General features: G+C 39.2%; 8 protein-coding genes across 8 annotated transcripts; 3 read left to right on the forward strand and 5 right to left on the reverse strand.

Annotated features, from left to right (window-relative positions):
- The first annotated feature begins 12,055 nt into the window (after nucleotides 1-12,055).
- On the forward strand, nucleotides 12,056-13,081 carry LOC134328920 (protein FAM184B-like). Its single transcript, XM_063010161.1, has 2 exons — nucleotides 12,056-12,738; nucleotides 12,837-13,081. Exon 1 carries the CDS (start codon nucleotides 12,283-12,285, stop codon nucleotides 12,691-12,693), a length of 411 nt encoding a protein of 136 aa, XP_062866231.1. The 5' UTR covers nucleotides 12,056-12,282; the 3' UTR covers nucleotides 12,694-12,738; nucleotides 12,837-13,081.
- Nucleotides 13,082-37,986: 24,905 nt separating this feature from the next.
- LOC134329101 (histone H4-like) lies at nucleotides 37,987-38,259 on the forward strand (the record flags this gene model as incomplete). The annotated part of the gene is made up of 1 exon (XM_063010349.1): nucleotides 37,987-38,259. A coding segment is annotated over one exon (273 nt), but the record flags the coding sequence as incomplete, so codon positions are not given.
- Nucleotides 38,260-38,974: 715 nt separating this feature from the next.
- On the forward strand, nucleotides 38,975-39,355 carry LOC134329085 (histone H2B-like). The gene has a single exon (XM_063010332.1). It carries the CDS (start codon nucleotides 38,981-38,983, stop codon nucleotides 39,353-39,355), a length of 375 nt encoding a protein of 124 aa, XP_062866402.1. The 5' UTR covers nucleotides 38,975-38,980.
- Nucleotides 39,356-41,106: 1,751 nt separating this feature from the next.
- LOC134329022 (histone H2B-like) lies at nucleotides 41,107-42,042 on the reverse strand. Its single transcript, XM_063010265.1, has one exon. It carries the CDS (start codon nucleotides 42,025-42,027, stop codon nucleotides 41,653-41,655), a length of 375 nt encoding a protein of 124 aa, XP_062866335.1. The 5' UTR covers nucleotides 42,028-42,042; the 3' UTR covers nucleotides 41,107-41,652.
- A 650-nt stretch (nucleotides 42,043-42,692) lies between these two features.
- Nucleotides 42,693-42,959, reverse strand: LOC134329104 (histone H4-like; the record flags this gene model as incomplete). The annotated part of the gene is made up of 1 exon (XM_063010352.1): nucleotides 42,693-42,959. A coding segment is annotated over one exon (267 nt), but the record flags the coding sequence as incomplete, so codon positions are not given.
- A 5,279-nt stretch (nucleotides 42,960-48,238) lies between these two features.
- Nucleotides 48,239-49,006, reverse strand: LOC134328941 (histone H3). Its single transcript, XM_063010182.1, has one exon. The coding sequence runs from the start codon at nucleotides 48,988-48,990 to the stop codon at nucleotides 48,580-48,582; it is 411 nt and encodes a 136-aa protein (XP_062866252.1). The 5' UTR covers nucleotides 48,991-49,006; the 3' UTR covers nucleotides 48,239-48,579.
- Nucleotides 49,007-49,676: 670 nt separating this feature from the next.
- LOC134328992 (histone H2A-like) lies at nucleotides 49,677-50,063 on the reverse strand. The gene has a single exon (XM_063010230.1). The coding sequence runs from the start codon at nucleotides 50,061-50,063 to the stop codon at nucleotides 49,677-49,679; it is 387 nt and encodes a 128-aa protein (XP_062866300.1).
- A 1,838-nt stretch (nucleotides 50,064-51,901) lies between these two features.
- On the reverse strand, nucleotides 51,902-52,519 carry LOC134328850 (histone H1-like). Its single transcript, XM_063010082.1, has one exon. The coding sequence runs from the start codon at nucleotides 52,517-52,519 to the stop codon at nucleotides 51,902-51,904; it is 618 nt and encodes a 205-aa protein (XP_062866152.1).
- Between the last annotated feature and the right edge of the window lie 9,223 nt (nucleotides 52,520-61,742).

A 61,742-nucleotide genomic window follows, 5' to 3' on the forward strand; every position in this document is an offset into this window, starting at 1 on the left:
TGAGCTCCCAGTTACACCACTGGTGTTGCATCTAGAAATGGTTCATATTATGAGCGCCTGTTTTCAGTGGCAGGGTTATGAACAGGTAAAGATCCTCACTTTTACCAGTTCATGTTTTACCAGCTCATTTTAAATAACTGGCTGAAAGATGGTAACTGTCAACAACTACATTTCAGCAGCAGTATTATACACATTTTGCACTTACGGCTGCTATCATGTGGACTGTTACAGTTTTTGTGGACAGTTGGTTGTTCAACAGTATTTGAAAAACATTTTTAAATGGTATCTTTTGTTGAGTTTTTATTACACAATACTTATTTAAACTAAATTAAAACTAATACTAGAACTAATAAAAACTAAACTAAAACTAAGCATTAAAAAAATTATAAAAATTAAAAAGAACTAGCAAACCCACTATAAAAACTTATTAAAACTAACTAAATTAGAGAGAAAAAAGTCACAACGAAATAAAACTAAACTATAATGAAAAATCCAAAACTATTATAACCTTGATTCCTACATGTAATACATTAATGAATTCATTGTGAATATGCCCAAGTTCATTTTGTCTAATGTTAGTGGTGGAGAAGGTACAGAATGTAGTCGAGTTAAAGTCCATGTAGTTGAGTTAAAGTAGAGATATCCAAGGTAAAATATTACTCCAGTAAAAGTAGTAAAAAAAAAAAAAAAAACATTACAACGGTTCTCTACGGGAGTGTCACCACTGTTCTCTCTACCGCTCTGGATACACTTAAAATATCGTCCCGTTATTATTGTTAGGATTGAAGTTTTGTTTAAGCTGAGAGTGTAATGGTCAACTATTATCATTAAACAGCATTAAGTGGCTCCATTTATATGCATTCTGACATATATATATACAGTGTATCACAAAAGTGAGTACACCCTTCACATTTCTGCAAATATTTCATTATATCTTTTCATGGGACAACACTATAGACATGAAACTTGGATATAACTTAGAGTAGTCAGTGTACAGCTTGTATAGCAGTGTAGATTTACTGTCTTCTGAAAATAACTCAACACACAGCCATTAATGTCTAAATAGCTGGCAACATAAGTGAGTACACCCCACAGTGAACATGTCCAAATTGTGCCCAAATGTGTCGTTGTCCCTCCCTGGTGTCATGTGTCCAGGTCCCAGGTGTAAATGGGGAGCAGGGCTGTTAAATTTGGTGTTTTGGGTACAATTCTCTCATACTGGCCACTGGATATTCAACATGGCACCTCATGGCAAAGAACTCTCTGAGGATGTGAGAAATAGAATTGTTGCTCTCCACAAAGATGGCCTGGACTATAAGAAGATTGCTAACACCCTGAAACTGAGCTACAGCATGGTGGCCAAGGTCATACAGCGGTTTTCCAGGACAGGTTCCACTCGGAACAGGCTTCGCCAGGGTCGACCAAAGAAGTTGAGTCCACGTGTTCGGCATCATATCCAGAGGTTGGCTTTAAAAAATAGACACATGAGTGCTGCCAGCATTGCTGCAGAGGTTGAAGACGTGGGAGGTCAGCCTGTCAGTGCTCAGACCATACGCCGCACACTGCATCAACTCGGTCTGCATGGTCGTCATCCCAGAAGGAAGCTGACGCACAAGAAAGCCCGCAAACAGTTTGCTGAAGACAAGCAGTCCAAGAACATGGATTACTGGAATGCCCTGTGGTCTGACGAGACCAAGATAAACTTGTTTGGCTCAGATGGTGTCCAGCATGTGTGGCGGCGCCCTGGTGAGAAGTACCAAGACAACTGTATCTTGCCTACAGTCAAGCATGGTGGTGGTAGCATCATGGTCTTGGGCTGCATGAGTGTTGCTGGCACTGGGGAGCTGCAGTTCATTGAGGGAAACATGAATTCCAACATGTACTGTGACATTCTGAAACAGAGCATGATCCCCTCCCTTCGAAAACTGGGCCTCATGGCAGTTTTCCAACAGGATAACGACCCCAAACACAACCTCCAAGATGACAACTGCCTTGCTGAGGAAGCTAAAGGTAAAGGTGATGGACTAAACCCAATTGAGCACCTGTGGCGCATCCTCAAATGGAAGGTGGAGAAGTTCAAGGTGTCTAACATCCACCAGCTCCGTGATGTCATCATGGAGGAGTGGAAGAGGATTCCAGCAGCAACCTGTGCAGCTCTGGTGAATTCCATGCCCAGGAGGGTTAAGGCAGTGCTAGATAATAATGGTGGTCACACAAAATATTGACACTTTGGGCACAATTTGGACATGTTCACTGTGGGGTGTACTCACTTATGTTGCCAGCCATTTAGACATTAATGGCTGTGTGTTGAGTTATTTTCAGAAGACAGTAAATCTACACTGCTATACAAGCTGTACACTGACTACTCTAAGTTATATCCAAGTTTTATTTCTATAGTGTTGTCCCATGAAAAGATATAATAAAATATTTGCAGAAATGTGAGGGGTGTACTCACTTTTGTGATACACTGTATATATATATATATATATATATATATATATGGATTTATATATACCTAGTCTTTCCTTCAGACCGGCCGTTTGTAAATTTGTTTCGGCATTGTAAAAGTGTTTCAGCTCTAGTAAATTTGTTTTTGTTGTAAATTTGTTTTCTAAAATGTTAATTTGTTTTGCACTTCTTGGCCACTGTAGTTTTTCCTCAGTAAATTGGTCCACAATCGATTTGATGTTTTTTTTTTCTGTAACTAAAGTTAATTGTAATAATTTTGCCGTTTTAAACATGTTAAAAAAAGAAATTCAACAGGGCTTCTATGCAACCCTAAACCTTATTACAATGTACTATAATTTTAATATTGTGCAATTAGGTGGGACAGATAGCCATTAGAGACATGACAATGTAGCCCAAAAAATAACCCATACTAAGACAGAGTGGGAGAATAGAGCAGTGTATGACCAAAAGTCATATTAAGTCAAATTTGTAGTGAAATTGAAATAAAACAAACAAATAGCTTTAAAAACCTTTCAGTGCTTGTGAAAGTAGCATTAGAGACACGTTAGGATAAAAAAATACATCTAAAAAACCTGCAGTGGTGTAGGAGGAGGTGTAGGGTGAATAAAACATGAAGGTAAAATTGTGTTTAGGAATGTGTAATATATAAATGGACGCTTGTGTTTGGTTCTAGCTTTTGCAGGTGTGTGTGTGAGAGAGAGAGTAAAAAATGTAAGTAAAATAGGTGGATATGTCTCACCTGGACTGCTAGAGCCATTAATGTTATGTTAAATTGGGTGTTAGGGTCATGAATGAGTGATTAACTAAATAAACAATGAATACATTAAACAAATAAATAAATAAAAATTGAGTAAATAAGTTTTCAGATTCTTCTGTGCTGAACAATACTGATTTATAAAGTCTTTATAAGTGACATCTGTGTTAAACATGTGTTTGTATATTTCACTGTATTGTGAGAAATGGGACGTTATAAGTCATATTCTGCTAAAGCATAACGTTTCATAAACATATTTCAAAGTCAGACACATCTTGGTGAAAGTGATCTTATCTGTGTATCAATAAAAGCCAAATAAGTGAAAGAAAACATTGTATGTGTCGGTATTAGCTGTGTTAAAGACATTTCTGAGTTAAACGTTAAAAAGTGCATCTTTCAAAAAGAGATGTATCAGATAAAAAAACTTAAAATAGACTTGAATCTGTTTTGTGAGTGTTAGAAAGATCAGTAGAATGTGAATGTTGGAGCCATGTGTTGTTTTAGAAATGTGTCAGTACATGTGAACTTAAAGCTGACACGGGGATGTTCTGTAGATCTTACAGCACAAATATGTAGAACTAACTGAAATGAATGTTAGTGTATTAAAATATTCTTCTTATTATCACCATTATTATTCTAAATTGGTATATTTATTTTTTTCTTCCATTTCTGCTACATGACAGTTAAGCACCCTGGACTCGATCTAGTCCTGCTTGGTAGTTGTGTTTTACTTCGCACTAAACAGAGTTACAGAACAAAAACATGCCAGTAAAGAAGAGGGGGCAGTAAATTACAGTAAATTGCAGCTTGCAAAAAAAGAGGAATAATAATCAGTAATTATTATTCATAATAATTTATCAATATCAATAATAAAACACTATTCTAGGTACTCAACACAGGGTTACAGGCATCTTAGGACAGACATATTGTAAAATATTAACTGTAAATAATCATAATTACTCATAATAATCAATTTGTTTTTTCTATTATAGTTGTTGTCGTAATAATAGTATTATTGGTGATGGTAGTAGTAGTAGTAACTTATAATATAACTAGTTACTTATAATGTTATGGAAAATCAATAGACAATTAGTGGAGCGTGGCTCCCATCTGGTGACAACACACAAACAAAATGTATATGTGTATATGTGTTTTCTTTTATGTATGTATTTTTTTATGTATTTGTGTGTGTGCATAAATACATTTTACTCAAACACACACAGATACTACTAAGAAACAAAAGTGCTGTAAGAACCGGTGACAAACATACACAATACACAACACAGAATGGCAGAACTGCAGTCTGAGTCCGACACTGTTTAATATCTACATAAATGAATTAGTGTGCAGCCCCCCGGACTCACTCTGCAGGACGGGGAAGTAAAATTTCTACTCTATGCAGCTGCACCTAGACCTGTTGGAGCAGTACAGCCAGAACTGAGCCCTAGCAGTAAATCTGAAGAAAACAAAAATGATGGTGTTCCAAAAACAAACCTAGATGTCAGGAACACATGGCACCAGTTTACCATGGTCAGCACTGCCCTGGAGCACACAATGCAGTACACTTACTTACCTTGGTCTCATCATTACATTTACATTTTCAGCATTTAGCAGACAACTTTATCCAAAGCAACTTACAGTGCAGTTACTGTGTACAATCTGAGCAATTGAGGGTTAAGGGCCCAACAGCAGCAACCTGGCAGTGGTGGGGCTTGAACCAGCAACCTTCTGATTACTAGTCCAGTACCCTAACCACTAGGCCACGGCTGTACTCATTACTGCATCAGGGAGTTTCAGCATGGCAGTGAATGCACTAAAGGAAAAAGGTGGCAGATGCCTGTACGCAATCAGGAGGAGATTTTACAACATTTAATATTTTGAATAACATTCTGATTAGTCAACCAACCAAATAGGTAATCAGAACACAACTAATATTCCTCCAAATTTGTCATGTCTCTAATTATTCACATAGGCTCTTTAACTAATTATTAAACAAGTCACCTGAAAACTACAGTTACAGCATACAAGCTAAAATGTTTCCTTTACCAGAATAAAGTAAATCGGATGATGAATTTTGGAAGACTTGTGCTTTACCCTAAATATATCCACCACTACCAGCTTTAATACTATAATAACAATAAGCAATGTTGCTAACGATTCGATTTAAGAAACCGATTCTTCCGAAACGATTCTGCACTTCGAACCGACTGCATTAGGAGCACTAATGAATCAATCGATTCAGTTTTTCGATTCATTTAAACGGATGATTTAAAAGAACCGATTCAGTAAAACGAACTGAGCTAAACTAAGCTAAAAATGTTAAAATGATTAAAATTCGCTTCTCATAATGAGATTTAACTTAAATAATGTTACTCAATCACTGTAACCACACAGTCCCAATAGATCAGTTAAGTAAATTACCTTGAGAAAACTAAAACACAGAGGGTTGCTATGGTAACCTTATCCACAGGCATTCTGTTGTGGCGCCATTTTTATCAAACTAAAAGTCCGATTACCGGTTAGCCAGTTAGCTAACGATAAATAATACCAATAAAAAGAAAGACTAGTCAGGTTTAACAGAACATTTATTACTGAATAGGAACAGAAAAGCAAACTTAGGTTTATATTCATGTAATTCAGTGCCTCCTTTTTTACTTAACTAAGTCTATTGTAAGTCTATTGTAAGTTAAAACAGGTCACAGGGTTAAAACCTACTTTTTATAGCTTTGCTTGACTTCATAAAACACACAACAAAACACTGATAAACATGAACTAAATAAACATTAATAAAACATACTCAATACTAGACTATTTTGAAACCCCACTGCTTTTGCATCTTACCAATAAGGATGAGTCCTGCTCCTTTCCTTGCATGGTCCAAAAAGAGGAAATCAACCATGAAACACAGATATACTTGATAGGAGAAATGTGACTGGTTAACGCATATTTTTATTTATTAATTTATTTTTAATCTTCCATGGGAAAAAAAATCTATGTTTCTAGTCAAAAATGCCATTATTTTATCCAACAAATTTAATAAAAATTGAATAAATACATATTTTTAAACATTGTATTTTCTCACAGTTCTCCACATAAATGTGTAGACTAACTATTGGAGTTACTTTACGTGTCTGTGTAAAAAGTGGCCAGAAATGACACAAAACATGTTACAGACCGCAGGACACAGTAGTTGTTGCGACACGTTATTGGAAAAAACTGACATTGCGATTTATTTTCTTCCTGCGATGTACAGTATATTGCGATATTAAAAAAATATATATTAATAATATTAATAATGCATGTATCTTACTCTAAATAAGGGGCTCATATGTGAAAAAAATGGTGGTGCCTACAAGGATACAAGAGATTATGACAAGCTACATCTTTGTACTCGGTTGAAACTGAGCATTAAACTAAGAAAGCTTCAAGATCACATGAGGGAACTAACAAGATTGACAAAATGGGTCATTTAATATTTTATTTCACAATCAAAACCTCTTGAAGTAGTAAATATTATTATTTTTTAAAACTATACAAACAAAAGAGCAGCTATAAACCTGTTCCAAATCCGAGATGCCTTACTAAGTTCACTACTGAGGCATCTTAATATTTCAATGTTATTTTGACAAGAACGAGTGAGAATCGGAAGCGTCATTAGTGATGAAGGCAATCCCAGAATTCATTGCGGCATCTCTTCTCTCACAGAAAAGTAAACATGGCTGACGGTGCGGACAAAGTTATTTTCAAACGTAAATAAATAATTATTGATTTTTAACGAGTGTTTTTATTTGCAAGTTTGGGCTTGTCAGCAAATGTAACAGTTATCTGTACACGAATCGTTATGTTATAATGACATGTTAGCACCGTCCCACATCATTCTATTGGTTTTAATGGCAAGATGCTAAATGCTAAACACGAAACCCGATGGAATCGCTAAGTAGCGCGTTAAAATAACGTGCCTTATAAAAGTATAATGACTTATTCGAATCCTCTCTACTGAGGCAGCTGCATATGTAGGCAGTAAGACAGCGAGGCGGCTCACTAGGATTTCAAACATACTGGTGTAGATACGTCATGGAAAATGAGAACGGTGTGAATTTTCGTTTTGTGTCAAGCAGCAAAAAAGTTGAAGCATGACGTATTTGATTTAATTTGCATTAAATGACATCGCACATCCTGCAGTGTGACTCTTGCGCATGCACACATCGCGATGATGATGCTGAACTGATATATCGTGCAGCCCTAGTAGTTGTGTAGAAAAAATGACACATTACTTATTAGAGTGTAGTTTGACTGTCTTATATAGTCAGTGAAATAAAACCACCAAAGCTTTGAATCAGTCCCGCACATTCCTGCTGGTTTAATACAAGCTCCGATACACTGAGTCCAGTGTTACAAAAGTGAAACAAGCTTCAAAGCCTCGGTATCAAATGTTCCGTCCCTAATAAACAATGTTTTGTCTATTTTGTGTTAATTATTTCAGCCAGTTGGCAGCTTTTGTTTTTCTTGTTGAATTCCTTGGATGTTTAGAAGAGTGGACGGTAGATAGAGATGAACAGGCCACGTCTAAACATCTGCACAAACAATCCAAAAACTTCCCACAAGAAAAACAAAAGCCGGTCAACTGGATAAAATGATTTCCACAAAATAGACAAAACATTGTTTAGCGTTACCATCACAAACTCCGTTCACTTTACCCCCGAGAAACAGTTTGATTGGCAGCACGTAAGCAACAAGCACTTCCTGTGTATTGTACCTACCATTTCCGTCAGATCGGCTGTTTGTAAATGTGTCTCGGCATTGGTAAAAGTGTTTCAGCTCTTGTAAATTTGTTTTTGTTTTTTTGTAATTTTGTTTTCTAAAATGTTAATTTGTTTTGCACTTCTCGGCCACCGTACAAGGTACTAAACTAATCAAAATACAATGTTTTTCCTGCCTCTCTCTCTACTGTTACCAGGAGAAAACGTCATGAATAAAAAAAAAAAAAAACCCTACTCTGCTTTTAGGTTTAATTAAAATATTAATAAAAAATTACATAACTAAGTTAAACTTTTAACTACCAGAGAAGATACACAACACGACAAAAAAACTTTGGCGGTTTGTCTGGTTGGTGGCGCAGGAGGGGAAGAGATGACTCCCGCTCAGCCAAAACTAAGTACATGCTCGGAGTTTCTCAGTAATGGAGTTCCAGAGTTTGGGACCAGATATACTAAAAGCCCTGTCACATAGAACAAAGCCTGAAAGGGGGGACAACAAGTACGTTTTCATCTGATGACCGAAGTGAACGAGTAGGTGAGTATGGATGAAGTAAATCAGTGAGATATGTAAGTGCGTGGCCATGAAAGGCTTTAAAAACCAACAAAAGAACCTAATATTGAATGTGGTATTGGATGGAAAGCCAGTGGAGCTGTTTAAGTGAAGGAGTTATGTGGTCACGTGATCTTGTATGTGTTAGGACCCTAGCGGCTGAATTTTGTACATGCTGTAGTCTCTTAAGCTTGAAGGCAGGGAGCCCATAAAGAACAGCATTACAATAGTCCAGTCGGAAAGTGATTAGTGCATAAATGAGAGTTTCAGTTACATAGTAGGAAAGAGAGGAGCGCAGTCTAGAGATGTTCTTAAGATGTCAGAATCAGCAGTTTTAGCAAAATTTTTTATGTGAGATTCAAAAGAAAGAGTGGAGTCTAGAATGACACCAAGATTGCAGACCTGAGACAGGGAAGAATTGGTCAAATCTGGGAATTTTACCATATCATATTACTTTTTACAATTCTTCAAAAGTGCCACCAGAGGGCGGCAACACAAAAAAAATTTAAACATAGGTTACAAGATCTCATTTTACTATAATGTTACGATTCCTTTTGATGGTATAGGGGTATTGATGGGGTCAGTATCTAAAAAAATAACCTTTTGTGAAGTACCAGAGTAGCAGAGAGCGAACAGACCCAGACACAAACTCTGGATTGTACTGACTTTTTACTGGAAAAAATGAGAAAAACAATTCACAAAACAGATATTTATGGTACAATCTATAAATAAAATATATACAATATAAATTTACATAATAAAGAAAAAAAAAACATGATGCTCTGGGCTTAGGTGGTGCTAAAGCAAAGAAAATAATAAAACATAACAAATCCCCTAACAAACAAAAGGCAAAACAAAACCTAGCTACACTAGGATTACCTGTCTTAACAAAAATACATGGGGTGGCACACACCTCTTACCTAATGTATTTAGACAGATGGCTTCTTACCTGTAGCAATATGTATGGGCTTGCCCTTACTTACCTGCCCAGGCCCTGAAATACAGCCACCTGACTGTACGTAGTGACGGTACATTTAATTTAGCTGAAACACTGAGCAGGAGGCACAGACACATACACACACAAATACAAGGGTTAGACTTCCTTTACAATTTCTAGTGACGGCATGAGGAAACACAAAACAATCCGTATGTACTTCAGCTAAATTAACACAAAGTTACAAAAAAACCCTGAAAATTCTCACCACCGATGATAATCGGCACTCGCACAATATACAACAAAACAAGTTACTTGATTGTCACCATGTCAATGGAGATTGCTACCAGGATGAGTATTTGTTTTTGACTGAAAATCTTTTTCGACAAATCCTCACGTCACTTATATGACTTAAACAATTTATCAGTTCCCGTTCAGCGTTGTCCTGCTTTGCGGATAATCAGGCATGACAATCTCTAAAAGCGGCTCATGCATTTGGACAGAGAAAGTGTTAAACACCATGGAGCATAAACATTTAACAATAAAATAAACCCATACGTGCACAAAGATTCTTTTTTTTTTACCAAGATTTTATATGACCATTTCATATTGATATCGACAATTCTCCAAAAGTGCCACAAGAGGGCGACATCACAAGGATTTTATTAACATGGGCACGAGACTGAGCTCCACGTGGACCAAACCATGAAGGTGCTTGTGATCCATAATGCCATTGCTGAGAATAAGTTGGTAGACGTGTCTATTCTGATAGAGGACAACCAAGTACTGAACGCAGACATCCCAAGTGTCCCGGAGGTTCCGGGAGTCTCTCACATATACATAGCGGCTCCCTGATGCCCGCAAGTCAGATAAAATCTCCCGGAATCTAGAACGAGCGGCCAAGAGCGACACAAACGCGCACGCAGGCGACACAGACTTTATTCCCCGATCGGGTATTAAATCCGTTATCTGATATACAATCTAGTGAACTGTGTAGGAAACATAAATCAAGTGTCTAATATACAATCTAGTGCACTGTGTAGGGAACATAAATCAAGTGTCTAATATACTGTCTAGTGCACTATGTTGGGAACATAAATCCGTTATCTGATATACAATCTAGTGCACTGTGTAGGGAACATAAACCAATTGTCTAATTCACTATCTAGTGCACTACATAGGGAACATAAATTCATATTTAAAATACTATCTAGTGCACTATGTAGGGAACATAAATTCGTTATCTGATATACAATTTAGTGCACTATGTAGGGAACATAAATCCGTTAACTAATACGCCACCTAAAGCATTATGTAGGGAACATAAATTATCTATTATCTTTCACACTATCTAGTGCACTTTGAAGTACACATTAATGTGTTTGTGACACGAACAGTTAGCTAAGTAGCTCAGTTAGCAGCTCCTTTTTATTTTTTTGAGCTTGGGGGGTCGGGGTCGAGGTCCGGGGGTACCTCACTGAAATGAATTTGAATTGTTCAGTAAACTATGCAAAGTACAGAGGATCTTTTGTGCTTAATTTCTTTATTTTATTAAAACATGATTAATTCTACAATATAAATACTGAACCTGTGTAGGACAATATTTTTAAGTAAAGCTAAACTTTCCTGAATAAGTAATGGCTAATTAGTTATATAAATTCATTAATAGATATAATTATTAAATGAATTAATATTATCTACTAGCAGTTGAAAATAAATACTACACACTTTTTGTAAATAATTATTTGTGTAATAAAATAAAATGTATTAAGTAGATTTTATTTACTTTCTATTAGTATTTCAGAGATGTTCAATTTGAGTAAAATCTACCCAAACAAAATGAGTGTAAATTGTTACCTCACATGTTTTGAGTAGATTCTATAGGTAGTGTTTTAGTGTAGGTAAGCTGATCGAACCAGGTGGTGCACACACACACACACACACACACACACCTCTTAATTGCACAAAGGTTCAAGGTTGGATTATTGCAATGTCTTAAAAAGTTAAAATTAAGGAGCTACATGTGTGTGTGTGTGAGAGTGTGTGTGAGTGTGTGTGTGTGTGTGTGTTTATGTATAAAACAGGGGGGAGGAGTCTAAACAGGACTGAAAGTGTGTGTGTGTGTGTGTGTGTGTGTGTGTGAGAGAGTGTGTGTGTGTGTGTGTGTGTGTGTGTGTTTATGTATAAAACAGGGGGGAGGAGTCTAAACAGGACTGAAAGTGTGTGTGTGTGTGTGTGTGTGTGTGTGTGTTTATGTATAAAACAGGGGGGAGGAGTCTAAACAGGACTGAAAGTGTGTGTGTGTGTGTGTGTGAGAGTGTGTGTGTGTGTGTTTATGTATAAAACAGGGGGGAGGAGTCTAAACAGGACTGAAAGTGTGTGTGTGTGTGTGTGTGTGTGAGAGTGTGTGTGTGTGTGTGTGTTTATGTATAAAACAGGGGGAGGAGTCTAAACAGGACTGAAAGGTGCAGAGCTGTAGAACACGATGATGTCACAGACAGGATGACATCACACGTACAGCCCCTATATAACCACACACTTGGTGACTTTCAGATCACTTCAGTTTCGACGACTCGAGAGACTCGTCTGTGTTTGGTGTTCATGTTACGTTCCCTTGTTTAAGTAAAAAAAAAACCTGGCGGTACAACCATACCGACTGCTGTCGTTCCTGCGCCCCTGCTGCCCGGCCCGGCGGAGACACAGGCTGAGGGAGCTGGAGGCCGAGCTGAGGGCCGAGCGGCTGGCGACGGAGAGACTGCGGGCCAGGCAGGGTTGGGACAGAAAGGGTCTGCTGGAGGAAGTGGACCATCAGATAAGGATGAGGATGCTCTCCGAGTCAGTGAGGAAGAGGCACCTGCTGACCTCTGCGTGGAAGGAGCACCTCTGCGAGACCCAGTTCCAGCAGTACCAGGAGAACGTGACGTCCACGACCGAGGAGACGGAGAGAGCCAGACGCAACCTGCAGGACGTGCGGAGCCTCCGACTGATGGAGAAAGAGCAACACAGACTGGAGGAGAAAAGTATGAAAGTGTGCTGGGAGGAGGAGAGAAGCACCATGAGGCAGGAGAACGAGGAGCTTATGAGAAGAGTCGGAGAACTAGAGGAGCTCCGACAAAAAGACAGAGAGCAGCAAACACTGCTAGAAAAACGACTCCTGCTAGCTGTGGAGAAAGCCGAAGAGCTAGCGGCCGCGCGAACGGAGGGAGAGGAGCAAAGATCGGACGCATAGGGTGAACTGGGATCGTGCAAACTGGGAGAAAAAGAACTTCAAAAAGTAACTGGTTTTTCCTCATCATTTCTCAAGATGAAGATTTAACGAGTCGCTACATTTATTCTGTTTCAGTCACTAAATAAATGTGTTTTCTTCAACAGATCGAACAACAAAAGAAAGAAAGAAAGAAATACACCTCATCATCTCACAGGAAGAAGGTACCGGGTGGCCTGGGAATTGAACCCAGCTAAATTTCAGCAGCTTAACCCTTAGATGCATGAGTGACTGGACCCTACACTCTTCCATAAGTGGGTCAAAAATGACCCGTGGTACAATCAATGTGTTTTTATGCCACATTTGTCATTTTGGTTAAAAATGATCATTTATATTATATTTAGTAATATATTCTGGTCCACAAAAGAATTATTTCATGTTTGAAATATTTGTATCTTTCACTTTTTAAAACTAAAATTTTAAAAACATTTTGAAAATTGGAAAAGAAAATTACACAACAGCAATAGAACAATGTCAACATCTATTGTGTGTGTGTGTGCGTAAGAGAGAGAGAGAGAGAGAGAGAGAGAGAGAGAGAGAGAGAGAGAGAGAGAGAGAGAAAGAGAGAGAGAGAGAGAGAGAGAGAGAAAGAGAGAGATAGAGAGAGTGTATTTCACGGTATGCAGTTGTGACAAACTACCTGTGTCTGGCTGTAATCATTGCACACAGGTACGTACAGGCGCATTTTGCACACAGACTGTTGACTTTACAATCTTTGTTACTTGGGCAGATCTGACACCTCTTTCTCTTCGGTTCACCCTGTCTGATTCTTTCCTGTGGCTTTTCTCACCTTGGGGGCAACCTTCCAGTCAACGTCTCATGTGTGGGTTGATAAGATCTATCTGTCTATCTGTCTATCTATCTATCTATCTATCTATCTATCTATCTATCTATCTATCTATCTATCTATCTATCTATCTATCTATCTATCTATCTATCTATCTATCTATCTATCTGTCTATCTATATATCTGTCTGTCTGTCTGTCTGTCTGTCTGTCTGTCTGTCTGTCTATCTATCTATCTATCCATCCATCCATCATTCATCCATCCATCGTTAGCTAGCTAGTTTCACAAACTGCAAATTTGATGATAGATGATAAGAAATACATACTCCTTTACACAATATACATAAATGACACCTACACACATGCACACACATGCACACAGTACATACAATAATGTTAGCTAGCTTAATTAGCTAGCTAGTGTTAATTTGTTGATACATGATAATTACAGATCATCTTTCACACAGTAGTCATGTATGACACGCACCCACACATTTCTAAGGTAAAAAAAAAATGAAGATAATATTTACATGTATCTTGCTGTGTCTCCATAATCTTCTTAAGGGGTGACACTTGTTATATAGTCTGTGTGGTCTACAAAATATATATTCCTGACAGTCACAGCTGATAAGAATCAAAGGTTCCCATGAAATTCTATAGGAAATGAGGAAAAGAGAGGCCAGGCTTTGCTCTCACTGTGAGCTGGCAGTGGTGGAGACAGAGCTGCACTTCCTAACAGAGTACCTGAAGTACAGCTCTATCAGGAGTCTATACTATAGGAAGATCAGCAGCATCTCCCCTGAGTTCCTACACTGCAGTAACACACACAAACTGCCCTACATACTGGGAGAGAAGAGCGGACTGATCACACATGCTGCACAATTTGTAGCAGCTTGTCACAATCTGAGGGACAACCAGTGAGGCTGATCACAAAGTATTATTGATTATTATTGATATTACATTGGGTTTTATTTTTATAATTTTTTTTTTTTTTCATTTTACCATATCATGTTATTTTTTTACAGTTCTCCAAAAGTGCCACAAGGGGGCGACATTCAAAGTTTTTTTTAAAACGGTCACAAGATCTCATATTACCATTTCATAATAGTTTTTACAACAATTCTCAGAAACTGCCACAAGAGCGCGACATCTCAATTTTGTTTTACCACGGTCACAAGAAATCTGGAGGCCACAAATAAACACAAAGCCAAAATTACAGTGCTCTGTTTACCTGCATATGCTCATAACATAGCCGTGTAGCTGTTTTTACTTAACCAGAGCTTTAATTTACATATACAATATAAGTATACACTCTATCTTTATCCTGACATTCTTTTCTTTGTTTTTTATTTCTGGCGGTCTCCTGCTTTAACTGGAAGCCCCGCCCTCAGTCACTCCACCCTATCGCTCATTGGTTGCAGTGGAGAACAGGCTGCAACTAATCAGCAGACACTTGTACTGCAAAAAGACAGAAAAAGTGAACAACCAAACACAAATACATAAAAACAGAAGAAAAAAAAAACGTGTCCCTCAGGCACGTAACAATATCATATCAGTATTTTTTTATTTTACAATTCTCCAAAAGTGCCACAAGAGGGCGACATTACAAGATTTTTTTTTACCAGCATGGTCACATGATCTCAGTTTACCATAATATTATCTAATAATAAATCATATTAGTTTTTATAACAAATCTCCAAAAGTGATACAAGAGGGCGACATCTCAATTTTTTTTTGACTGACCACAAATAATCACAAGGCTAAAATTACAGTGGTCTGTTTACCTGCATGTGCTCATAACATAACCTTGTAGCTGTATTTACTCAACCAGTGCTTTAGAAGTATACACTCTATCTTTGTCTTGACATTCTTTTCTTTCTTTTTTTTTATTTGTGGCAGTCGTCTGCTGTTTTGGTACTGAAAGTCCCGCCTCTAGTCACTCCATCATATCTCTCCTTGGATGCAGTGTAGAAATTGCTGCAACCAATCAGCAGCCAATTGTACTGAAAAAATTCAGAAAGACAGAAAGAGAGAACAACCAAACACAAATGCATGAAAACAGAAAAAAACACGTGTCCCTCAGGCACATAACAATATCATATCACTATTTTTTTTTTATTCTCCAAAGGTGCCACAACAGGGCGACATTACAAAGATTTTTTTTACCATGGTCACAAGATCTCATTATATTACTTATATAACTTACATTATATTACTTTTTTGCAAATCTTTAAAAGTGCCACAAGAGGGCGACATTAAAAGATTTTATTTTTACCCATTTGGTCAAATGAACTCATTTTACCATATCATGTAAATGTTTTTTTTTACAGTTTTCCAAAACTGCCACAAGACAGCAACATTACAAGGATTTTTTTTTTACCATGGTCAAAAGACCTCATATTACCACATCATATCACTTTTTTTGCAAGTGCCACAAGAGGGCGACATTAAATTTTTTTTTTATTATGGTCACAAGAAAACTGGCCACAAATAATCAATTAATCAAATAATAAAAGTAAACACTCTAGCTTTGTCTTTACATTTTCAGCATTTAGCAGATGCTTTTATATGAAGTGACTTTCATTTTGCAGTCTAAGCAATTGAGGGTTAAGGGCCTTGCTCAAGAGCCCAACGGTGGCAGCCTGGGAGTGATGAGGTTTGAAACAGCAACCTTCTGCTTACTAGTCCAGTATCTTAACCGTTAGGCTACAACTGCCCTTGACATTCTTTTCTTTTCTTTTAATACTGAAAGTCCCGCCCCCAGTCACTCCACCATGTCTCTAATTGGTTGCAGTGGAGAACAGACTCGTAACAATATTATATCACCTTTTTTTTACAATTGTTCAAAAATGCCACAACAGGGCGACATTACAAAGATTTTTGTTTATTATGGTCACAAGATCTCATATTAACACAACATATTATTTTATTGCAATTTTCCAAAAGTGCCAAAAGAGTGCGACTTTACAATATTTTTTTTTACCATGATTACATGATCTCATTTTACCATATCATGTTAATTTGTTTTACAATTTTCAAAAAACTGCCACAAGAGGGCGACATTATAATGATTTTTTTTTTTACTATAATCAACAGACCTCATATTACCATATTATATTAGTTTTTATAACAATTCTCTAAAAGTGCCACAAGAGGGCGACATTTTTTACTTTTTTTACCATGATCACAAGAAAACTGGCCACAAATAATCACAAGGCTAAAATTACAGTGGTCTGTCTTTCTGCATGTGCTCATAACATACGTTGTAACTGTATTTACTCAACCAGTGTTTTAAAAGTATACACTCTATCTTTCACTTAACATTCTTTTCTTTTCTTTATTTATTCGTGTCGGTCTCTTGCTGTTTTTTTTTTACTGGAAGCCCCGCCCCCAGTCACTCCACCATATCCTTTATTGATTGCAAAGGAGAACTGGCTGCAACCAATCAGCAGCCACTTGTACTGCTCATCCCCAGTCACTCCATCATATCTCTCATTGGCTGCAGTGGAGAAAACAGAAAGACAGAAAGAGAGAACAACCAAACACAAATACATGAAAACAGAAAAACACGTGTCCCTCAGGCATGTAACAATGACATATCACTATTTCTTTTTTTTACAAATCTCCAAAAGTGCCACAAGAGGGCGACATTACAATTTTTTTTTACCACGGTCACAATAAAACTGGTGGCCACAAATAATCACAAGGCCAAAATTACAGTGGTCTGTCTACTTGCATGTGCTCATAACATATGTTGTAGCTGTATTTATCTAACCAGAGCTTTCAAAGTATACACTCTATCTTCATTCTGACATTCTTTTCATTTTTTTTATTTGTGGCGGGCACCTGCTGCTTTTATATTGAAAGTCCCGCCCCCAGTAACTCCACCATGTCTCTAATTGGTTGCAGTGGAGAACAGGCTCGTTTTTTTTGCCACAACAGGAAGACATTACAAAGATTTTTGTTTTACCATGGTCACAAGATCTCATATTAACACAACATATTACTTCATTGCAATTCTCCAAAAGTGCCACATAGTCACATGGTCACATGAGCTCATTTTACCATGTCATGTTAATTTTTTTTACAGTTTTCCAAAACTGCCACAAGAGGGCGACAGTACAAGGATTTTTTTTTTACCATGTTAACAAAACCTCATATTACCATATCATATTAGTTTTTATAACAATTCTCCAAAAGTGCCACAAAAGGGCGACATCTCAATTTTTTGCTTTAGAAGTATACACTCTATCTTTGTTTTCACATTCTTTTTTTTGTTTTTATTGGAGAACAGGCTGCAACCAATCAGCAGCCAGTTGTACTTAAAAAGGGCAGAAAGACAGAAAGAGAGAACAACCAAACACAAAGACGATGTTGATGCATGCTCAAATACAAAGACATGAAAAAAACATGTTTTTTTTTTTACAGTTCTAAAAAAGTGGTCACATGAACTCATTTTACCATATCATGTAAAATTTTTTTACAGTATTCCAAAAGTGCCAAAACAGAGTGACATTACAAGGATTTTTTTTTTTACCATGGTCAAAAGACCTCATAATACCACATCGTATTGCCACAAGAGGGCGACATTACATTTTTTTTTTTACGATTGTCACAGGAAAACTGGTGGCCACAAATAAACACAAGGCCAAAATTACAGTGGTCTGTCTACCTGCATGTGCGTTTAACATATTCTTGTAACTGTATATACTTAACCAGAGCTTTCAAAGTATACACTCTAGCTTTGTCTTGACATTCTTTGTTTTATATTTGTGGCGGTCGCCTGCTATTTTTTATTGAAAGTCCCGCCCCCAGTCACTCCACCATGTCTCTAATTGGTTGCAATAGAGAACAGACTCGTAACAATATCATATCACTATTTTTTTTACAGTTCTTTAAAAGATCCACAACAAGTCGACATTATAAAGATTTTAGTTTATTATGGTCAACAGACCTCATATTCCCACATCATAATAGTTTTTATAACAGTTCTCTAAAAGTGCCACAAGAGGGCGATATTAAAAGTTGTATTTTTTTATTAGGGTCACAAGAAAACTGGACACAAAAGAAAACGCTGCAACCAATCAGCAGCCACTTGTACTGCAAAAGGGCAGATAGACAGAAAAAGAGAACAACCAAACACAAAGACATGAAAACAGAAAAAAAACACATGTCCCTCCGGCACGTAACAATATCAATTCACTATTTTTTTTTTACAGTTCTCCAAAAGTGCCACAACAGGGCGACATTACAAAGATTTGTTTTACCATGATCACAAGATCTCATATTCAGTGATGGCATAGTTACCTTGAAAAAGTAATCTGATTACTGATTACTGATTACTCCTTTAAAAAGTAACTTAGTTACTTTATGGATTACTTGATTTTAAAAGTAACTAAGTTAGATTACAAGTTACTTTATTAGTTATATAATGCGGAATATTTTAAAGATATTCCTTTGCAATACTTTATCATTTGGCTGCCAACTTGTGTGTACTGATGAGACTCAATTGAATCCCAGAACATGCTAGTGTGAATGCATGGAAAACAAATTTTAATTTTCTTTCAAGAATATGATACAGACTGACCAACACTATTACACTAAATCAGCATTGAAAATTGATTTTACTTTTAAATAGAAGTGTTATTTACCTGCTATTAAATTGTTTTCCAACAAAATCCGCCCAATTTGGCGGATAATCGCCCAATCTGGCAACACTGGAATGCACAGAGCCAGCTGGCGCTTTTACTCGTAGCGCGCCACGAATACTACTAAATAGTACTACTGTACTTCTGTAATTGTGTTGGTGGTTGACATTTATGTTGAGTGTATTACTGCACTGTTTTGGTGAAGAACTACTCATCTGAGGTGCGCTGCTCCTGCCTGCAGAAATGCTTCCGCAAAAAAATTGCCGGCAAAGCGGTGGTGGGGGGGCCAGAGGGGTGGCCGAAGATTACTTTATGGTGGCCATGGCAACCACTGGCCACCCCCTGGCTCCGCCCCTGCCAAGAAGAAAGCAAAAATATCTTTTCACTAAGGAAAATGACAAAAATAGTAACGCACAGTAACTTGGATAAGTAACTTTAATCTGATTACTGGATTGGAAATAGTAACGCATTAGATTACTCGTTACTGAAAAATGTGGTTACTAAGTAACGCGTTACAGACCATCAGTGCTCACATTACCACATCATATCACTTTTTTGCAAATCTCCAAAAATGCCACAAGAGGGCAACATTACAAGGATTTTTTTTACCAACATGGTCACATGAACTCATTTTACCACATCAAGTTAGTTTTTAAAACAATTCTCTAAAAGTGCCACAAGAGGGCGACAATATGACTACATAACTATGTTGATTTAAACACAGTGAACAACCCTGTACTAATTTCTGTACTGGGCCACTGTACTAATTTACTTCGGAATCAATAAGGTATCTATCTATCTATCTATCTATCTATCTATCTATCTATCTATCTATCTATCTATCTATCTATCTATCTATCTGTCTGTCTATCTGTCTGTCTGTCTGTCTGTCTGTCTGTCTGTCTGTCTGTCTGTCTATCTGTCTATCTATCTATCTATCTATCTATCTATCTATCTATCTATCTATCTATCAATCTATCTATCTATCTATCTATCTATCTATCTATCTATCTATCTATCTATCTATCAATCTATCTATCTATCAATCTATCAATCTATCTATCTATCTATCTATCTATCTATCTATCTATCTATCTATCTATCTATCTATCTATCCTTCTGTCTATCTATCTATCTATCTGTCTGTCTGTCTGTCTGTCTGTCTGTCTGTCTGTCTGTCTGTCTGTCTATCTATCTATCTATCTATCTATCTATCTATCTATCTATCTATCTATCTATCTATCCTTCTGTCTATCTAACTATCTATCTATCTATCTATCTATCTATCTATCTATCTATCTATCTATCTATCTATCTATCTATCTATCTATCTATCTATCTATCTATCTTTCTTTCTATCTATCTATCTATCTATCTATCTATCTATCTATCTATCTATCTATCTATCTATCTATCTATCTATCTATCTATCTATCTATCTATCTATCTATCTATCTATCTATCTATCCTTCTGTCTATCTATCTATCTATCTATCTATCTATCTATCTATCTATCTATCTATCTATCTATCTATCTATCTATCTATCTATCTATCCATCCATCCATCCATCCATCCATCCATCCATCCATCCATCCATCCATCCATCCATCCATCCATCCATCCATCCATCCATCCATCCATCCATCCATCCACCCACCCACAGTTCTCCAAAAGTGCCACAAGAGGGCGACATTAAAAAATTTTTTTGTACCATGCTCACAAGAAAACTGGTGGCCACAAATAAGCACAAGGCTTAAATTACAGTGTGCTGTGAAGGGAGCTTCCAATTAATACAGATAGACGCTTTTCTCGCCTTGCTGTCATGTCTTGCTCTCCGTTATCATTTCAGCATCTCCAAGCGGAAATACGAGCTCAGGAGACGCAAGCACCTGCTACTTTATAACTAGTATACATGTATAGTTATGTGTTAATTCTCCAAAAAATGGTGTTAAATATGATAATATTGTTACTGATAGTATTGTTGGGGTAAAATAATTTTGCTATTTATAAAGTTTAAGTTCACCGATCACAGATTTAATTACTTTCTTTAAAAAGACTGAAGAAGACTGTGCCTAAATTTTCCCTAACACCTTATGAGGATAATTTAATATAATATTTTACATTTGTAAGATGTTTCCTCCATCCACCTTTCCTAGCTGCACTTCTGTGGAGTGTGGTGGTTGATTGTGCTCTTGTGTTCACTCGTTGTTGAGGGGTTTTACAGTTCACTTCCCCTCCGTCCTAATTACTTTGGAACAGCCCTTAATGTGGTGAGCACTCCACGTGAACGCTCAAACGAAGGCGGAGTGGAGAGGCGGAGTAAGTAGGGAGCGGATTGGGATTGGGGACATATCTGTTATTGGTTGCAGTGGAGAACAGGCTGCAACCAATCAGCAGCCACTTGTACTGCAAAATGACAGAAAGAGAGAACAACCAAACACGACATTTTTTTACCAACATGGTCACATGTTTTCATTTTACCATTTCATGTTATTTTTTTTAACAATTCTCCAAAAGTGTTCTAAGAGGGCGACATTACAAAGATTTTTTCTATTATGGTCACAAGACATATAATATATTGCCATAAGTATTCACTCACCTGCCTTCACACCTATATGAACTTGAGTGACGTATCATTCTTAATCCATAGGGTTTAATATGATGTCGGCCCACCCTTAGCAGCTATAACAGCCTCAACTCTTCAAGGAAGGCTTTCCACAAGGTTTAGGAGTGTGTTTATGGGAATTTTGACCATTCTTTCAGAAGCGCATTTGTGAGGTCAGATACTGATGTTGGACGAGAAGGCCTGGCTCGCAGTCTCAGCTCTAATTCATCCCAAAGGTGTTCTATCGAGTTGAGGTCAGGACTCTGTGAAGACCAGTCGAGTTCTTCCACACCAAACTCGCTCGTCTAAGTCTTTATGCATTATCTCTGGTGCACAGTCATGTTGTAACAGGAAGGGACCATCCCCAAACTGGGAACACAAAGTTGGGAGCATGAAATTGTCCACAATCTCTTGGTATGCTGAAGCATTAAGATTTCCTTTCACTGGAACTAAGGGGCCGAGTCCAACTCCTGAAAAACAACCCCACACCATAATCCCCCCTCCACCACACTTTACACTCGGCACAATGCAGTCAGACAAGTACCGTTCCCCCGGCAACCGCCAAACCCAGACTCGTCGATCGGGTTGCCAGACAGAGAAGCGTGATTCGTCACTCCAGAGAACACGTCTCCACTGCTCTAGAGTCCAGTGACGGTGTGCTCTACACCACTGCATCCGACGCATTGCATTATGCTTGGTGATGTAAGACTTGGATGCAGCTGCTCGGCTGCATTCCATGAAGCTCTACACACTGTTCTTGAGCTAATCTGAAGGCCACATGAAGTTTGGAGGTCTGTAGCAATTGACTGCAGAAAATTGGCGACCTCTGTGCACTATGAGCCTCAGCTCTGTTATTTTACATGGCACTAACACTTCATGGCTGTTGTTCCCAATCGCTTCCACTTTGTTATAATAGCACTGACAGTCGATTGTGGAATATTTAGTAGCGAGGAAATTTCACGACTGGACTTGTTGCACAGGTGGCATCTTATTACAGTACCATACTGGAATTCACTGAGCTCCTGAGACCCATTTTTTCAGTAAAGTTTGTAGAAGCAGTCTGCATGCCTAGGTGCTTGATTTTATACACCTGTGGCCATGGAAGTGATTGGAACACCTGAATTCAATGATTTGCATGGGTGAGTGAAAACTTTTGGCAATATAGTGTATTAACATTTCAAATGACTTTTTTACAATTCTCCAAAAGTGCCAAAAGAGGTCAACATCACAATAATTTTTTTTTACCATGGTCACAAGATCTCATATTGCCATATCATAACTCATTTTTAACAATGTTTTAAAAGTGCCACAAGAAGGCAACATCACAATTTTTTCAACATGGTCACAAGATCTTGTATTATCATATCATATTACTTTTTTTTTTTTACAATTCTCCGAAAGTTCCACAAGAGGAGTTTGCATGTTCTCCATTTGTCTGCATGGTTTTCCTCCAGGTGCTATGTTTTTTTTCCCACAGTCCAAAGACATTAAAGTGCCACAAGAGGGCAACATCTCAAATATTTTTTTTTACCATGGTCACATGATCTCATATTACCATATCTGTTACATGTACATGGTTAGCCTTAATTTAAGGGTACAGTAATTGCTGGTACATTGCCAAGGTGCTACATAACTCAGTGAAGAGGTGTGAAAATAAGCAGAAAACCAGATTTATACCCAGCTAAATTAACTTCACTTAGCAGGTCTTTAAATGTTACAGGTTTTTACAAACAAAGTGTATTAATTAGAGAACACAAATGTACACACTGGAACTTAAAATCCAGCAAAGCTCCCACTCACAAAGTGAACTGTAGACGGTGCCAAATAAAACAAATAAGAAAAACAGCTAAACTGCCTAGTCAGGCCTAAACTAACTAACAAAGACAAAAAATACAAGGGGTAGCACCCACTTTTTACCTAATAGGCTAAACATAATAATTCCTACGTGTATGAATGTATGGCTGCCTTCTTTCCTGTTCACAATGGGGAAAGTGGGTAAGGAAGAAGGAGAAAAATGAACAATCTTTACAAACTCTTTGATCCAAGATGGCGGCGCGTTAACACGCAGCGGCCGCTCTGGGGTCGAAAAACTGTGTTTTTTTGTTGTTTTCAGGAAAAGTTTGTAAGTTTGTTTTGTTTAGGACAGTTTTGTTTATAAACGTATGGAAACCAGTTTTGACTTAGTTTACAACCGCCAGACACTGCTACAATTGAGAAAACAGTCAGAAACCAACCTGCAAGATGATCTGCAGCGAACTCTGCATGAACTCTGCCTACTTCGCGAACCAGACCTGCAGTCCTCGGTGTTACCTGAAGCAGGTGACCGGGGGAGGGGGCGCCGCAAGCGGTGCTCGAGGAAGCAGAAGCGTGGAAAGCGAGCCGGGGTCCGTGCTAGGCTAAAAGCTAACCCAAGCCGGCCGGCTCTACCATCGTTATTCCTCGCAAATGCATGCTCTCTGGAGAATAAACTGGACTGTATCAGACTTCAGCGAACTACCCAATGTGAGTACAGGGACTGTTGTGTTTACATTAACACCGAATGGTGCAAGGACTCTGTGCTTGTTGTGGCGTACTGTTCTCCGATGGTGGAATTTGCTATTGTTAGATGCAGACCTTTTTATTTACCACAAGAATTCACCAGCGTGCTTATTGTCGCGGTGTATCTTCCGCCCAGCGCGAACGCGAAGGAAGCATTGAGCGAACTTTACAGAGCCATCAGCGAACTGCAGAACACTCATCCAGACGGACTGTTTATTATCGCTGGGGATTTTAATCATGCAAATCTCAAGTCTGTTCTCCCTAAATTCCATCAGCATGTGGACTTTGCTACGAGAGGAGCGAACACGCTGGATAATGTTTACACGAACATTGCCGGTGCGTACCGGGCGGAGCCCCGCCCCCACCTCGGATACTCAGACCACATCTCTGTAATGCTAATTCCAGCATACAGAGCACTCGTCAAGCGCTCCAGACCTGTACAGAAACAGGTGAAAACCTGGCCAGAAGGATCCATCTCTGCTCTTCAGGACAACATACGGCGATTACACTGATCTAGAGGAGTACACGACTTCAGTGACCTGCTACATCAGCAAATGCATTGAGGACGTCACTACCACTAGAACCATCACTTCCAGACCCAACCAGAAGCCGTGGATGACTCCAGAGGTGCGTGCACTGCTGAGGGCCCGAGACTCCGCTTTTAAAGCAGGTGACCAGCCGGCTCTGAGAACAGCGAGAGCCAGACTGTCCCGGGCGATCCGAGAAGCAAAGCGCGCACACGGCCAGAACATCCACAGCCACTTCCAGAACAGCGGTGACACACGGCGCTTGTGGCAGGGCATCCAGGCCATCACCAACTACAGGACGACTCCACCCGTCTGTGACAGTGATGCCTCCCTTCCAGATGCGCTGAAGGACTTCTACGCTCGGTTCGAGGCGCAGAACAACATGTTGGCGAGGAAGATGATCCCACCTTGTGACGACCAGGTGCTTCGTCTCACCACAGCGGACGTGAGGAGAACTCTGCACAGAGTCAACCCACGGAAGGCTTCTGGACCAGACAACATTCCTGGCCGAGTGCTCAAGGGATGTGCAGACCAGCTGGCAGATGTATTCACTGACATCTTCAACATCTCCCTGAGCAGCGCCATCGTTCCAACGTGCCTCAAGACGACCACCATCGTACCCGTGCCAAAGAAGTCATCTGTGTCATGCTTCAACGACTATCGTCCCGTAGCACTCACGCCTATCATCACAAAGTGCTTCGAGAAACTAGTCATGAGGCATATTAAGACACTACTGCCTCCCACCATGGACCCACTGCAGTTTGCGTACCGTCCTAACCGCTCAACGGACGACGCCATATCCACCACACTTCACCTGGCTTCTACACACCTGGACAGAAAGAACACTTACGTCAGGATGCTGTTCATAGACTTTAGCTCAGCATTCAACACCATCATTCCTCAGCATCTAATTGGAAAGCTGAGCACGCTGGGCCTGAACACCTCTCTCTGCAACTGGATCCTGGACTTCTTGACTGAGAGACCTCAGTCCGTCCGGATCGGTAAGAACACCTCCAGCACCACCACACTGAGCACCGGCGCTCCCCAAGGCTGTGTGCTCAGTCCACTGCTGTTTACTCTGCTTACGCACGACTGTACAGCAATGCACAGCTCGAATTCCATCGTTAAGTTTGCAGACGACACAACTGTGGTGGGACTCATCAGCAACAACGATGAGTCAGCGTACAGAGAGGAGGTACAACATCTAACGGACTGGTGCCAAGTCAACAACCTGTCTCTGAATGTGGATAAAACCAAAGAGATGGTCATTGACTTTAGAAAGACACTAAGGGACCACTCCCCACTGCACATCGACGGCTCATCTGTTGAGATCGTCAAGAGCACCAAATTTCTCGGTGTTCATCTGGAGGAGAATCTCACCTGGACCCTTAACACCAGTTCCATCACCAAGAAAGCCCAGCAGCGTCTCTACTTTTTGAGAAGACTGAGGAAAGCTCATCTGCCACCCCCCATTCTCACCACGTTCTACAGAGGAACAATCGAGAGCATCCTGAGCGGCTGCATCACTGTCTGGTTCGGAAATTGTACTGCGTCGGACCGCAAGACTCTCCAGCGAGTAGTGAGGACAGCTGAAAAGATCATCGGGGTCGCTCTTCCATCTCTCACGGACATTTTTAACACCCGCTGCATCCGCAAAGCTCTCAGCATTGTGGACGATCCAACCCATCCATCACATGGACTTTTTACTCTGCTCCCGTCTGGGAGACGATACCGCAGCATCCGGACTAACACAACCAGACTGTGTAACAGTTTTATCCCTCAAGCAATCAGACTTCTAAACTCAGGACTGTAACAATTTCCTCCGGAAATTTTCTGCTGCCACACACTGATCTGTATTGACTGTTACTTGCATTTTTGACTATGTTACTTGCATTTTTGACTGTTACTTGCATTTTTGACTGTTACTTGCATTTTTGCACACCTCCTGGAAATGCACAATAATTTCTGCACCTTACTTGTATTTTGCACCATATTTACTTTTTAGGCACCTTATCTGCATTGCCAATTTTACGCTGCTAATGTACAACATGTCACTACCTCATGAACCATTGTACCATCTATTCACCATCATGTACTAACACTTGTCTTTAGTCCTGTCTTCTAATTACTTGTTTAGATTAGGGATAATTAGGAATATCTTTTGTAGTTATTTATTATAGGATTTTTTGTATTATTGTTGTATTTGCACTGTTTTTGTATTGTCTTGCACTTTTTGTACCGTGTTACACCGTGATCCTAGAGGAACGCTGTTTCGTTTCAATACGTACTTGTATGTAGCTGAAATGACAATAAAACCTCTCTGACTCTGACTCTCTGACTCTGATTTTTTGGAGAATTAAAACATAACTATACATTTATACTAGTTATAAAGTAGCAGGAGCTTGCGTCTCCTAAGCTCGTATTTCCGCTTGGAGATGCTGAAATGATAACGGAGCGCAAGACATGAAGACAAGGTGAGAAAAGCGTCTATCTGTAGCCATGGTGACGGCAGCTTCCTTCTTCCGCTCGAAAGCAAAGAGGGCGTCCCAGAGTTGACTCCTGAATTTAGACCCTCCCTTTAATTGGAAGCATCCTTCACAGCACAGAGTGTGACTTCATATGGAGTGTGACTCTGTAGTGGAGTGTTAGTGAGGAGGGAACGGTTTGGGAAAGGCCGATGGTGAAGTGACTAAGCATCAGCAGTACAAGTGGCTGCTGATTGGTTGCAGCCTGTTCTCTACTGCAACCAATTACAATGTATACTTTGAAAGTACTGGTTAAGTAAATACAGCTACAGGCTATGTTAAGAGCACATGCAGGTAGACAGACCACTGTAATTTTAGCCTTGTGCTTATTTGTGGCCACCAGATTTCTTGTGAGCATGGTACAAAAAACATAATTTGTAATGTCGCCCTGTTGTGGCACTTTTGGATAATTGCTAAAAAGATCGATCGATCGATCGGTAGGTAGGTAGGTAGGTAGGTAGGTAGGTAGGTAGGTAGGTAGGTAGGTAGGTAGGTAGATAGATAGATAGATAGATAGATAGATAGATAGATAGATAGATAGATAGATAGATAGATAGATAGATAGATAGATAGATAGATAGATACTTTATTGATTCCGAAGGAAATTAGTACAGTGGCCCAGAAGGGTAAATGTTGTTACAAATGATCAATGTTGTTCACGGTGTTTATATCAACATAGTTATGTAGACATAATGTCGCCCTCATGTGGCACTTTTAGAGAATTGTCATAAAAATTAACATGATATGGTAAAATGAGTTCGTGACCATGTTGGTAAAAAAAATCCTTGTAATGTCGCCCTCTTGTGGCACTTATGGAGATTTGCAAAAAAGTAATATGATGTGTTAATATGAGATCTTGTGATCATGGTAAAAAAATCTTTGGGCACTTTTGGAAAACTATTATGATGTGGTAATATGAGGTGTGTTGACCATGGTAAAAAAATAATCTTGTATTGTCGCCCTCTTGTGGCAGTTTTGGAGAATTGTTAAAAAAACTAATATGATATGGTAATATGAGGTTTTGTGAGTATGGTAAAAATAGATCCTTGTACTGTCGCCCTCTTGTGGCACTTTTAGAGATTTGCAAAAAAGTAATATGATGTGGTAATATGAGATCTTGTGACCATGGTAAAACAAATATTTTTAATGTTGCCCTGTTGTGGCACTTTTGGAGATTTGTAAAAAAAAAAAAATAGTGATATGATATTGTTACGTGCCTGAGGGACACATGTTTTTTTCTGTTTTCATGTCTTTGTGTTTGGTTGTTCTCTCTTTCTGTCTTTCTGTATTTTTGCAGTACAAGCGGCTGCTGATTGGTTGCAGCGTTTTCTCCACTGCAACCAATTAGAGAAATGGCGGGGCTTCCAGTAAAAAAAAAGCAAGAGACCGCCACAAATAAATAAAGGAAAAAAAAGAATGTTAAGTTAAAGATAGAGTGTATACTTTTAAAAGCATTGTTTGTATAAATACAGCTACAAGGCTATGTTATGAGCACATGCAGGTAGACAGACCACTGTAATTTTAGCCTTGTGATTATTTGTGGCCAGTTTTCTTGTGACCCTGGTAAAAAAAAAATTAGAGAATTGTTATAAAAACTAATATGATATGGTAATATGAGGTCTGTTGACCATGGTAAAAATCTTGTATTGTCGCCCTCTTTTGGCACTTTTGAAGAATTAAAAAAAAAAGTATTTTTATGATATTGTTACGAGCCTGTTTACTACTGCAACCAATTGGAGACATGGTGGAGTGACTGGGGGCGGGACTTTCAGTATAAAAAAAAAAAAAAAAAAAAGAATGTCAAGGGCAGTTGTAGCCTAGCAAATAAGATACTGGACTAGTAAGCAGAAGGTTGCTGGTTCAAACCTCATAACGCTTTGGATAAAAGCGTCTGCTAAATACAGAAAATGAAAATGTAAAGACAAAGCTAGAGTGTTTACTTTTATTATTTAATTCATTGATTATTTGTGGCCAGTTTTCTTGTGACCATAATAAAAAAAAATTATAATGTCGCCCTCTTGTGGCACTTTTGCAAAATTGTTTTAAAAAGTATTATGATGTGGTAAAATGAGATCATGTGACCATGTTGGTAAACAAAAATCTTTATAATGCCGCCCTGTTGTGGCACTTTTGAAGAATTGCAGAAAAAAAAATAGTGATATGATATTGTTACGAGCCAGTTCTCCACTGCAAACAATTAAAGACATGGTGGACTTACTGGGGACGAGACTTTCAATATAAAAGCAGCAGGCGACCGCCACAAATAAAAAAAAGGAAAGAAAAGAATGTCAAGACAAAGATAGAGTGTATACTTTTAAAGCTCTGGTTAAGTAAATACAGCTACAACGTATGTTATGAGCACATGTAGGTAGACAGACCACTGTAATTTTAGCCTTGTGATTTTTTGTGGCCACCAGTTTTTTTGTGACCGTGGTAAAAATTTTTTTTTTAATGTCGCCCTCTTGTGGCACTTTTGGAGAATTGTTATAAAAACTAATATGATGTGATATAAGGTTTTATAAACATGGTAAAAAAAATCCTTGTAATGTCGCCCTCTTGTGGCAGTTTTGAGAACTAAAAAAAATGAGTTCATATGACCAAGTTGGTAAAAAAAATCTTGTACTGTCGCCCTCTTGTGGTATTTTTGGAGATTTGCAAAAATGTAATATGATGTGTTAATATGAGATCTTGTGACCATGGTTAAACAAATCTTTGTAAATTTGCCCTGTTGTGGCAGTTTTGGAGATTTGTAAAAAAAAAAAAAAAAAAAATAGGGATTTGATATTATTACATGCCTGAGGGACACGTGTTTTCTGTTCTCATGTATTTGTGTTTGGTTGTTCTCTCTTTCTGTCTTTCTGTATTTTTGCCATACAAGTGGCTGCTGATTGGTTGCAGCTTTTTCTCTACTGCATCCAATAAGAGATATGATGGAGTGACTGGGGGCGGGACTTTCAGTATAAAAAGTAGCAGCCACAAATAAAAAAAAAAAAGAAAAGAATGTCAAAACAAAGATAGAGTGTAAACTTTTAAAGCACTGGTTGAGTAAATACAGCTACAAGGTTATGTTAAGAGCACATGCAGGAAGACAGACCACTGTAATTTTAGCCTTGTGATTATTTGTGGCCAGTTTTCTTGTGACCCTGGTAAAAAAAAAAAAATGAAATGTTGCCCTCTTGTGGCATTTTTAGAGAATTGTTATAAAAACTAATATGATGTGGTAAAATGAGATCATGTGACCATGGTAAAAAAAAATCTTGTAATGTCTCCCTCTTTTGGCAGTTTTGGAGAATTGCAATAAAATAATACGTTGTGTTAACATAAGATCTTGTGACCATAATAAACAAAAATCTTTGTAATGTCTTCCTGTTGTGACATTTTTGAAGAATTGTAAAAAAAAATAGTGATATGATATTGTTACGAGCCTGTTCTCCACTGCAACCAATTAGAGACATGGTGGAGTGACTGAAAAAGAAAGAAAAAAAAAGAAAAGAATGTCAAGGGCAGTTGTAGCCTAGTGGTTAAGATACTGGACTAGTAAGCAGAAGGTTGCTGGTTCAAACCTCATCACTGCCAGGCTGCCACCGTTGGGCTCTTGAGCAAGGCCCTTAACCCTCAATTGCTTAGACTGCAAAATGTAAGTCGCTTTGGATAAAAGCATCTGCTAAATACTGAAAATATAAAGCTAGAGTGTTTACTTTGATTAATTGATTATTTGTGGCCAGTTTTCTTGTGACCATAATAAAAAAATATTTGTAATGTCGCCCTCTTGTGGCACTTTTGGAGAATTGCAAAATAAAAAAATACTGATATGATATTGTTACGTGCCTGAGGGACACATTTTTTTTTTCTTCTGTTTTTATGTATTTGTGTTTGGTTATTCGCTCTTTCTGTCTTTTTGCAGTACAAGTGTCTAATGATTGGTTGCAACGTTTTCTCCACTGCATTCAATGAGAGGCATGGTGGAATGACTAAACATCAGCAGTACATTTACATTTACATTTTCAGCATTTAGCAGACAATAGTCGGCAGTGTAGCCTAGTGGTTAAGGTACTGGTCCAGTATTCAGAAGGTTGCCGGTTCAAGCCTCACCACTACCAGGTTGCCACTGTTGGGCCCTTGAGCAAGGCCCTTAACCCTCAATTGCTTAGACTGTATACTGTCATGACTGTAAGTCGCTTTGGATAAAAGCGTCTGCTAAATGCCGAAAATGTAAATGTAGCAGACGCTTTTATCCAAAGCGACTTACACAATGAGCAATTGAGGGTTAAGGGTCTTGCTCAGGGACCCAACAGTGGCAACTTGGTGGTGGCGGGGCTTGAACCGGCAACCTTCTGTTTACTAGTCCAGTACCTTAACCACTGAGCTATCCAGTACAAGTGGCTTTTAATTGGTTGCAGCCTGTTCTCAACTGCAACCAATGAGCAATAGGGTGGAGTGACTGAGGGCGGGGTTTCCAGTTAAAGCAGGAGACCGCCAGAAATAAATAACAAAGAAAAGAATGTCAGGATAAAGATAGAGTGTAAACCAGTGGCGATTTCTGTAAGACTGCAAGGGAAGCTCAGCTTCCCCTAAAATGTCAAAAATTAAATGGTCAAATATGTACAGCAGTGTTAACATTTCATTGACTACAAATGCGTTAGAACACGTTCATCTTGAAGACGATGAGACGTTCAGAATCAGCTACTTATCACAAATCGACTTGATTTTGTTAACTCATACATTCCCGGAGCGTCAATGCATTTACCCACAGACGCTGAGCGTCTCTTTGCTTCTATGGGGCTGCATGGGCGGGACTTCGAAACTCGCACTATCATTGGATAAATGCCACGATTTTGTCCCGCCCCCGGATGCTGAGCGTCTCTGGGGGTGAATGGGGCTGTGGGCGGGTCTGGACGCTGAGCTTCTGCAAGATGATTGGAGGATCAGTCGAAAGGCTGAATCCCGTTTTGATTGACAGCTGTCGCTGGGAGCTTCAGTCCCATCGCGGATTTTGCGAGTGAAGTCGGAAGACAAACTGCAACCCATTTCATGCCATTTTCTTGAAAACTAACAAAGGGGAGAATTTATACCCCTATACCATCAAAAGGAATCGTAACATTATAGTAAAATGAGATCTTGTAACCTATGTTTAAATTTTTTTTGTGTTGCCGCCCTCTGGTGGCACTTTTGAAGAATTGTAAAAAATAATATGATATGTTAAAATTTCCAGATTTTACCAATTCTTCCCTCAGGTCCGTCTCAGGTCCGCTATCTTGGTGTCATTCTAGACTCCACTCTTTCTTTTGAATCACATATAAAAAATGTTGCTAAAACTGCTGATTTTTATCTTAAGAACATATCTAGACTGCGCTCCTCTCTTTTCTACTATGTAACTGAAACTCTCATTTATGCACTAATCACTTCCCGACTGGACTACTGTAATGCTGTTCTTTATGGTCTCCCTGCCTTCAAGCTTAAGAGACTACAGCATGTACAAAATTCAGCCGCGATGGTCCTAACACATACAAGATCACGTGACCACATAACTCCTTCACTTAAACAGCTCCACTGGCTACCCATCCAATACCACATTCAATAAATAAGTTTTTTTGTTGGTTTTTAAGACTTTGCATGGCCAAGCACTTACATATCTCACTGTACAGCATATTGATGATCCATTCATCTCATAAATCACACTTCCTTGCTCTTCCCTCCATAAAAATAAATAAGCTACTTTATAAGTAAAAAGTATCGGTATCGGATTGATATCGGCGATACTGGCCCTGTATTTACTTGGTATCGGATCGATACCAAATTTTGCAATTAAATCTGTGTGTTTATGTGTGTATGTGTGTGTGTTTTCTTTTATGTATGTATATTTTTATGTATTTTTATGTAATATAAAAAATTGTTAGGAGGATTTAGTGGCGTTGGTGTTGCACGGTGTACACAGTCTGTATTTTACAGAGATCGTATTAACTGATTGTAGTGTAATCTACAGTATGGCTGTACATTGGTAGAATGTAAACACGCTGGATGAAGGCATAAGGAATGAGCAGAATATTGAATGTTAACCATAAGACTGGTTATTGTAATAGTGGTAATAAAACAACCGAATTCACAATGATGCCTTTTCTAATTTGGTAATTCATGTGTTTCAGCCGCCACCATAGCTAACAAGTGTTAACAAGTGTCATAAGCGAGTGAGATAAAGACCATGACTGAATTAGATTAAAGGGGAAGGCCACTTCCTGTTCCAGCAGGACTATACCTCTGTGCACAAAGCAAAATCCACAAACATAAAGAGAAGCTCGGCTTCAAGAAGCTCCAGTGTCCTGCACGGAGGCCTGACCGAAGCCCCACTGCACAGCTGAGGAATTAAAGTTTTTGGTGGCACTCACACTCCGGCTGGCACTCATTGTGCTCGCTACCTGATTTGAAGGCATGAGGACCCAGGTGTGGTTCGTCATCTCCAGGTGCGTCTTGTGTTCCTAGGCAGCACAGATGATGTCTGTTGAGCTCAATTTAAAACCTCCTTCTAACCCAAACTATAATAACCCCAAAATGTTTCTAACCGTAACTATGATAACCCCAACATGTATCTAACCCAATTAGGATAACCCCAAGCTAGTTCTAAACCTAAATTAATCCTATTTTTACTATCAGGCAATGAAATTAGAAGGAGGCAGAGTAAAAACATCAACATAATTTCACTATTTAATTTACTTTCACGAAAACAGGTGGGCATTAAAAGTGTAGGTTTTCACATTATCAATACACAAAATCTTATTTCTATAACTTTTGGAACTTAATGACTTTATTTGCTGTTTTTTAGTCCTTTGAAGCAGTCAAGACCAGCTTTGTGATATCCAAAAAGTACATAAAGCGCTATAAAAAGACCTTGTTGCTTTTGTATTTGAGCTAGTAAAGCTTCACATCTGAATGTTGTGCTTTGTTCACGTTCTTGTATTTCACGGTGTTTAGTACCATAATGGGGAATTAAATTGTAAACCTTAACCGGCTTTACTTCTGACTTCAGTAAATAAATAGACGCCCATGTCTTGTTAAGAAATTGCAGTTTCTATCTATTGCACTCACAGTTCTGTTCGCGAACACATTACGGTGAAGCTGGATACACTCGCACACACCTAAATCATAAACTGAGAAGGAAATTAAAAAACCCCAGTCCACCCCCATAAAAGAAGAAAATAAATAAATTAATTAATTAATTTGAGTTCACATACACTGACACATTCCCAAAACAACACATGGCTCCTACACAACAGATTAAAATCTATTTTTTTTTTAATAATTATTTTTAAAACTCAGAAATGGTTTTAACACAGCTAACACTGAAACATAAAATATCTTCTTTCACTTATTTGGATTTTATTGATACACAGCTAAGATCACTTTCACTTTAATCAAGATGTGTCTGATTTTGAAATATGTTTATGAAACGTTATGCTTTAGCAGAATATGACTTATAACTTCCCATTTCTCACAATACAGTGAAATATACAAACACATTTTTAACACAGATGTCACTTATAAAGACTTGCATCAGTATTGTTCAGCACAGACAAATCCAAACACTGCTTTACACATTTTTTTATGTATTTATTTGTTTCATGTATTCATTGTTTATGTATTTATTTAGTTATTTACTCATTCATGACCCTAACACCCACTTTAACAAAACATCTATGGCTCTAGCAGTCCAGGTGACACATCTAGCAGGCCAGCTGTAGCCTAGTGGTTAAGGTACTAGGCCAGTGACCAGAGGGTCACTGGTTCAAGCCCGACCACTGCTAGGTTATCACTGTTGGGCCCTTGAGCAAGGCTCTTAACCCTCAATTGCTCAGACTGTATACTGTAATGTAAGTCGCTGTGGATAAAGGTGTATGCTGAAAATGTAAATATCCACCTATTTTACTTTTTTTTTAAACTCTCTCTCTCTCTCTCTCTCTCTCTCAGTTTAATTCAATTGAATTTGCTTTATTGACATGACAAATTTCTATATTTGTATTGTCAAAGCATACATATAGTATATATAAATATTTACAAAAAAAAAAAAACAGGTGTATATATATAAAAAAAAATGGTAAGAAAATATTCATTATGTAATTAGACAATTATTCACACACAAAAAAAGAAAATATTACTATGTGTGTGTGTGGTGGGTGTGTGTGATGTGTGTGTGATGTGTGTGTGATGTGTGTTTGGTGGGTTTGTGATGTGTGTGTGTGTGTGTGTGTGTGTGTGTGTGTGTGTGCGTGTGTGCGTGTGCGGCGGATGGGTGGGGGTATTATCTGGTGTTTCACTCACTGTCCCGGAGTGTGTGACACTCATGTACATATTTGGCTGCAGTGGAGGCTGATGGTCCCTCTCCTAATATAGTGGCCAGTTTCTGGCTGTCTGTCGGCGATCTGAAGCCGCTCACCTCTCTTTCTAACTGATTATAATATTTGTTTTTGATTGTTGTGTATGTTGGGCAGTTTAGAAGCAAGTGCACCTCTGTCTCAACCTCACCTGTCCTGCAGTGACCACACAGTCTCTCCTCTCTGGGGATCCAGGACTTTTTTAACCTGCCTCTCTCGATGGCCAGGCTGTGGTCACTCAGTCTGTATTTGGTGAGAATGTGTCTCTGCTTTGTATCTCGGACAGTAAGGAGATACGTGGCCAGGTTGAATTCATGTTTTAGGGTCAGATAGCAGTTTAGTCTATTTTGGGATTTGGTTGTCCAATGTTCCAGATAAGTGTTTATGAGGTGTTTGATAATTTGGGTGATCCTGATTGGTGTTTGGGAAGCAGTGCTGGTCAGAGAGTTAGGGTTGTTAGGGGTCAGTGTGTTGGTCAGTCTCTGGACTAGCTGACACAGGGGACTCTTTTCAGGGTAGAGCTCTTGGGATTGGAGTGCCTGAAACTGCAGGCTTGTTTTGGGACTGGATTTTAGGTGCATCCAGAATTTAAGGGCTCTTTTATCAATATTAATAATTAATGGGTATCGACCTAATTCAGCCCTGCATGCATTGGTTGGGTTTTTTTTTTTTGTACATGTAAAATCATTCTGCAGAATTCTGCATGCAGGACTTCAGTGGGATGCTTGTCCCATCTAGTGTAGTCATGATGACTGAGTGGACCCCATACTTCACTACCGTATAGCGCAATGGGCAGGATTATACTGTCAAAGATCTTTAACCAGATTCCAATTGGGATGTCAATCTTAATTAATTTGTTTTTAATTGAATAGAGGGCTCCGCAGGCTTTCTCTTTCAGTGCTTCCACTGCCAGACCGAAGCCTCCTGAGGCGCTGATTTTGAGCCCCAGGTAATCATAAGAAAGGGTGTGATCTAGGGCGGTGTCTCCTAGATTGAAAGTGTACCTGCTCTCCTGAGATCTGGCTTTCTTTTGGAAGATCATGATTTTAGATTTATCAGGATTTACTGTCAGGGCCCAGGTCTGACAGAACTTCTATAGCAGATCCAGCACACTCTCTCACACACACACACACACACACACACACACACACTCACACATCTGCAAAAGCTAGCAACAAACATTGGTGTTGTCCATTTATATATTACACATTCCAACACAATTTTACCCTCATGTTCTATTTACCCTACACCTCCTCCTACACTGCTGCAGGTGTTTTAGATCTTTGTTTTTATCATAACGTGTCTCTAATGCTACTTTTACAAGCACTGAAAAGTTTCTAAAGCTATTTGTTTGTTTAAAATTCAATATTCACTACAACTGTACTGATTTGAACTAATATGAATTTTTGATTATACACTGCTGTATTCTCCCACCGTCTTTCCGTATTCCTAATATGTTTTTTTTTGGCTACATTGTCATGTCTCTAATGGCTTTTTGTCCCACCTAATTGTACAATATTAAAAAATGCGACAAACATGGCGATTATAGTAAATTGTAATAGGGTTTAAGGTTGCATAGGGTTTAGGGTTGTTTCTTTGTTTGTATTTCTTTCTTCTGGCACAACATGTTTAAAAAAATTTTTTTAACATTAAACATTAGTTACAGGAAAATCTGTCATGTGGAATACATCACATCGATTGTGGACCGATTTACTGTGGGGATAAAACAGTGGAGGTATTAAGTTACGCGCTTTACATGAGGCCTACTCCGAGCAGCTGCGGTCACAGTGGGCGGTCGCTGCTTAACTCCGCCCCATTGTCTTCAACTAGGTCCGGTAGAGGGAAATAACAGGCTCGCTGTGAACGCTCGTCCTGCATTGACTCACTTCATCTCAACAAGAGCAGTAACGATGTCCGGAAGAGGAAAAGTCCGTCTGTTTCGGTATTTTTGATGAAATCATGCCTAAAGATAAACATGACTTCTTGTGGTTAGTACTGTGTATTGTGAAGTCTAAATTATGGAAAACAAGATGCAGAATGACTATTGACCAACAGTTTGTTTCAGCAGAGAATGTTTATAAAAATATAAGAACTGAACTGAAAAGAATACGAACAATGAATATTTTATTTAAGGACTCTGAATTGTGGAAGATTTTAAAATTGTAAATGATTGTCTTGATAATGTAATGTAATTTCCATGTACTCTGATGAAGTTTAAATAAAATATTAAGAAAAAAGAAAAGGCGGCAAAGGTCTTGGAAAAGGAGGCGCTAAGCGTCACCGCAAAGTTCTCCGTGATAACATCCAGGGTATTACTAAACCCGCCATCCGCCGTTTGGCTCGCCGTGGCGGTGTGAAGCGTATTTCCGGCTTGATCTACGAGGAGACCCGCGGTGTGCTCAAGGTTTTCCTGGAGAACGTCATCCGTGATGCCGTCACCTACACCGAGCACGCCAAGAGAAAGACCGTCACCGCAATGGACGTGGTGTACGCTCTGAAACGCCAGGGACGCACCCTGTACGGATTCGGGGGTTAAACGTTCAGACCTCCACGCTAACACAACGGCTCTTTTAAGAGCCACCCATATTTTCTACAAAAGAGAAGGTTCTCCTGCTTTATTATTATTATTAGTAGTAGTAGTAGTAGTACGTTCACTGATGCGTGGGTGTGCAAATCACTCGTTTAGCCCCAAAAGCATCATTCTAAGAAAAAATAACACATTCACTTATGTAGCCCTAAAAGCTTGGAATTATCATTAGTAGTTTTAGTATTACGTTTACTATCAGATCTCTCGTTTTAGCCTTCATACGGCGTGTTTGCATACTACCAATGTACAGCCATACTGTAGATTACACTACAATCATTAACACGATCTTTGTGTAAGATACAGTAAAACATTGTGCCCGAATGCTTCGCTTAAAAAACTAAACAAACAAAAAAATGAAATTGTAATTGTGATGAAATTATATACAATTTAATAAAATGTAACAAAATATTGCTATTGATTATTTTATATTCGGTTTTAAAACATGTATCGACCTCAGATTAAGCGGGAACAGACAACAAAGAACAGATTCTAGTGAATGGGGCAGAAGGGGGCGTGGAACGGTATGTTGTCTGTCCAATAGAAACCCAGGACCTTGGACCAATCAGAGTTACGTGTTCCAACTTGGCTTACTCAGCATGCAGGGTTAATAAAGCGGGCGTGTAGAGCATCTACATTCACTTGTAGTTTGTTCCAGAGAAACAGCAACATCATGCCTGAACCAGCGAAGGCCGCGCCCAAGAAGGGCTCCAAGAAAACCGTCACCAAGACCGCCGGCAAAGGAGGCAAGAAGCGCAGAAAGTCCAGGAAGGAGAGCTACGCTATCTACGTGTACAAGGTCTTGAAACAGGTCCACCCTGATACCGGGATCTCCTCCAAGGCTATGGGCATCATGAACTCCTTCGTCAACGACATTTTCGAGCGTATCGCTGGTGAGTCCTCTCGTCTGGCTCACTACAACAAGCGCTCCACCATTACCTCCAGGGAGATCCAGACCGCCGTGCGCCTGCTGCTTCCCGGTGAGCTGGCCAAGCACGCCGTGTCCGAGGGTACCAAGGCCGTCACCAAGTACACCAGCTCCAAGTAAAGCGCCTTAGTCGCTCTGGCAAACCAACGGCTCTTTTAAGAGCCACCCATCTTATCAAGTTAAGAGAATTTTCCTCGCTTTGGATAAAAGCGTCTGCTAAATGCTGAAAATGTAAATGGTGGCCAAAATGTGAAAACACACAAACAACATGTCATGTAGCTGTTACGTTCATCAGCATTTAACAGACGCTTTTATCCAAAGCGACTTACAGTACTGTGACAGTATACAATCTAAGCAATCGAGGGTTAAGGGCCTTGCTCAAGGGCCCAACAGTGGCAACCTGGCAGTGGGCTTGAACCGGAAACCTTCTGATTACTGGTCCAGTACCTTAACCGCTAGGCTACAACTGCCCTACACATGCCATACCCATGAATATGTGTTTTCTTTTATGTATGTATTTTTTTTTTATGTATTTGTGTGTGTGTGTGTGTGTGTGTGTGTGTATACACTACTAAGAAACAATATAGTATAGTAGTGTATAAACTACTAAGAAACAACAGTGCTGTAAGAACTGGTGACAAACATACACAACACAGAATTGCAGGACTGCAGTCTGAGTCCAACACTGTTTAATATCTACATAAATGAATTAGTGTGCAGCCCCCGGACTCACTCTGCAGGACGGGGAAGTAAAATTTCTACTCTATGCAGCTGCACCTAGACCTGTTGGAGCAGTACAGCCAGAACTGAGCCCCAGCAGTAAATCTGAAGAAAACTAAAATGATGGCGTTCCAAAAACAAACCTAGATGTCAGGAACACATGGCACCAGTTTACCATGGTCAGCACTCCCCTGGAGCACACAATGCAGTGCACTTACCTTGGTCTCATCATTACATTTACATTTTCAGCATTTAGCAGATGCGTTTATCCAAAGCAACGTACAGTACAGTTACAGTATACAATCTGAGCAATTGAGGGTTAAGGACCTTGCTCAAGGGCCCAACAGCAGCAACCTGGCAGTGGTGGGGCTTGAACCAGCAACCTTCTGATTACTAGTCCAGTACCCTAACCACTAGGCCACGGCTGTACGCATTACTGCATCAGGGAGTTTTAGCATGGCAGTGAATGCACTAAAGTATTGTACGTACGCAATCAGTAGGAGATTTTACAACATTGACATCCCCACCTCAGTTTGGAGTAAATTATTTGATAGTGTGATACAGCCCATTGCACTGTACAGGAGTGAAGTATGGGGTCCACTGAAATTTCACAGTTCTATTAAATGGGACAAACATCCAACAGAAACCCTGCATGCTGATTTCTGTAGAATGATTTAAGTCCTAAGAAGTGATAGAAGTCCTAAGGAAAACACCGACCATTTGGCAATATTGTTTCCTACTGTCATGCCTATAGAGCTACTTGAATCTGAATCTACATACTACATAAATAACAGCGGTCAGAAACTGAGCATCATGTTAGGAGAGGAGAATGAGAGCAGCACTGTAGCAGCTCAGTATGTATCTGCCTGCAACAATCTGAGTGACACGGACTGATACACCCGAACAGAGGAACAGTCTGAATTAACCCACAAAGAGAAAGTGTTCCATATATACATGTGTTTATTTTATTACATTTTATAGTTTTAATTTATATTTCCATATTTTTTTCCTGTATATACATTCATATTCTGTCTTTTCAATGCTTTGGCAATACTGTTAGTACTACAACAGTCACGCTAATAAAGCTCTTGGAATAAAATAGAAAGAGAAAAAACAGATATAGAGATAAAGATTTTTTTTTTATTGTTGTATGGTTATTTATAATTAATATATATATATATATATATATTACATACATATAGTAGTACTTTATATTAGCAGTAGTGGGGTTTTTTTCTCTGTTGTATTTGTTCTTGTTTTAGGCCAGCAATCCTGTGATTTTTTTTTTATTTTTGCTCTTCTTCTTCTTCTGTTATTATGACATTATCATCATCATCAGCATCATCACTAAACATGGACATATAGTCCAATGACAACTTGTCACACATGAGGCACATGAACCACGTGGCGGAGAGATCAAGGAGTCTCTCTCTACGGCTGAGTGCTTCATAATATCTTAGTACAGTGACATTTGATTCTGCGTGTTATTCTAAACTCACCACATAGTGGCAGTCAGGGCCCAAAAACAGTAATATATTAATAAATAAATAAGGTATTACAAACATGGAAAGCTACCGAAATGCAGTGGGAATAATATATTTGAATATAATACTTAAAAAAAGAGAAAAATTCTCTTAACTTGATAAGATGGGTGGCTCTTAAAAGAGCCGTTGGTTTGCCAGAGCGACTAAGGCGCTTTACTTGGAGCTGGTGTACTTGGTGACGGCCTTGGTACCCTCGGACACGGCGTGCTTGGCCAGCTCACCGGGAAGCAGCAGGCGCACGGCGGTCTGGATCTCCCTGGAGGTAATGGTGGAGCGCTTGTTGTAGTGAGCCAGACGAGAGGACTCACCAGCGATACGCTCGAAAATGTCGTTGACGAAGGAGTTCATGATGCCCATAGCCTTGGAGGAGATCCCGGTATCAGGGTGGACCTGTTTCAGGACCTTGTACACGTAGATAGCGTAGCTCTCCTTCCTGGCCTTTCTGCGCTTCTTGCCTCCTTTGCCGGCGGTCTTGGGGACGGTTTTCTTGGAGCCCTTCTTGGGCGCGGCCTTCGCTGGTTCGGGCATGATGCTGCTGTTTCCTCTAGAACAAACTGCAAGTGACTGTAGACGCTCTACACGCCCACTTTATTAACCCTGCATGCTGAGTAAGACAAGTTGGAACACGTAACTCTGATTGGTCCAAGGTCCTGGGTTTCTATTGGACAGACAACATACCGTTCCACGCCCCCTTCTGCCCCATTCACTAGAATCTGTTCTTTGTTGTCTGTTCCCGCTTAATCTGAGGTCGATATATGTTTTAAAACCGAATATAAAAGAATCAATAGCAATATTTTGTTACATTTTATTAAATTTTATATAATATATATATAGATATATATATATTATACATACACAGATCGATCAATTTCATTTTTTTGTTTGCTTATTTTTTTAAGCGAAGCATTCGGGCACAATGTTTTACTGTATCTTACACAGAGATCGTGTTAATGATTGTAGTGTAACCTACAGTATGGCTGTACATTGGTAGTATGCAAACACGCCGTATGACTACTAACTACTAATAATAATTCCAAGCTTTTAGGGCTACATAAGTGAATGTGTTATTTTTTCTTAGAATGATGCTACTAATAAAAATAACAATATTAATAATAAAGCAGGAGGAATTTCTTTTGTAGAAAATATGTGTGGCTCTTAAAAGAACCGTTGTGTTAGCGTGGAGGTCTGAACGTTTAACCCCCGAATCCGTACAGGGTGCGTCCCTGGCGTTTCAGAGCGTACACCACGTCCATTGCGGTGACGGTCTTTCTCTTGGCGTGCTCGGTGTAGGTGACGGCATCACGGATGACGTTCTCAAGGAACACCTTGAGCACACCGCGAGTCTCCTCGTAGATCAAGCCGGAAATACGCTTCACACCGCCACGGCGAGCCAAACGGCGGATGGCGGGTTTAGTAATACCCTGGATGTTATCACGGAGAACTTTGCGGTGACGCTTAGCGCCTCCTTTTCCAAGACCTTTGCCGCCTTTTCTTTTTTTTTTATCTTTTTTAATATTTTATTTAAACTTCATCAGAGTACATGGAAATTACATTACATTATCAAGACAATCATTTACAATTTTAAAATCTTCCACAATTCAGAGTCCTTAAATAAAACATTCATTGTTCTTATTTTTTTCAGTTCAGTTCTTATATTTTTATAAACATTCTCTGCTGAAACAAATTGTTGGTCAATAGTCATTCTGCATCTTGTTTTCCATAATTTAGACTTCACAATACACAGTACTAACCACAAGAAGTCATGTTTATCTTTAGGCATGATTTCATCAAAAATACCGAAACAGACGGACTTCATATGAATTTTAATCTCAAGACCTAAATTTTCCATTTTGCTCCATACTTCTTGGGAACGATAACACACTAGAAGAAAATGTTCTAAAGTTTCCTCTGTCTGGCATTTTGCCGCCTTTTCCTCTTCCGGACATCGTTACTGCTCTCGTCGAGATGAAGCGAGTCAATGCAGGACGAGCGTTCACAGCGAGCCTGTTATTTCCCTCTACCGGACCTAGTTGAAGACGATGAGGCGGAGTTAAGCAGCGACCGCCCACTGTGACCGCAGCTGCTCGGAGTAGGCCTCATGTAAAGCGCGTAACTTAATACCTCCACTGTTTTATCCTCACAGTGAATCGGTCCACAATCGATATCACATATTCGATTCCACATCGATTCCACATCGTATTCCACATGACATATTTTTCTGTAACTAATGTTTAATGTTAAAACAATTTTTTTTAAACATGTTGTGCCAGAAGAAAGAAATACAAACAAATAAACAACCCTAAACCCTATGCAACCTTAAACCTTATTACAATGTACTATAATCGCCATGTTTGTCGCATTTTTTTATATTGTTCAATTAGGTGGGACAAAAAGCCATTAGATGCATGACAATGTAGCCAAAAAAAAACATTAGGAATACGGAAAGACGGTGTGGGAGAATACAGCAGTGTATAATCAAAAAATCATATTAGTTCAAATCAGTACAGTTGTAGTGAATATTAAATTTTAAACAAACAAATAGCTTTAGAAACTTTTCAGTGCTTGTGAAAGTAGCATTAGAGACACGTTATGATAAAAACAAAGATCTAAAACACCTGCAGCAGTGTAGGAGGAGGTGTAGGGTAAATAAAACATGAGGGTAAAATTGTGTTGGAATGTGTAATATATAAATGGACAACGCCAATGTTTGTTGCTAGCTTTTGCAGATGTGTGAGTGTGTGTGTGTGTGTGTGTGTGAGTGTGCTGGATCTGCTAGAGAAGTTCTGTCAGACCTGGGCCCTGACAGTAAATCCTGATAAATCTAAAATCATGATCTTCCAAAAGAAAGCCAGATCTCAGGAGAGCAGGTACACTTTCAATCTAGGAGACACCGCCCTAGACCACACCCTTTCTTATGATTACCTGGGGCTCAAAATCAGCACCTCAGGAGGCTTCGGTCTGGCAGTGGATGCACTGAAACAGAAGGCCTGCAGAGCCCTCTATTCAATTAAAAACAAATTCATTAAGATTGACATCCCAATTGGAATCTGGTTAAAGATCTTTGACAGTATAATCCTGCCCATTGCGCTATACGGTAGTGAAGTATGGGGTCCACTCAGTCATCATGACTACACTAGATGGGACAAGCATCCCACTGAAGTCCTGCATGCAGAATTCTGCAGAATGATTTTAAACCCAACCAAAGCATGCAGGGCTGAATTAGGTCGATACCCATTAATTATTAATGTTGATAAAAGAGCCCTTAAATTCTGGATGCACCTAAAATCCAGTCCCACAACAAGCCTGCAGTTTCAGGCACTCCAATCCCAAGAGCTCTACCCTGAAAAGAGTCCCCTGTGTCAGCTGGTCCAGAGACTGCCCAACACTCTGACCCCTAACAACCCCAACTCTCTGACCAGCACTGCTTCCCAAACACCAATCAGGATCACCCAAATTATCAAACACCTCAAAAATACTTATCTGGAACATTGGACAACCAAAACTCAATCCCAAAATAGACTAAACTGCTATCTGACCCTAAAACATGAATTCAACCTGGCCACGTATCTCCTCACTGTCCAAGATACGAAGCAGAGACACATTCTCACCAAATACAGACTGAGTGACCACAGCCTGGCCATCGAGAGAGGCAGGTTAAAAAGTCCTGGATCCCCAGAGAGGAGAGACTGTGTGGTCACTGCAGGACAGGTGAGGTTGAGACAGAGGTGCACTTGCTTCTAAACTGCCCAAAATACACAACAATCAGAAACAAATATTATAATCAGTTAGAAAGAGAGGTGAGCGGCTTCAGATCGCCGACAGACAGCCAGAAACTGGCCATTACATTAGGAGAGGGACCATCAGCCTCCACTGCAGCCAAATATGTACATGAGTGTCACACACTCCGGGACAGTGAGTGAAACACCAGATAATACCCCCCCCCACCCCCACACACCACAAACCCACCAAACACACATCACACACACATCACACACACACCACACACACACACACATAGTAATATTTTCTCTTTTTTTGTGTGAATGATTGTCTAATTATATAATGAATATTTTCTTACCATTTTTTTCTATATATACACCTGTTTTTTTTTCTTTTGTAAATATTTATATATACTACTGTATATGTATGCTTTGACAATACAAATATAGAAATTTGTCATGTCAATAAAGCAAATTCAATTGAATTGAATTGAGAGAGAGAGAGAGAGAGAGAGAGAGAGAGAGAGAGAGAGAGAGAGAATAAAAAAAAAAAAAGTAAAATAGGTGGATATTTACATTTTCAGCAGACGCCTTTATCCAAAACGACTTACATTACAGTTACAGTCTGAGCAATTGAGGGTTAAGAGCCTTGCTCAAGGGCCCAGCAGTGATAACCTAGCAGTGTTGATGCTTGAACTGGCCTAGTACCTTAATTACTAGGCTACAGCTGGCCCTGGATATGTGTCACCTGGACTGCTAGAGCCATAGATGTTTTGTTAAAGTGGGTGTTAGGGTCATGAATGAGTGAATAACTAAATAACTACATAAACAATGAACACATTAAACAAATAAAAACATAAAAAATGTGTAAAGCAGTGTTTGGATTTGTCTGTGCTGAACAATACTGATGCAAGTCTTTATAAGTGAGATCTGTGTTAAAAATGTGTTTGTATATTTCACTGTATTGTGAGAAATGGGAAGTTATAAGTCATATTCTGCTAAAGCATAACGTTTCATAAACATATTTCAGTCAGACACATCTTGATTAAAGTGAAAGTGTTCAAAGCTGTGTATCAATAAAATCCAAATAAGTGAATGAAGACATTTTATGTTTCAGTGTTAGCTGTGTTAAAGTTATTTCTGAGTTTTAAAAGGAATTATTTAACAAAAAAAAGTGCATCTTAATAAGTGAGATGTATCAGATAAAAAAAAAAAACTTAAAATAGACTTGAATCTGTTGTGTAAGTGTAGGAGCCATGTGTTGTTTTAGAAATAAGTCAGTGTGTGTGAACTCAAATTAATTAATGAATTTATTTATTTTTATTTTTTATGGGGGGTGGTGGACTGGTTTTTTTTTTATTTCCCTCTCAGTTTATGATTTAGGTGTGTGCGAGTGTATCCATCTTCACCGTAATGTGTTAGCGAATAGAGCTGTAAGTGCAAAAGATAGAAACTGTGATTTCTTAACAAGACACGGGCGTCTATTTATTTACTGAAGTCAGAAGTAAAGCTGTTTAGGGTTTACAATTTAAATCCCCATTACGGTACTAAACACTGTGAAATACAAGAATGTGAACAATGTACAACATTCAGGTGTGAAGCTTTGCTAGTTCAAATACAAAAGCAACAAAATCTTTTTATAGCTCTTTATGTACTTTTTGGAAATCACAAAGCTGCTCTTGACTGCTTCAAAGGACTGAAAAACAGCAAATGAAGTCATTAAGTTCCAAAAGTTATAGAAAAAAGATTTTGTGTATTGTTAATGTGAAAACCTACACTTTTTATGCCCACCTGTTTTCGTGAAAGTAAATTAAGTTACCTAATTTGGGTTAGATATATGTTGGGGTTATATTAGTTTAGGTTAGAAATAACTTGGGGTTATCCTAATTAGAGTTAGAAGGAGGTTGGGCTTAAATTGGACTCAACAGATATCATCTGTGCTGCCTCGGAACACAAGGCACATCTGGAGGTGATGAACCACACCTGGGTCCTCATGCCTTCAGATCAGGTAGCGAGAACAATGAGTGCCAGCCTGAGTGTGAGTACCAGCCGGAGAACCTGCAAACGGAGACAAAAACCCGTCAGAAATGGGAGTCGGTGCTGCGGGACTCAGAGGGCAAAGGTTAAAGTTACACACACACAGTGGCGGCTCAAACACATGAATTACCAAATTAGAAAAGGCATGAATGTGAATACGGTTGTTTTATTGCCATTATTACAATAACCAGTCTTATGGTTAACATTCAATATTCTGCTCATTCCTGATGCCTTCATCCAGCGTGTTTACATTCTACCAATGTACAGCCATACTGTAGATTACACTACAATCAGTTAATACCATCTCTGTGTAAAATACAGACTGTGTACACCGTGCAACACCAACGCCACTAAATCCTCCTAACAATTTTTATATTACATAAAAATACATTAAAATATACATACATAAAAGAAAACACACACATACACACACATAAACACACAGATTTAGTTCGTGTTTTCACATTTTGGCCACGAGATGGAAGAAACGCTCCACTAACCGTCTATTGGTTCTCCATAACATTATAATTACAGTTACTACTACTACTACCATCACCAATAATACTATTATTACAACAACTATAATAGAAATAAAAATCATTATTATGAGTAATTATGATTATTTACACTTAATATTATACAGTATATCTGTTCTAAAATGTCTCTAATTACCCTGTGTTGAGTACTTAGAATAGTATTTTATTATTGATTTATTACTCTGAATAATAATTACTGATTATTAATCTTCTTTTTCTTTGCATTAGTAGCGTAATATTTTAACCACTGCTGCAATGTACCGCTCCTTCTTACTTACCGTCATGTTTGTGTTGTTACTCTACTACTCATAACGACTATATTACTCTTACTAACTCAATGCTTTATAGAACCCCATAAACATACACCACTATGAACATTATTAATCATGTGTTATAAGACACCACCTGCCAACAAGGACGGATCAAGGATAGTCTGGGCCCCTGGGCAAAGAGTTTTGGGCCAGGGCCCCCTGACCTCAAGGGCCCCTGGGCGCTGGCCCGGTCAGTAATCCAGCCATGCCTGCCAATCTTTAATCTGCTGTACTTATATAACCGTGTTTATAATTGTTGTAAGAACATGTAAAGTACATCTCTACTAACAGAAACACATTAAACAGTTTTTCCTAATATTTATAACTGATAAATATAACTAAATTATAACTCGGAACACGCACACACAATGGAACAATAAATAAATAAAAACACTTTATGAAAGTGCTTATTTCAGTGGAAGCATGTAAGTGGCTCTTAAAAGAGCCTTTGGGGATAACTGGATGGAGTGGGTTTGTTTAAGCACGCTCTCCGCGAATACGGCGGGCCAGCTGGATGTCCTTAGGCATGATGGTCACCCTCTTGGCATGGATGGCGCACAGGTTGGTGTCCTCGAACAGACCGACCAGGTAAGCCTCACTGGCCTCCTGCAGAGCCATGACGGCAGAACTCTGGAAGCGCAGATCGGTCTTAAAGTCCTGAGCGATCTCTCTAACCAGGCGCTGGAAGGGCAGCTTACGGATGAGCAGCTCAGTGGACTTCTGATAACGGCGGATTTCACGCAGAGCCACGGTACCTGGCCTGTAACGGTGAGGTTTCTTCACACCGCCAGTAGCTGGGGCGCTCTTGCGGGCAGCCTTAGTGGCGAGCTGCTTCCTCGGCGCCTTACCACCGGTGGATTTACGAGCGGTCTGCTTGGTTCTTGCCATCGCGTCAGGAACTCTGCACTTCACCAACTGTAGAACAGAATATGTTAGCCCGCCCAACACGCTCTATTTAAGTACCACAGCCGCTCCGCGCTCATTGGGCGTCTTGATGACGCACTTTTCTCATTGGACGAACGTGTTTACGTTAAATGTCGCTTACTGGTCGGTGTTCTGCCACTGCCTCGTTTCAGAAAACATAATATTTCCTCCATGCTGTTGGCGGGATTTATAATACTTTCCTTTGTTTCTTTGTGCTTTTAAAACACAGCCTACAATCGCATTTAAAGTATATACCTTTTTAAAAAATATATTATTGATTATTTCGTTCATTTTGCTTATTATTAGCATTATTATTATTTTTGTTCCATGTGTATTACACAAACACGTTTGTTGCACCACTTTTAATTGTCTGTATTGTTGGTTTTGCTTCTGCAAGCGATATAAAACTTCACTTATGTATACATATAATGTAGCCTATGTATATAGAGACATATGTAAAGATAGAGAACAAATAAATCGTACATATTGATTTGTTAATTTTACCATGTCATAAATCATGTGAGTTTTATGCCGTGTGAATCTATGAAACGATATTAAATTTGTTTACACATTATCTGGGGAAATTGCACTTTTTCTGTGGAAATGGGTGGCTCTTAAAAGAGCCTTTTGGTTAGAACACGAGAGCGACTTCACTTGGCCTTGGCTACTTTCTCGGTCTTCTTGGGTAACAGAACAGCCTGGATGTTAGGCAGCACACCGCCCTGAGCGATGGTTACACCTCCAAGCAGTCTGTTCAACTCCTCGTCGTTACGCACGGCCAACTGCAGATGACGAGGGATGATACGAGACTTCTTGTTATCTCTGGCGGCGTTACCAGCCAACTCGAGGATCTCAGCGGTCAGATACTCCAGCACGGCAGCCAAGTAGACAGGAGCACCAGCTCCCACACGGTGGGCGTAATTACCCTTACGTAGCAGTCTGTGAACACGGCCCACGGGGAACTGAAGGCCGGCACGGGATGAACGAGTCTTGGCCTTAGCTCTAGTCTTACCACCGGTCTTCCCGCGACCACTCATTTTGATGATCAGATGCGTTCGTCGAACAAAACTGAAGTAAGCTGGGAGAGCGCTCGAAACGGTATGATATAGGCAAACTGCCTCTCTCCTATTGGCTTAGAGCGAAGGCACAGCTGAGCCAATCCTAAACGCGCCGTCATGTCCCAGGGAAACACATACACGCCCCCTCACATATTGCCCCGCCCAGAGCCGTAGATAGAGAGAGTTGCGACACTCCTTGATCTCGCCGCTACGCGGTCACGTGGTTCATGTAACCCTCAATAGTTCCAAACAAACCCGGCGCTGTCATGTTCTCAAATGGGACAGGCAGCAGTAAATGAAATATTAAACGGCAAATAATAAACATTTGTACAATTTCTGGGTATTTTCAACTGCGTTTACATTTACTGCATCTGCTTTAATGTCAATTTGGTATATAAAGTGGAAGATTGATGTTTATAATGACTTGTTAATAGGTCGTTCTTGTTAACACACAGTACATTATATTAGCATACATTACATAATGCGATATCCTTAAGTAGTAGAGACAATATACAGTATAGACATTAAAGTTTTTTATGTTTTGATTTTTGCATAAACTAATCTCCCTTCACTTTCCTGAGGATTCATAATAATAATCATTTTTGCTAAACACTAAGTCATGTGCTGGATTCATAAGGTTTACCTGCACTGAATGAACAGATTGATAAACACATTACCGTACCAAAAACATTATAGTGCAGGTACATGAAAAAGCATTCATTCATCTCTTATTTCATGAGTGATTAATAATTGATTCCTACATGTAATACATTAATGAATTCATTATGAATATGCACTAGTTCATTTTGTCTAATGTAAGTGGTGGACAAGGTAGACAAACCATGTAGTTGAGTTAAAGTAGAGATATCCAAGGTAACATATTACTCCAGTAAAAGTAGTAGTAAAAGTAAAAATACTCTTTACCTCCACTAAAGTACTAAACTAAATTTACCTTCAAATGTACTTAAGTATGAAAGTAAAAGTATAATGATTTATTGTGGTTCTAATGTTTTATGATCATTTCTGTAACAAGAATCTTGATTAATCAACTCATTTTAGGTGAAAAGACTCGTGTGTCATTAATTAAGCTTAACTGACTAAGCTAAATTGGGTTATACCTATTAATTAAGATAAACATGTAACATTTAGTGCTGAGCAAATGCTAAACAATAACAGTATTAAGTATATTAATGACATTAAATTCATAATTTTTTTAAAACAAAGCAACATACAGCTAAAAATGTTTGATAAGTAGTGGAAATGAATGGGGCTCTATGGGTTGTTTGGAACTATACAGAGCTCCACAACCCGGAAGCTGGGCAGAAAAAATGTCCCGCCCCCTTTCCAACGGTTCCCTATGGGAGTGTCGCCACTCTGTTCTCTCTACCGCTCTGGCCCCGCCCATCCCCCCTCTCTTCTCCTCCGTTCTCCCGCCCGTGTAATGTATGATACAGAAAAGCTTCTCTTAAGCATCAATTACATTATATTATGTCACAATAACATTTACACTAACAATTACACTATGTAAGGAGCTCATATACGTAAATTCACATACATATACACATTTATACGGACAGTTTTATGAGTATGTGTGACAAAATCATTAATACACATAAAACAAGACCAGTTATACTTAGTGTTTTTAACTCCTTGCTTATCACTCTTTCCACAAAATATGTTTGTATGAATAGTTGTATGTTTGCATGCATGCTTATATGTATGTATGAGTTTAGGAAACGCGACTCTTCATGGGAAGATATAGGTGGCTCTTAAAAGAGCCGTTTTAAGAAAACGAAGTTAATAAAACATAAACATGTTTACTTCTTCTTGGGTGCAGCTTTTTTGGCCTTGGCCGCTTTGGGTTTAGCGGTCTTGGGTTTGGCTGCCTTGGCTTTTTTAGGACTCTTGGCTGCCTTCTTGGGGGTCGCCGGCTTCTTAGCTTTCTTGGGGCTCTTGGTGGCTTTCTTAGCGGCAGCAGCGGGTTTCTTGACCTTCTTGGGGGACTTCTTAGCGGCGGGCTTCTTGGCTGTTACCTTCTTGGGCTTCTTTGCAGCGGCGGGTTTCTTTGCGGCCTTTTTCACTTTAGGAGCGGCGGCTTTTTTGACCGCGGGCTTCTTCGCCTCGGTCTGCTTCTTGTTGAGCTTGAAAGAGCCTGAGGCGCCGGTGCCCTTGGTCTGCACCAGGATGTCCTTGGTCACCAGGCTTTTGACGGCGAGTTTGACGCGGGAGTTGTTCTTCTCCACGTCGTACCCACCTGCAGACAGAGCTTTCTTCAGGGCGGCCAGGGACACGCCGCTCCTCTCCTTGGAAGCGGAAACAGCTTTGACGATCAGCTCACCGACGCTGGGACCCGCTTTCTTCGGTTTGGCCGCGGTCTTCTTTTTAGGAGCCTTGGCGGGGGCCGAGCTGGCCGGTGCTGGAGCTTCTTCTACCATCGTTGTAGGAGCTAAAACGGCGCTAAGAAAGAGCGAGTGAAGCGCTGTGCTCTGTTGTACAGAGATTCCTCCCTCTTACGAGAGGGGGCGGGGCTTTATAGCACACATGAGAACTGTGTAGACTCAACTCGGCCAGCGCAGCGTCTGTGTGCTTCCGTGACACATGCGCACTTGTGTTTTCTCATGGCAAAAAGAGATTAAAATACAAGTCCTGATATAAAATGCGAGGTAATAAAGTGCACGTCGGCCGAACATAAGTTATCTCGTTCATGTAAAAGCCCGCAAAGGGAACCTAACGATGCTCTGTTTCCTTGTGTTCTGCTAAAACAGCACACCGCTCCTGATGCGTAAAGCGACGCAGCGCACATTTCACATCTTATTACACGTAAAAATATGCCGAGGAAACCCGATCTTCTTGTAGACACAGACTGAAAAGAGCAAACCAGACCTTGGTGTTTTCCACATGCATTTATAAGCGGATGTGAGCTTCCTTTTCTACTAGAAAAATAGGCTGTTTAGTGCGAAGTAAAACACAGCTACCAAGCAGGACTAGGTCGAGTCCAGGGTGCTTAACTGTCATGTAGCTGAAAGAACAAATGGAAAAAAAAAACTAAAACTAAATAATAAACATAACAATTTAGAATAATAATGATGATAACAAGAAGAAAATTTAATGTTAGTCAGAACAAGTCAAAACAACCGTATTCACAATGATGTCTGTTCTAATTTAAAAATTCATGTGTTTCAGCCGCAACGATAGCGAACAAGTGTTAACAAGTGTCATAAGCGAATTAGATAAAAACCATGACTGAAATACATCAGTTTAGGGAATGTCGTGAGTTTCAGCTGTTCATCTTTTACAAAGCGTTTTCCTAGATTAAATGAAAAAAAAAAAAAAACATCAACAAGTCAAGTACCTCTACTTATATATATATATCATATATTTTATATATTATAAGTTATTGCGTGTTTGTCAATTTAAAAACTAAAAATGGTATTCAACAAATGATTTGAATGAATACAGAGCATTAACGTCATTGTAACACTTACAGATTGACATCATTTTTAATGCTGCGTTTCAGTGAGCAATGACACAACAACTTTCATATTACATGATGCCCTTAAATGATCATAATTTTTCTGTACTGGAGAATGCGGGCATCGATCCCGCTACCTCTCACATGCTAAGCGAGCGCTCTACCATTTGAGCTAATTCCCATAAAAAATAACCCTCTTTTACCCTTTATAAATTGTGATGTAGTAACAGAGCTTTGATGCTGCAACTGTAAGGCCTAAAATAGTGCAGGATATACCAACTGTTTAGTGCAGTGCAATAACAAAGCGGCTATGTGAAGCAAGAACTGAAATTATGATGCATGTAATTCAACATAAAATATATGTAGGTATTAATATCTAGAACTCAGTGCATTATTAGGCTGCACATAAATATAGATTTAAACTGTCCTCTATTTACTACAGTGTGTTTGAAACAGCTGGGTGTACAACTAGTCTGTGTGGAGAACATGTTACACATACAGTGTGCTATTATTTCAAGCTGATCAAGTGCATGATATTTTAGTTAGATATATCTCACTAAGTACAAATCCTTTAACTTTCTAAATAAACCACATTGTACAGGACATTAGTGCTTAACAACTCACCCAAACAGGGACTTGAACTCTGGACCTTCAGATTAAAAGTCTGATGCTCTACCGACTGAGCTATTCGGGCCCTACACACTGCTTTATTCCTCACAAGGATGTGACATGAATTAAAAACTTTAACATACGTTGTCCTGTAAAACTTCAATTAATATAAAATGTTTTCATGTTTTTGCAAATATGTGAAATACACCATTTTTATTTTATATGTTGATTTCACTTATTAAGCCAAGCAAAGTTTCATCCTGAAAAAGTACTTTTAACTGTATTTTTTTTTAATAGTTTGAAACCTTAAGATGAGTCAATTTGACCCATAACCTAACAGGAGGGTTAAACCTTTTGTCACTTCTCGAGTTTGTTTTCGTGACTGAACGTAGTTTGGGAGACCAGAGGAGCTCTCCTGTGATTCCAGTTGGTGATAGATGGTGTAGTGTGTGACCCCCTATCGCCGATCAGTCGTGTAGTGTGAAAGCCACACCGACTTGAAAGACTCCCGATTACAAGAGATCCAGTTGTGTAGTGTGAACATAAGATGAATCCCCACTAGACCGTGGATAGTGACACCAGAGTTCCAGCAGCTTTTATTTAAAACAGACCAGTTTTTTTTACATCTGACCATCCGGACAACTTTTATTTCAACATAAATTAGGAATTCAGAGTTTGTTTGGCAAAAATATCACCGTTTTGTGTAATCTTGTCCTTCAAGACAGTTGCTGCTTTTGTACAGAACAGATTATCTTCGTGGCAAGTACAATTTATTTAGTTATTAGGATTTTAACATTATAATTTACACACTTTGGCTACATTCATGACAGGACAGGTAGTTACTGCTTACACCAGTTAACAAGTTTATTGTCAAACACAGTCACTGATAATTTAGTATATCCAATTTCCTTTACTTGTACGTTTTTCAACTGTGGGGTGAAACTTACACAGACACTGGGAGAACATGCAAACTCGACACATAAAGGACTCTGACCGCCCCACCTGGGGATCGAACCCAGGACCTTCTTGCTGCGAGGAGACAGTGCTACCCACTGCGCCACCACCCACACATCAGTACAAAAAGGCAATAAATAGGTAATGATTTGAACAATATAAAAACACAGACAGACGAATTGTTCTCTGTAATCTAAATTCTTTGGGTTTATATATCACTTATAAACCCAAAGTATTAGTGGTTAAGGTACTGGACTGATAATCAGAAGGTTGCTGGTTCAAGCCCCCCAACTGTCAGGCTGTAAGTCAAAGTATTCAAATCAAATCAAGGTTTTATCTGTCACATATATAGTCACAGATAGTACAAACTGGCAGTGAAATGCTTTATTGTAATATTGTAAGTCTCATTGAATAAAAGTGTCTGTTAAATGCAATGTAAATGTAATGTAAAAGATGAGTAAACCACTAGTACTAGGAGCATAAGAAGAACAGGACAAAATTAGAAAAGGTTGTCTTTATTTGTTGATGTCTTCATTTTTTTAATGTTCACAATATTGCAACCAACATTATTAACGTAGATGATTTTTTTTAACATAAGAATGCTGCCAGCTTAACAAAAATATTTACGTTTAATAGTCTTATAAATTAAATGCTTTGTTTTTGGTTACCTCAACACTTTTAACGTGTGCCACCTAAACTACCAGTTGCTGAAGCAATTGCTATGCAGCAGTAAGAAGTCTGAACATGGCAGTGGTGTAGCACATGTGTATTGTTTTATCTGTGATGTATATGATCAGTCAGACTGTGTGGTGCTGTTTCAGGGTGGCAGTCAGTCTTTACCAAATCTTATATCTGTCTGATTTGCATTTTATGACAGGATTGTTTGGCTGGTCTTCCATTAAGCAGCAGAGAAGTGGATGTGCAATTCTAGAGACCCGCTTTACACTGAGGACATTTAACATTAAAATACACTAACTAACTTTCAAGGACATTCAACACAGCCTATTTTGATTCTGAACAACAGGAAACACCCTTGGCACACCTGTCCAACACCGAGCAGACACACACACACACACACACACACACAGTAATTTTAGCAGCTCCAATTGACCTGACTGCATGTCTTTAGACTTGTGAGTGGAAACTGGAGCACCAGGAGGAAACCCAGGGGCGAGGTCTATAATCTTTATTTTATTTGTAAAATAAGTCACTTAACAAGCACAATTTATTAAAAAAAACATTTATTTAACTCATGTAAACAGAACAAAAGCAGCAACTGATTACATTAATAACAATAATAATAATAATTATTTTGGCCATGTTTGTCTGAGGCTGAGTTTCATCCAGTCCGTCCAGTCTTTGTGCTTCTTTCTCCATCTACAGAACTGCTACCTTCTCAAATCTTTCCACAGCTAACCGGAGTCTTTCTCCTAACAGTCTCTGCTGCATTTGCTCCTTCAGTCGGAGCTCCTCGAGTTCTCTGATCTTTCTCATCATTTCTTCTCCTCCTCCCACTGAGCTTTCAGACTTTCCACTTTCAGTCGGTGTTGCTCTGTCTCCATCAGACTGAGCTTTTGTTCCTCCAGCAGGTCGCTCCTGATGTTCTTCACCTCCTCCTGATTTGATTTCAGGAATTCCTGTGTTTTTCAGTCTGAGCATTGAACGTGAGCTCCTTACACAAGTCCTTCGCTATAATATCGTTCTTCTCCATCTCACTGGTCATCCTCAGATTCTTCTTTTTATTGATCATCTCCAGCAGATCTTTTCTCTCGTCCTCCCACATGGTTTCCAGCCTCTGTCTCTCCTCCTTCTCGGCCCTCAGCTGGGCCTTCAGCATCTTCTTCCCGTTTCTCCCAGTATTGCAGCATCTCAGGAACGACCGCAGTCGGTCTTCAACAGCTGTACATGTCACGGTTGTAGCGAATAATCAAACTGTTTAAATAAAAGTAGCGCACAGTCGTACAGCAACAAGTCTCATGATCTGTCAAATCGAAATGAGGCTGAAATGCACAGTGCCGCCTTATATAGGCTGGTTGTACTTGTGACGTCATCTCTCTAAACCAGGGGTCTCAGACTCGCGGCCCGCAGGCCGATATTCTGTGGCCCCCGACATAACGTCAAAGTTCATTGTTAGTGCGGCCCGCACGGTTTTCTCACATGCACCTATTTTGCCGAGTCGTTGCGCAACTCTTTACTCTTCGCATTTTATTATTTTTTTCACTTAGCAACGTATTAGCAACGTCACTTGGCTGAAACGTGATTCAGAGCGACACCAAGTGGAAGAAAAATATATCCTGTCAGCCAGTGCAAGATACAGAGGACAGAAAGGTGCGATCGGAAAAGAAAACGAATTTACCAAGAACAATTTAATCAAAAAGAGCAAGAATTTAAAATATATAAAACAGACAATGCACTTGATATTAAGAATTAAGAGAGGTGAAGTAACATGGACACCAGAGTTAGCTCAGTGGCGGAGAGATTTGGTAGAGCAGAAGGATGTGTAGGATGTAAACAAAAAGAATAAAATCTAGATCACTTTATTTATGAATGTGAAATTCCTCTAAGAATATATAGAAAGGGCTTTCTGAATAATATCCCAAACACTCAGGTACTGGGCAGAGGTGGAAAGAGTACTAAAATATTGTACTCAAGTAAAAGTACTACTACTTTAAATAATTTTTACTGAAATACGAGTAAAATTACTAGTCTAAAAACCTACTCAAGTAAAAAAGAAAACTCATTTAAAACGTACTCAGAGTAAACGTTACTTCGTTACTTGTGTTAGTAAAAAAAAAATTCTTAACAGCAGGGGGGGTCTCTCCTGTGTAATGCAAACAGGACAAGTGGATATAAATCTCACAATAGTTGTTTTTAATTGAAATATAATAGAAAAAACATGTTGATAGAACATTTAAAGCTTTTAGGAATGTAATGTGTTATTTTAGTACAGACCATCCCATAAAACATTTTCAAACTGTATAACCACTGAAGTTGGCATTAATTGTGGATTCTATAGAGCAGCCTTCTTTATACAAATACAAATACCAAACAACATCCTACTGCAGATCTCATAACTCAAAACAAGTCACGGTTACAGGTGTTGTGACTTTCACTAAATGACCCAAAGAAAACCTTCAAGATGTAAGACAATTCTGGGAATAATGGATCTTTGAAGGGAGCTTGATCTTTAGGTTTCTGGCAGCAAAGAGTAGGTAAAAGAAGCCTATGTTCTGAAAAATTGTTCATGTTCACTGTTATTAATAAAGATTGAGAAGTTTGGATCAGTTGTACTTTTGTTTGGAATACCTGAAACCCTTTTTTTGTGGAATACTTGATGCGGCCCAGCCGCTCCTAGACTCTACCTCCAGCGGCCCCCAGATTTTGAGACCCCTGTACTAAACTAATCAAAATACAATGTTTTTCCTGCCTCTCTCTCTACTGTTACCAGGAGAAAACGTCATGAATAACAAAAAAACAAAAAAAAAAACAGGGCTTTACCCCCTACTCTGCTTTTAGGTTTGATTAAAATAATAATAAAAAATTACAAAACTAAGTTAAACTTTTAACTACCAGAGAAGATACACAACACGACATAAAAAACTTTGGCGGTTTGTCTGGTTGGTGGCGCAGGAGGGGAAGAGATGACTCCCGCTCAGCCAAAACAAAGTACATGCTCTGAGCTTCTCAGGAATGGAGTTCTAGAGTTTGGGACCAGATATACTAAAATCCCTGTCACATAGAACAAAGCCTGAAAGGGGGGGCAACAAGTATGTTCTTATCTGATGACCGAAGTGAACGAGTAGGTAAGTGTGGATGAAGTAAATCAGTGAGATATGTAAGTGCTTGGCCATGCAAGGCCTTAAAAACCAACAAAAGAACCTAATATTGAATGTGGTATTGGATGGGTAGCCAGTGGAGCTGTTTAAGTGTAGGAGTTATGTGATCACGTGATCTTGTATGTGTTAGGACCCTCGATGCTGAATTTTGTACATGCTGTAGCCTCTTCAGCCCGGAGACAGGGAGCCCATAAAGAACAGCATTACAATAGTCCAGTCGGGAAGTGATTAGTGCATGAATGAGAGTTTCAGTTACAGAGAATGAAAGAAAGGAGCGCAGTCTAGAGATGTTCTTAAGGTGAAAATCAGCAGTTTTAGCAACATTTTTTATGAGATTCAAAAGAAAGAGTGGAGTCTAGAATGACACCAAGATTGCGGACCTGAGACAGGGAAGAATTGGTCAAATCTGGGAATTTCAACATATCATATTTTTTACAATTCTCCAAAAGTGCCACCAGAGGGCGGCAACAAAAAATTTTTTTAACATAGGTTACAAGATCTCATTTTACTATAATGTTACGATTCCTTTTGATGGTATAGGGGTATTGATGGGGTAAGTATCTAAAAAAATAACCTTTTGTGAAGTACCAGAGTAGCAGAGAGCAAACAGACCCAGACACAAACTTTGGCTTGTACTGACTTTTTACTGGAAAAAATGAGAAAAAACAATTCACAAAACAGATATTTATGGTACAATCTATAAATAAAATATATACAATATAAATTTACATAATAAAAAAAAAAAAACATGAGGCTCTGGGCTTAGGTGGTTCTAAAGCAAAGAAAATAATAAAACAAATCCCCTAACAAACAAAAGACAAAACAAAACCTACACTAGGATTACCTGTCTTAACAAAAATACATGGGGTGGCACACACCTCTTACCTAATGTATTTAGACAGATGGCTTCCTACGTGTAGCAATATGTATGGGCGCGCCCTTACTTACCTGCCCAGGCCCTGAAATACAGCCACCTGACTGTACGTAGTGACGGTACATTTAATTTAGCTGAAACACTGAGCAGGAGGCACAGACACATACACACACAAATACAAAGGTTAGACTTCCTTTACAATTTCTAGTGACGGCATGAGGAAACACAAAACAATCCGTATGTACTTCAGCTAAATTAACACAAAGTTACAAAATTCTCACCACCGATGATAATCGGCACTCGCACAATATACAACAAAACAAGTTACTTGATTGTCACCACGTCAATGGAGATTGCTACCAGGATGAGTATTTGTTTTTGACTGAAAATCTTTTTCGACAAATCCTCACGTCGCTTATATGACTTAAACAATTTATCAGTTCCCGCCTCAGCGTTGTCCTGCTTTGCGGATCATCAGGCATGACAATCTCTAAAAGCGGCTCATGCATTTGGACAGAGAGAGTGTTAATCACCATGGAGCATAAACATTTAACAATAAAATAAACCCATACGTGCACAAAGATTCTTTTTTTTTTTACCAAGATTTTATATGACCATTTCATATTGATATTTTACAATTCTCCAAAAGTGCCACAAGATAGCGACATCACAAGGATTTTATTAACATGGGCACGAGACTGAGCTCCACGTGGACCAAACCATGAAGGTGCTTGTGATCCATAATCCCATTGCTGAGAATAAGTTGGTAGACGTGTCTATTCTGATAGAGGACAACCAAGTACTGAACGCAGACATCCCAAGTGTCCCGGAGGTTCCGGGAGTCTCTCACATATACATAGCGGCTCCCTGATGCCCGCAAGTCAGATAAAATCTCCCGGAATCTAGAACGAGCGGCCAAGAGCGACACAAACGCGCACGCAGGCGACACAGACTTTATTCCCCGATCGGGTATTAAATCCGTTATCTGATATACAATCTAGTGAACTGTGTAGGAAACATAAATCAAGTGTCTAATATACAATCTAGTGCACTGTGTAGGGAACATAAATCAAGTGTCTAATATACTGTCTAGTGCACTATGTTGGGAACATAAATCCGTTATCTGATATACAATCTAGTGCACTGTGTAGGGAACATAAACCAATTGTCTAATTCACTATCTAGTGCACTACATAGGGAACATAAATTCATATTTAAAATACTATCTAGTGCACTATGTAGGGAACATAAATTCGTTATCTGATATACAATTTAGTGCACTATGTAGGGAACATAAATCCGTTAACTAATACGCCACCTAAAGCATCATGTAGGGAACATAAATTATCTATTATCTTTCACACTAGCTAGTGCACTATGTAGTACACATTTATGTGTTTGTGACACAAACAGTTAGCTTAGTAGCTCAGTTAGCAGCTCCTTTTTATTTTTTTGAGCTTGGGGGGTCGGGGTCGAGGTCCGGGGGTACCTCCCTGAAATGAGTTTTTGCAACTTGGGATGTCTGTAAACAGATGTGGACACCGAGCCCGGGCATGCATGCTGGTAATGAGATTGATTCATGTCCTCAACCTTGAGTATCCTGTGAATCTGAAATATATATTTGAAGTATTCCAGAAACTTTTTCTGGAACTCGATGGAGGAAAAGCTGTACAAGAGGGTTTACAGTCTCAAGAGGAAGTTTATGGAGTAAAAGTATTTCTAAGGTAACTTGTTACATGTTGATCTTATATTTATACGTTCCTTTGTTTAAGTAAATAAAAACCTGGCGGTACAACCATGCCGTGGTCGGCTGTTCAAGACCGACTGCTGTCGTTCCTGCGCTCCTGCTGCCCGGCCCGGCGGAGACACAGGCTGAGGGAGCTGGAGGCCGAGCTGAGGGCCGAGTGGCTGGC

The sequence above is a fragment of the Trichomycterus rosablanca genome, chromosome 15, assembly GCF_030014385.1.
Source record: "Trichomycterus rosablanca isolate fTriRos1 chromosome 15, fTriRos1.hap1, whole genome shotgun sequence".
In the NCBI taxonomy this organism is placed as follows: Eukaryota; Metazoa; Chordata; class Actinopteri; order Siluriformes; family Trichomycteridae; genus Trichomycterus; species Trichomycterus rosablanca.

What these genes read in the sequence shown, in the direction of transcription:
- LOC134328920 (XM_063010161.1), top strand. Translation starts at nt 12,283, where the DNA reads ATGAGGATGCTCTCCGAGTCAGTGAGGAAGAGGCACCTGCTGACCTCT.
- LOC134329085 (XM_063010332.1), top strand. Translation starts at nt 38,981, where the DNA reads ATGCCTGAACCAGCGAAGGCCGCGCCCAAGAAGGGCTCCAAGAAAACC.
- LOC134329022 (XM_063010265.1), bottom strand. Translation starts at nt 42,027, where the DNA reads ATGCCCGAACCAGCGAAGGCCGCGCCCAAGAAGGGCTCCAAGAAAACC.
- LOC134328941 (XM_063010182.1), bottom strand. Translation starts at nt 48,990, where the DNA reads ATGGCAAGAACCAAGCAGACCGCTCGTAAATCCACCGGTGGTAAGGCG.
- LOC134328992 (XM_063010230.1), bottom strand. Translation starts at nt 50,063, where the DNA reads ATGAGTGGTCGCGGGAAGACCGGTGGTAAGACTAGAGCTAAGGCCAAG.
- LOC134328850 (XM_063010082.1), bottom strand. Translation starts at nt 52,519, where the DNA reads ATGGTAGAAGAAGCTCCAGCACCGGCCAGCTCGGCCCCCGCCAAGGCT.